This window comes from Lepidochelys olivacea (genome assembly GCF_965140295.1).
Source record: "Lepidochelys olivacea isolate rLepOli2 genome assembly, chromosome: 6".
Classification (NCBI taxonomy): Eukaryota; Metazoa; Chordata; order Testudines; family Cheloniidae; genus Lepidochelys; species Lepidochelys olivacea.
Genome location: NC_140416.1, coordinates 83426903 through 83498991, shown reverse-complemented (window position 1 = coordinate 83498991; position 72089 = coordinate 83426903). Strand labels below are relative to the sequence as shown.

The window sequence follows — 72089 nt, the reverse complement described above, 5'->3', positions numbered from 1 at the left end:
GATTTGATCATGGTCTACTACCTATATGGGGAGAAGATTTCTGACAATTGTCCCTTATGGCCTTAAAAATCTATTAATCTATAAGCTCCAGTTGAATTTAAGATCCGAGTGTGGCCAAGCCTCTTGCCACATGCCCTACACTGAGAGCTGCAGTGGGGGTTCAGTGCCAAATGAGGAATCCTCAGCTGGGATCTGGGATTTACTCACCCGGGATTTCTGGCAAGTTTACAGTTCCTTTGCACCTCCAGAGCAAAGAGCATTATTGTGGGAAGAGAATCTGTTCCTTTAAGTACAACTGTCCTTTTTCCTTTATTTCTTAAAGATTAAAATTAAAGACCCAATCTTGCTTAACAATTTACTCAAATTTCCCATTTAATTCAACCGAAACTTCTCTGCATGAGGACCCATAACTAGGATTGCTTCTTTAAAAGCCAACACTCTCAAAACCCAATAGTTAAAACCAACCTGAGGTAAACATTAACTGAAATGGTACTCCCCTAACAAATGCACATTAGTTTATAACAAAAATACTGTATGTTAGGCTCATAAATAGTCATTTTAACTACATTCTAATGAACACTCATCAACCCCAGTGTGAGTAGAATTGGGCCCTTTTTAAAAAATTCAAAATAGTTTATTTCTATTTCAGCTAACATGGTTGTGTACTGCCGTGTATTTCAAAACTTCAGCAAAGAATGTAATTCTCACTTGTAAAGGTAATTAATGGTTATCTTATCAAATTATAGCACAGAAAATGTTTTTTCTATACAATAGCCTTCCTAATTGGAGATCCCTAAGATGACCATGTTCATTTTGTGCCTACAAAATTTCCCACAGTGCATCACATTCTTAATATTGTCTGACAGCAGCTGATGATAGCTATACAAATTTCAGCAAGAAAATTAATAATGCTTCAGCAATCATTACAAAAGACCCAATAATGCTAATTTATGTTTAGGATGCACCATCTCAATAGTTATTGAAACAAGACCTTGCTGACATTCTCATAGTATTGAGATTACAGTGTTGCAGGTCTTTGACAGTACCAAACAATAGTGAACAAATACAGATTAATACCAATTGACCCACACAGAAAAACACTGGGTCCAAATTCAGCTATGGCGTTGTGGCTCACTTACACCAGGGTGAAATGTGGTCCAAAATGTTTGAACTCACAGGAGACTTTGTATTCAAAGTCTTAATTTATCACTATAATTTTTTCAAAATTGTGTCCTTTTAATTTTTATTGGGGTTCTGTAAAGAAGGCAAAAAAAATAGACTGGAGTTTTACATTTGATTTGCTGTGTGTCTTTAAGAATGTGTACAGTTACAGAAAGAATATCAATCTTCCCCCTGAAAATCTACAGCCCTAGCATAATCATTACAATGTTGCTCTCTAAATTACTGTCCTTGGATGAAAACTTAGTTCGTTCTTCAATGCATGTAACCCTTGGTTAACAGTATGTGTACAAATGGTTCTTAAGTTCAGTTCTCATTATCAGTTATTCTCTATTTTTAATTGTTGTTTATATTTGCAGCAAATCTGTTTCTCTGACACATGAAACTTGATAAAGTAGCATTCAAATTGTATTATCTGATTTAGATCACTGTAGAGGTATGATGTAGTGATTGAGGAGTGGGCTCAAGTGTGGGAAACCAGTAAACCTAGGCATTTAATTTTAGGTCTGGCACCAACTTCCCTCTGCAGCCTTGGACAAGTCACTTAGGCCAAAGTCATCCATTTTGATTGCCTACATATTATGCTCAGCACCTCTGGAAAAAAAGTCAGGTCACATCTCAAGTCCTAAATATGAATTTAGGTGCCTAATTTTACTGCTGAAATTTGAAAATCTTAACCTTAGCCTCCCTGTCTCTGTTTCCCTATTTGTAAAGGGGAATACTAATTCTTAACTACCTTTCAAGGCCATTGTGAGAATTAATGTTTGTAAAGCACTTTAAGGATGAGAAGTACAGTATAAATTGCTAAACGTGATAGAATTCAGTATGAATTAAGTGAAATCCAAAACTTTTATTATATAGTCTTAGATTTCAAAAAGTGAAATCATCCAAAATTATGGTTTTGAAAAGGTTATTTATAAAACCCACTCCACAATGATTAGGCAGCTGCTAAGCTGTGACCATTACTCATCACACTGGTCATAGTAGTCTCACCCCACCCTTGGGCTTCCCCACCCTGTTGGTTTGTTGTATCCACCTGTTGTCTCATATACTTCGATTGTAAGCTCTTTGGGTTAGAGACCATTTTATTGTTATATGTTAGTACAGAGCCTAGCACAATGGAGCCAAATTCCTGAATGAGTTCATTAGGTGTTATCACAATACAAACATATAGTAATAACTGACTAATTAATCATACTTTAAAAGCAAAAGCCACTCTAGGGTGTGCATTAATAGGCCATTGGTGAACTTCTTGGGTTAAGATACTTAGAGCTTGATTGCTATGCCAATGGGAGAAACCCTCCTGTCAGCATGGGTAGTATCTACACTTGAAACACTACAGCAGCAGCACTGCAGTGTAGACACTACCTACATTGACAGGAGGGGTTCTCCCATCGGCATAGGTAATCCACCTCCACCTCTAGGAATTCTTCCGTTGACCTAATACTCTCTACATAGGGACTTAGGTCAGCTTAACTATGTAGCTCATGGGTGAGGATTTTTCACATTGCCCAGCGACATAGCTGGATAAATCTCATTTACTAGTGTAGACTAGCCCTCAGCCTTCAGCCCTGCACTTCACAATGCGCTTGATGTGCGCACCAGTGAATGTGTTGTTGTGCCATATTGCTGCATGTATGAACATTACTTACCTGGTCTTCTCATTACCTTTAATTTTAGATAACTAAACATTTTAAAACAAGCTAATGGTATAATCAATAGCCAGGATGTGTAGATCACTTTTAGTTTTAAACTATTTTCCTTTTAAACACTTTTCTGTGGGGACTTAACATTAAGTACTTCATTTGTTTTTTTCTCCTTAATATTACAAAGTAAAGGCATACTTAGTTTTAAGTACATGCACCATACAGGATCCACATGCAGACAGATACAAAATTCAAGTATTCAGTTATAACATTTCAGCTGAGTAACTATGTCTTATAAGAGATATAATCAGCAGATTCTGTATTGTAAAAGGGGAGCTAACAATGCCACTATGCTATAAGAAGATTGCAACGACATAGTCAAAATGGCATTGTATGGAGTATTGTTAGGTCACCTATATTCAAGATTTTTCTACTTTCTTCAGGAGACGTTATAGAAGATCCTGAAGATATTTTTATAAAGTCACACCATTCAGGAAAGACCTGATGGCTGGAAAGTGGCCAACATAAGGTCATTATTTAAGATAGGTTTCAGAGTAGCAGCCGTGTTAGTCTGTATCCGCAAAAAGAACAGGAGTACTTGTGGCACCTTAGAGACTAACGAATTTATTTGAACATAAGCTTTTGTGGGCTACTATTTAAGATAAGATCTGGGAACACTTCAGGAAATTACAGACCATTTAGTTTTGATTCCTTAGTTGTGGGGGGGAGGGAGTCTTAAAAAGCATTTTAGGAGATTAAATGGAAAACATTTAGAAAAGCACAGCTTGATGAAGGAGAGCCAATGTAGCTTCAGGAATGAAAGGTCATGCTTCACTAACTTCTGGATTTCTTTATGAATATAAAGAACAAAGGAAACAAATGTATGTAGCAGACTTATTACTTTATATTTTTAGAGAGTAGTTGACAAAGTTTTAACCCTAAGATTAATATCTATGCATTATGTAGAATAAAGGAGTAAAACCAAGAATTATCCTAAGAGGAATAATTTGTTGTTCTGAAACAAAGATGAATAGAGCACCACAGATCTTAATAATAGGACTTTATGTTTTAATTTGACATCTACTTAGCAATAGTGATACCAAACTCTGGATTCCCAAGTTACAGGTGATTTTAACTCTCTTATTCTGCAAAGTACTTAAGCAATGCATGTAACTTTTAGCATGAGTACTTCCATGTAAGTCAATGGGACTACCCAGGCGCTTAAGCGCTTTGTAGGATCACAGCAAGAGTACTCAACCCTTTGCAGGATGAAGCCCACAATTAGGAAGAATGAAGTCAGAATTTTAAAAAATGGATGGAAGTGCTTGATCTAAGAGATAGTAAATTTAACTTGGCTCATCAGTTTAGAGTCACGAATATGGGAGAGGTTAGGTGATAAGAGAAATGTTATCTGGCAAAAGGAACAATAATGCAACACATTCACCAGGAGAGGGATTTATAATTATAGGACAGTTTAACCCCTTTCCACCCAAAACTCCAGGTTTTCTTTCTGGGGCTCCTTAACCACCCAACCTCTTGTCCCCATATCCTTGAATCTTTTGTGCTGTGCCTCTATCTCAGAAACTTTTGGATGCTTTAAACAGAACCAAAATGCTGTACAGACAAAGCTTTCAGAAGAGATTAATGCTTCTCGGTGCCTCTATTTTTGGGTGCCCAAAGTGAGATACCTTAGAATGGTCTGCCTTTCAAAAAGTGCTGAGTGTCTAACCTTTGAAAATGAGGAGGCCCTTTTAAAGGGGTCTCAAGTTGAGCACCCCAAAAAAGGAGGCATCCAAAATTACTAAGTACTTTTGAAAATATTAGTTATGACACAAAAACTTTTTAAATTCTTTAAAGTTAATTGTTTCACATTTGATAATTTCACATATATATTATCACATGTATCACTATACTTTGGATATATTAATACTGAAAATGTATTTGGTAGAATTTTAGATTTGGTAGAAAATTTCTCCTTCCTTCCCTACCACCAGAAGACAGGTACATGTCTTACCAAATTAATGTAGGGTAGGTAGCATAGAGTTTTAAGTAAAGGGAAATGAGTAGGCTAAAAACAGTATGCAAAATGAATCACCCAGTCCTTTCACATTTCTAGACCCCATGTTCTTCTACCTTTTTATTTAAAATCCCTCATTTGTGCTTTGGCTTATTCCAACCAATCAACCACCAAAAAAACCCCCCAAACCCCTAACCCTATGAACTCATAATTTTAGATGCTTTTCATTTCAGCATTAATCAAACATGGTAACTAATTCAATTACTCAATACTGCAGATCTAAATATAAGTCTCTTTGGTTTAATTATATGATGTAATCTTGCATTCCCAATGTGAGACATCAGGAAATTAGATATAAGACTAGAAGTGAACTGCTATTTAGGTAAGCGGTTGTAAGGGAAAAGCTTTGGTTTTGTGGAAAACTGGTCTACTTTCTGCATGGAGGGAGGTGCTGTATAGTTTGGATGGCCTCCATCTAAGCAGAAGGGGAACTAGGAGGCAGGCTTGCTAAACTACTTAGGAGGGGAGGGTGAAAAGAGAGAACAAACTATCACCCATTTAGCACAAAATCAAGATACTGAGGTTTAAATAAAGACACTAAAGGATGTGAAGAGAATAAATTTGTTAATTGTCTATACACCAATGCTAGAAGCTTGAGTAATAAACAAGAAGAATTAGAATTGCCCATTTATCAGTATAAATTTGGCCTACTTGGCATTACTGAAACCCGATGGGAAGTTTAACATTCCAATTATGTAAATACCACTGGTGATAACTATTTAGGAAAGATCAAGTGGGCAAACGGGAGGAGGCACTGTCAAAATTTTGGAGTCAGACAACTCAGAAGCAAATGATCCTGAATGCTTTCGGATCAGTTTTCTAACAGACAAAAAACAAACTGGGGAATTAGCTGGTGTTTGCTACAGGTCATCAAATCACACTAGAGAACAGAATGACCAGCTCCTTAAGCACCTAGTTAAAATATGTCGAAAAAAAAAACAACTTATCATAAGGAACTGATGTCTGAGTGATATGTGCTGAAGGTCTTGTGCTGTTAATACTAAAACATCTTGGGAATGTCTAACAATTATAGATGACAATTTCCTAACTTGGGAAGTGTTGCATCTAACACAAAGGAATTCTATATTAGACTTCATTTTGACAGAAAAAGAGGATCACAGAACTAAAAACTGGCAGTAGCTTCGATACAGGTGATCAAGACTTTATCCCATTTGTTATGTGCAAAAAGAGTAAAGCCCAAACCAGTAATATATATAGTTGGTGCTTTAAAAAGGGCCATTTTCACAAAAAGCTGAAAACAATTATGAGCCAAATCAGATGGGAGAAAAATGTGAATAACTGGGAACTGTTAAGTATATTTTACTGCATGCCCCAAAATTCATTCTCATAATTGAGAAGTGGGCCACACTGTTTATAAAAACAATCTGGCTGAAAGAAATGAAAGCAGCTATAAAACATTATATATATTGTCAAAGGATGACACTGGTCCCCTCCACTGCACCTCTGCCACATCCACTGACCCAGATTAGGCTTTAAAAAAGAGAGACCCTGTGAGTCAGTTAAGAAGCTGAGTATGTCTACACTGCAGATGGGAGCTATACCCTGGGTCCAAGCTTGCGTAGCTAGCCCAAGCCTCCACCAGTGTAGTACCGTCCACACAGATATTTTTAATGCACTGGCACGAGTCCTGCAAGCACAAGTCTGACTGACTGAGCTGGGAGGCTTGCTCCCTGCTGCAGTGCAGACATACCTCCAGCGTCCCCTGGGAGGGGAGGCAATGAGAACCTGAGGAACTGTTCTGAAAAGGGGCCTCCTGGGAGAAAAGCCCTGGGTGATAGTGCCCTAGGAACAAGCCATAGATACAGAAAGCAAGAGTAGCAGGATTGGCTCAGGTCAGCTGACTTGGGATTATGGGGCACAGGCTGCAGGGCTAAAAATTGCTGTGTAGAGATTCGTGCCCCAGCCTCAAATTTTCAGGTGCCCTATGCAGCTGCATATGCTGTGTATGCCTAAGGACAGCCCTGGGCCTGCCCCCTTTCCAGGGTTGCAGCTCAGGGACTCCCAGTGGTGCAAGTAGAAATCATTTCTTGCCAGTACTGCACTCATGGGAAGGACACACAGCGGGGGGGGGGCATGTGACCTTCCCACCCTCTCCCCATCCCTTCCGACACCCCCCTTACCTGTCGAAAATTTTACAACCGCATCTGTTAAACAGCACCCCAAATGGAAACTTCTTAAATGAAAGATAGGAAGGACAATCACCCCACTTTCCCTTAACACACTATCAGTGCCTCCCTAATATCCAAACTAAGCTTCTGCCAGTTTACCTTTATCTAAGGGTATGTCTTCACTACCAAGGTTAAAGCGCTGCCGCTTTGTAGTTGCGGCACCAGTGCTGGGAGCGAGCTCTCCCAGGGTTGTAAAAAACCCACCCCCACAAGGGGAATGACTCCCAGCGCTGGGGCACTGTCTACACTGCCGGTTTACAGCGCTGAAACTTGCATCACTTGGGAGGGGGGTGTTTTTTCACACCCCAGAGCGAGAAAGTTTCAGCACTGTAAAGTGGCAGTGTTGACAAGGCCTCAGCATTGCTCTCTGCCAGACACTAGGAAAGCAAAGATGCTGTGCCATCTGGGTTTGATGGAAAAGAGGCATAGAACTATGTGTGCCATGTGCATCTTGATACAACTACTGCCCAGATTGTTTTATTGTTTTCCTCAGCGTGACATACAGGAAGGCAATCAAAATCAGCCTGGCAGAACGTGCATGAAAACTGTCTCTGAACAGATAAGCAATTGATCAAAATTACATTCTCTGATCTCTTGGGACCAAATCCTTTTCCCACTGAAATCAAAAGAAGTTTTGCCATGGAGTTAAATGGGAACAGGCTTTGCCATATGGAGGGGAAAGAACAAAACCACTCAAGCAAGGGCTATGTTGCTTATACCACAGGTTTCAAAGGCTGCTGACTCATAAGAGAAAGTCAGCAGACATCTGATCTTTGCCCATTGCAAGAGAGAAATCAGCAATCAATGAGGCTAGAACAGTCTTTGTACCATATCCAACTCATAAGTACATCTGCACAGGATCAAGGAAATATGAAGGCTCCAGATTAATCTAAAGTCCTCATTCCCTTGGTTAGAATGCTCCCATCGGTATATGTTCCTAGTCCAGAGGCTGCAGCAGGAATCAAAAACACTGTTTAAACACCTTCCGTCCCTCCCACCCCTCCCCTCTTGAAGACTCTTGACCAACTTAATAGTGCAATACATATGCTAACAAACTTAAACAAAGCCTTTGTTTAAGTTTGTTAGCATGTGTATTATGCTTTTAAACCCATATAAAGAATGAGTGCCCTCCCTAGCAGCGTTCTGCTCCTTTAAGGAGCAGAGTGCAACTCCACGCCCCCTCCGGGGGGAAAGGGAGGAGGAGGGGGAAGGCGAGGGGCGCTAGCCTCCCCACGTTTTTCCAGTACCCTGTACCTGCTAAAAATCTCTTGCCCCAGTACTGCATACTGGAGCGTACCACCCTACTTGCACTCCTGGGGACTCCTCTAGTCAGCAGCCAAGGTCTAGTCCCTTCTAGACCTTACTGCCTTTTCCTGAGCCCTTTCCTTACCATCTGGCACTCCCCTTACTCTGGGTTTGCCTCCCAACGAATAACTGTAGGCTACCTATCTCTGAAGCCTCTAAACATTCTTCCCTTCTCCCAGGAAGCGAAAGCTGACTTTCACAGCAACCCCCTTCTTCTTCCAATTTCCTGTCTTTATAAGTTCCTCCTCAGCTTCGCTCCCTCAGTCAAGGGATTGCTTAGCTACCTGATTCCTCTCAACTGTAGCCTGTCAGGTTAATGAGCCCCCTTTTCAATCTACATTAACATCACAGGACCCTTTACCTTTTCTTGTGAAAAATGATAGGCCAATCTGTCCTTGGCCCTTGAACAGATGTAGAGGCTGGGGAAGATACAAGGAGGCTGGAGTGGGGGGACGGGGTATACTTTAGCCACTTCGCAACCTGGCAAGCTGGAGTGGAGACCCTGTTCTCCCCCAACCTACGGCCCGAGGTGCTAGGGGTCACTGAGGCCGTGCCGGGCCACCTGCTGCACCTTCGAGTCCGTATGGAGGGGCTCGTGGTCAATCTTGTTAACATCTATGCCCCGCAAATGAGCTCCAGGCGCCCACAATTCTATCAGCGGGTGTCCGACTTTCTCGGCACCCTAGATTCACATGAGTGCCTGGTCCTGGGAGGGGACTTTAACACCACCCTCGAGGAACGGGACCGCTCAGGGGCCGAGCCGAGCCCGGCTGCCGCGAATATTCTCCGAGGGATAGTTGAATATCACTCCCTAGTGGACGTCTGGCGTGACCATCACCCAGATGACACTTCCACGTTTACTTTTGTCCGGGTGGAGGCCCATCGGTCACACCACTCTCAGTTGGACCGTATTTACTTATCCCGTTTCCATCTTTCACAGGCCCACTCCTCCGCCATTCGGCCGGCCCCATTCTCCGACCATCACTTAGTCACCGTAACGGTCTCCCTCCGTGCAGAGAGACCGGGCCAGCCTATTGGCACTTTAACAACAGCCTGTTGGAGGACAAGAGCTTCGTGACGTCCTTCCGGGAGTTTTGGCTGACCTGGCGAGAGCAGTGGCGTGCTTTTCCCTCGGTGCGGCGATGGTGGGATCTCAGGAAGGTTCGCGCCAAGCTCTTCTGCCGTGACTACACGCGGGGCACCAGCCAACGGCGAAATGCAGCGATAAAGCAGTTGAAACGGGAGGTCTTAGAGATGGAGAGGCGCCTGGCCGCCAACCCCGAGGACCCGTCCCTCTGCGGAGTGTGCCGGGAGAAGCGGGAGGAGCTCCGGGCCCTCGAAGACCACTGGGCCCGAGGTGCCTTTGTTCAGTCCCGCATCCGCCTCCTTCGGGAGATGGACCGCGGCTTCCGCTTCTTCTATGCCCTGGAGAAAACGAGGGGGGCCAAGAAACACGTCACCTGCCTTCTTGCGGAAGATGGCATCCCCCTCACGGATCCGGAGGAGATGTGTGGGAGGGCCCGTGACTTCTACACAAGCCTTTCTCCCCAGATCCAACTGATCCTGGCTCTTGCGGGGTGCTCTGGGAGGAACTCCCCACGATTAGCGTGGGTGACCGAGGCCGACTAGAGCTGCCTTTCACCCTGGCCTAGTTCTTGGAAGCCCTCCGTCGCATGCTCACCAATAAATCTCTGGGCATGGACGGGCTGACCGTGGAGTTCTACCGCGCGTTCTGGGACATCCTCGGCCCGGACCTAGTCACCGTCTGGGCTGAGTCCTTGCAGAGCGGGGTCCTCCCTCTGTCATGCAGGCGAGCGGTGCTCACCTTGCTGCCAAAGAAGGGGGACCTCCGCGATCTACGAAACTGGCGTCCCATCTCACTCCTTAGCACGGATTACAAAATTGTAGCGAAAGCAATCTCACTGAGGCTAGGGTCCGTGATGGCGGACGTGATCCACCCAGACCAGACCTATACTGTCCCGGGTCGCAGCATTTTTGACAACCTATTTCTAGTCCGAGACCTTTTGGAACTCGGGCAGAGAGATGGTCTGTCGTTCGCCCTCCTGTCTCTTGATCAGGAGAAGGCGTTCGATAGAGTAGACCATGGGTACCTCCTGAGCACTCTGCAGGCGTTTGGATTCGGACCTCAGTTTGTGAGTTTTCTCCGGGTGCTGTATGCCTCCGCGGAGTGTTTGGTTAGGTTCAACTGGACCCTGACTGAACCGGTCAGCTTCGGGCGAGGAGTGCGGCAGGGGTGCCCCCTCTCGGGCCAGTTGTACGCTCTGGCAATCGAGCCTTTCCTCTGTCTCCTCCGCAGGAGGATGACAGGGTTGGTGCTGCGGGAGCTGGAGCTGCGGCTGGTCCTGTTGGCGTACGCCGATGACGTACTCCTTGTGGTCCAGGACCCGGGCAACTTGGCGCGAGTGGAGGCATGCCAGGCCATCTATTCGGCAGCCTCCTCCACCCGCGTCAACTGGATCAAGAGCTCTGGCTTGGCGGTGGGGGACTGGCGGCAGGTGAGCTCCCTCCCACCCGCGCTTCAGACCATCCGGTGGAGTGCGGGTCCACTGCTCTATCTCGGCGTTTACCTTTCCGCCACACACCCTTCCCCGCCAGAGAACTGGCAAAATTTAGAGGGTGGGGTGATAGAGCAGCTCCGGAAATGGACGAGGCTACTCCGGTGTCTCTCCCTCCGAGGGAGAGCACTGGTGCTTAACCAACTAGTCCTGTCCACGCTCTGGTACCGGCTCAACACCCTGGCCCCGGCCCCGGGTTTCCTGACCCACCTCTGGAGATTGATTCTAGAGTTCTTCTGGTCAGGAATGCACTGGGCCCCTGTTGGAGTTCTTCATCTACCCCTGAAGGAAGGAGGGCAGGGCCTGAAGTGTCTGTACTCTCAGGTCCGTGTCTTCCGCCTCCAGGCCCTGCAGAGGCTCTTTTATAGTGCACGTAGTTCGGCGTGGAGCATACTGGTGCACGCCTTCCTGCGCCGCTTCCAAGGGCTTCGATACGACCGGCAGCTCTTTTATCTTTCTCCGAGGGGTTTTCCGTGAGACCTCTCCGGGCTGCCGGTCTTCTACCAGGACCTCCTCCAGACCTGGAAACTGTTCTCAATGACCAGGTCCGTGGCGGCCACCATGGGAGCAGATCTCCTCACGGAGCCCCTGCTACACAACCCCCAGCTCCGTGTGCAGGTGGCGGAGTCCCACTCGGTGCGCCAGAGGTTGATCCTGGCAGAAGTCACGAGGGTCGGAGACCTCCTGGACTATGACCGGAGAGACTGGCTGGATCCCCTGACGCTCGCTCGGCGCATGGGGCTCTCCAGCCCCCGTACCCCCCCAGCGCGTACTTCAGGAGGTGAAGGCCGCCTTGACCCCCGCTGCTTGGGCTTATGTCAACCGAGCCTTGCGCGAGGGCGCACCCTGCCCATCCTCTACCCCAGGCCCGCCGGACCTTTCCGTTGGGCCCCTTCCCCGTAGATCCCAACAAACCCCTCACCCTTTCACTGCAAGCCGGCTGCATGAACTGCAGCGAGTCAGTTTTCAAATTGCACCACGGAAATATTTATACACACTTACGCTTCACACCCTTCACGCCCACACCCTGGTGTCCCACCCCGATACAAAGTGGCGGGACCTCCTGCCACCTTTGGAGGGTGAGCAATCTCGATGGGCCAGCTTGTATTCCACCTTGGTCCCGAGGCCCGTCGGGGACATCAGTTGGCGGCTCCTTCACGGAGCTGTGAGCACGGGAGTATTTCTGATACGGTTTACCCCCATCCCGGATACTTGCCCTTTTTGTAATGTGAGGGAAACCCTGGTGCACGTATATTTAGAGTGTGCCAGATTGCAGCCCCTTTTCCGGCTCCTCACAAATATTTTATTGCGCTTCTGGCTTCATTTCTCCCCTCACCTTTTTATCTATACACTTCCCATCCGTGGCCCCACAAAGTCGCGGGATCTCCTGGTCAACCTCCTCCTAGCCTTGGCTAAAACAGCCATTTATAAAACCAGAGAGAGGAGGTTGGCCCATGAAATGTCCTGCGATTGTAGGGCCTTTTTCCGATCCTCAGTACATTCACGTATCCGGGCGGAGTTCCTCTGGGCGGCGTCCACCAACTCCCTTGACGCTTTCGAGGAGCGGTGGGCGCTGTCCGGGGTTCTCTGCTCAGTAACCCCGTCCGGTTCCCTCCGTCTGACCCTTTGATTGAGGGGAAGAGCGAGAGACGCCAGCCCCAGCCATTGCCGCTGTGGATACCATCATTACCATCATCTAGGAGGGGTCCTACAATACATGGGTGTCTACCCCCCCACCCCTAAACCGCCCACCCCGCAGCCATGCCCATCTTGCCGGGCACTCTCAGGAGAGGGAGGATCGGTGACACTGGGCGCGGCACTAGGTAACTCGAGGGGGTGGAAGACCACGAGTGTCGAGGAAGCCCCCCCGCTCTCGGCCACCAGGTAACTCAGGAGGGTGGAAGACCACGAGTGTCGAGGAAGCCCCCCCACTCTAGGCCCAGGCTAGCCTGAACACTTCTCCCTCCTGGAAGCTGCTGTGTTATACCTCCTGTTTGCGTTGTTTTGTTGCATAGTTGTTTTGTTTCCTTTGGTAATTTTGTAAGTGTTACCAATAAACTTCTTTTCTTTTTCAAAAAAAAAAAAAAAAAAGATACAAGGAGCCTTGCCCCTTGCAACCTTGATGCAATGTGTGGAGGGGACAGGGAGGGGCAAGAGGGAGACCTGAAGCTAAAAATTCAGAGGAGCAGATAAATAGGTATTAGATAAATACAGATGTAGATTTAATATTTATTTTCAAGGAGTGTTGAAAATCTTGTGCACGCACTGCATTTATTATACACGTGACAGTTTTTTAATAAAGTAGGTTATGCCTATTATAAAACTAATGGGATAAAACAAGCCTGAGCCTGTGCATTTTAAACTCTGTTCACTAGATGAAAATTATTGTGTTTTCTGTAGACAGATATAATTTCTTTATCAATGAATTGTGATTTTTAAATGCCTTTCTATGTTAACTATAGCATTTATGCACCTGAAACAGCGCTTGAGTAGAAAAAATAAAAGTGCTTGTATTCTATTCCTGAATGACCTTGAAAACCACAACACAAATCAGAAAATATATTCTGCATTTATTATAAATCCATTCTCCAAGGTATTATGAAAATTGGTTTTAAGATCATAATAATTTAACAATCCTTCACCCCCTCAAGTAACCTGGCCTTTGGTGACTTCCTGACCCTCACATGAGCATTACCAGTAAAAATTCTGTATGCATTTCTAATACATAAACTCTTTTTTCCCCCTCTTTGAGATATATTTAAATATAAGTTGATTTAATAAAACACAAAATGTATCCATTTCATAGTGTTACAGAACAGAGATAAAATATAAAGAAAATGTATATGTACACAGACTAATTATGTATTATATTGCCTTCACTTATCTGAAAATCCTGATTTAAAAAATATTAAACTAAAGAGGCAATTGCTGTACCTCTATAGATGCAATATCCTGGGCATAGAGCAATACCAGGCGTTGGTCCATACTCTAAAGGCACAGAGTTTAGAAATGAATTCTCAGTCCATGAGCGGACTTCACTTGTGGCAGAAGAGCCAATGGAATTGTCTCATGGACACTATTACAGAATAAGTCTTGGTGGGTGTAGTAGTCATGATCCTCGGTGACCTTGATACTCCTTAGTGCACAAACAACTCCCCTTCAGGCTCCCTTGGAGTAGGGTGACCAGACAGCAAAGTGTGAAAAATCGGGATGGGGGTGCAGTACGGGGTCTGTGGAGTCCCTCTGCTGGTCACTTCCACTTCCTCATTCCCCCATATTTTTTGCTGCACCCAAAGCCTTTCCCAGCCATTCAGGAGACCACAGGATTTCTGCCCAAAGAGATGGTATTTCTAGACATATAGCAGTGGTTCTCAATCTTTCCAGACTACTGTATCCCTTTCAGAGTCTGATTTGTCTTGTGTACGGCAGATTTCACCTCATTTAAAAACTACTTGCTTACAAAATCAGACATAAAAATATAGAAGTGTCCCAACACACGGTTACTGAAAAGTTGCTTACTTTCTCATTTTTACCATGTAATTATAAAATAAACCAAACTGGTATATAAATATTGTACTTACATTTCAATGTTATGCTTGAGCCTGTTTTTCACTTGTGTAAAGACCAAGCCCCAGGCAGTGGGGCTGAAGCATGTAACTTAGCTTTGTGGAGCCCCGAGCAATTGCCCCACTTGCCACCCCCTAATGCTGGCCCTGCATGGCCCCCTAAATCTGTCCCATGATCTCCCACGGGGCTGCAACCCCCAGGCTGAGAAACACTGATCTAGATGAGTTGAGTACCCCCTGAAAGACCTCTGCATACCCTGAGGAGTTCACGTATCCTTGGCTGAGAACCACTGACGTATAGCATTCCATTCAGTTAGAAACGTTCGTTGCAGACAGTGAAGTATTTTTGCCTACAAAGATGTGGGGGGAACAATTCACTGTCACCCACAGTTACACGAGGACACCTCCAAGAGGCTCCCATCTCAGTCCTGACTTCCCCCTCCCTATTTCCCACCTGTCCTTGTCCCCAAGGTACTCCAACTTGGACTCTTCTGGTTCTCCAAGCTTCAATGTCTCCTTGAACTGCTCCCTGTACCAGCCACACAAGGTTCCTTACCCCTGCTCATCCTTCCCTCCCACACCACACATTCCCTCCAAGAATCAACACCCACACCCCAAGTTCCTAACTTCTCTCTCACTTCCCAAAGTTCGTTTCCCCTTAAGAAGCTTATTCCACCCCCCTCCAGACCAAAGCTTTCCCCCCCTCAGATTCCTTCCCCTGCTCCCAAAGTTTCTGTCCCCTCCCCTTTTACCTATGTCCTAAGGGGGAGCTGCCAGGTCAGAGGCTGGAGGACCATAGCTCTGCACAGGCTACGGCAAGTGGCCTCCCATTTTGGTGCCATGAATGGATGGTGTTTATGAGACAACAGCACTTTCACCCCACGAATCTGACTGTGGATCCAAAAGGTCAGACAGCAGCAGAACCCTTGGGTGCATTTGAAGCCTATCTAGGGGGACCAATTGTAACACTGAGACCCCCAGTCACCCACTGGGGGGACTGAACCTAGGACCTCTGGAGCTTAGTACATGAGCCTCTACCACATGAGCTAAAAGCCAACTGGCTATTAGCAAATGCTGTAGAGCAGACTCATTTTATCTCTCTCCCTAAGTGGTCTCAGTGCCACTAGATGGGACAGAACACCACACCCAGAAGGTGTGTGGGTTACACAATCACACACAGTCCAGCATGCTATCCAAGCCCCACAACCAGTCAGCATCACTTCCTCCCAGGCAGCAGGGACTAGATCTGCTCTGGTAGCCACCTGTCCTGCACACCCTTTTTCCCTGGCTCTCCTTGCTGCTCTTTCTCTCTCTGCTGGAGGCTGTCTGAAGACTCACAGAGTCTCTCTGGAATGATGGGTATACACATCAGTGTGTAAGTTGCACTGAAATTGGATCAGTGAACTGGAAATCAAGATTTTTAAGCTGAACTCCTGTTTGCCACAAACTAACTAAATGACCATGAGAAAGTTAGCTAACCTCTTTGTTCCTCAGTTTACGCATCTATATAAAAACTTATGCACAGGAGTACTGAGGCTTAATTAATTAATGTTTATAAAATCCTTTAAGTTCTCTGAATGAAAGTTGCTGTATAAGTGCAAAGTTTTATTGTGATGGTGATAGTGGTGAAGATAACAACAGATTTCACAGCACTTTTTCTAACAGTAGGGGTGGGCCCAAGAATCCCTGACCACAACCTCTCTTCACTCCACTACTGCACAATGTTGTGTATACTGACAGGTGGCCTCCATCCATGTCAGAAGTTGCTGCATGCCAGTAGTGCTGTATGTACTCTACATAATTTAAATGTGTTCTTGGATTCCTTGGGTTGAAAGCCTCTATATAAATGTATAGTGTGAAATCCTGGCCTCTTTGTAGTCAATGAGCCCAGGATTTTGCCCAGTTTCCCACAGTTTTCCAGAGAATTACACATATATTTAACTAATCTGGAATGAATTTGAATCTAATATTGTCTTTCAGTATTTATGATGAAAAACAATTAACTAGTCTCTTTACTTTAGTTTTAGATAAATATTTATACATTAAGTGTAAAATTTTCCATGATTTTGCATCACCATATTTGTCCTTTGTAGCCACAATAAAAAGTGCAAATGGTATATGTGCCTTCTGAACATTTACAAAGATGGGTATAATTGGGCTTCCACTGAATTGCACTGTCCAAAAAACTTCACTTCCTAAGAGAGGCATGGACTGGAAATTTATCCAAGGAATTTCCAAAGAGATGCACAAGAGCATGACCTAGAACTGTAGCGCTAAACATTAGTGCCAGAACCTGGGCCCTCCTTCAGCAGCACTGCATTGACTCATTAGACCAGCCATGTTATCCAGAGCAGGCAAAGACTGGCAGATTCAGCAACAGTCTGCACTATGTACATTCTGCAGCAGCCTAATCTTTCTCCTAACACTCAGGATAACCTAAGGCTCTGACTGAAGGGTAAGGAGGAGGGACACCTATGGATAAAGTAGAGTCCAACAAGATCCCAACAACAGGATTTATAGTTCACTAGCTGGCTGACTTCACTTGCCAGAGGAATAATTGTGGCAGGAACACCCAAAACGATCCTGAACCCATCAGGTTTTAGAAGGATCTGGAGACTTACACGCACAGAAGCCATGTTATACCTATGGTCGTAAGAGTTACTACTGTCTGAGGCTGCCTGACAAATAGATGCCTGGCCAGGAATCCTCTGAAGAAATCACAGGAATTAGAAGCAACTCTGTTGTTGTCATGTGCAACAGCAGCAATTTCTGAGAGCCACTGGCAGGAGAGAGAATTTTTACAATAACTTCCTTTAAAACAACACTGGGTGATGCCAACTGCACTCATGTTCCCCTCAGGGAATCTTCTGCATGGAATGAGACTGCCTAAGGAAACAGGAAGGGAGTTCTATTTTATATAATATGCAACACTTCATCACAGAGGTAGTGGCACATTACCCAGCAATAAGTATATTCTCAGGAATCCTGATCCAGCAGGGATCTTAAAACAGGGGAGAATCATGGGTGCTGGATCCTGGAAATGCAATGAGGTATAAACTGCAGCATAAATAATTTCTGTGCTTCTAATGGGACCAGTACTTTATAACTGAACAATATTTTCATGATGTGAAAGAATTTGCTCATCGCTGCAAAACATTGCATATTTCTCTTAGTCCTAATCTACACATTATTCCCAGGAAATACACAATGCCATAAACCAAGTCATCAAGATGTTTGTATCCTCCATTGGGAATGGGGGATTCATCCTGCACTTGCAGGATGCAGCCCAACTTGACAACATAGTGATAGACAAAGAAATCAGAGAAATGTAGGGCAGGAAGAGACCTTAAGAGGTCATCTAGTCCATCCCCCCACACTGACACAGGATTAAGTATACTAGACCATCCCTGACAGAAGTGTGTCTAACCTGTTCTTAAAAACCTCCAGTGATCAGGATTCTACAATCTCCTTTGATAACCTGTTCCACTGCTTGACTAGCCTTAGAGTTAGACACTGGGGACACTTTCTAACTTAAATCACTGTCTTCTTTATAACAACCAAACACTGTTATCATGTCCTCCCTTTGTCTTCTCTTCTGTAGACTAAATATGCCCAGTTTTTTCAACCTTTCCACATAGGTGAGGTTTTCTAAACATTTCATCATTTTTGTTGCTTTCCTCAGGACTTTCTGCAATTTGTTGACATCTGTCATAAATATAAAGGGAAGGGTAAACCCCTTTGAAATCCCTCCTGGGCAGGGGAAAGCTCCTCTCACCTGTAAAGGGTTAAGAAGCTAAAGGTAACCTCGCTGGCACCTGACCAAAATGACCAATGAGGAGACAAGATACTTTCAAAAGCTGGGAGGAGGGAGAGAAACAAAGGGTCTGTGTGTCTGTCTATATTCTGTCTTTGCCGGGGATAGACCAGGAATGGAGTCTTAGAACTTTTAGTAAGTAATCTAGCTAGGTACGTGTTAGATTATGATTTCTTTAAATGGCTGAGAAAAGAACTGTGCTGAATAGAATAACTATTTCTGTCTGCGTATCTTTTTTGTAACTTAAGGTTTTGCCTAGAGGGGTTCTCTATGTTTTGAATCTAATTACCCTGTAAGGTATCTACCATCCTGATTTTACAGGGGGGATTTCTTTATTTCTATTTACTTCTATTTTTATTAAAAGTCTTCTTGTAAGAAAACTGAATGCTTTTTCATTGTTCTCAGATCCAAGGGTTTGGGTCTGTGGTCACCTATGCAAATTGGTGAGGCTTTTTATCCAACATTTCCCAGGAAAGGGGGGGGGTGCAAGTGTTGGGAGGATTGTTCATTGTTCCTAAGATCCAAGGGTCTGGGTCTGTAGTCACCTAGGCAAATTGGTGAGGCTTTTTACCAAACCTTGTCCAGGAAGTGGGGTGCAAGGTTTTGGGAAGTATTTTGTGGGGAAAGACGCATCCAAACAGCTCTTCCCCAGTAACCAGTATTAGTTTGGTGGTGGTAGCGGCCAATCCAAGGACAAAGGGTGGAATATTTTGTACCTTGGGGAAGTTTTGACCTAAGCTGGTAAAGATAAGCTTAGGAGGTTTTTCATGCAGGTCCCCACATCTGTACCCTAGAGTTCAGAGTGGGGGAGGAACCTTGACAACATCTGTCTCAAACTGCGGTTCCCAGAACCAGACAGAGTCATCCAGCTAAGGCCTCACTAGTGCTGAGTAGAGCAGAAGAATTACCTTCTATGTCTTGCATATAACACTCCAGTGAATAAATCCCAGAATGTGTGCCTTTTTTACAACTGCATAAAACTGTTAATTCATTCAATTTGTGATCATAAGCCCCAGATCCTTTTCTGCAGAACTACTGCCAGGCCAGTTATTCCCCATTTTGTATTTGTGCATCTGATTTTTCCTTCCTAAGTGTAGTACTTTGCATTTGTCTTTACTGCGTTTCATCTTATTGGGTTCAGAACAATTCTCCACTTTATCAAGATCATTTTTAATTCTAATCCTGCCCTCCTATCTTGGTGTCCTCTGCAAAATTTATAAGTGTACTCTTCACTCCATCTTCCAAGTCATTAATGAAAATATTGAATAGCACTCTACACAAGATGGAACCCAGCAGGACCCCACTTGAAACATCCTCCCAGTTTGACTGTGATCTACCGATAACTTACTTTTTTAGTATGCTTTTTTTCAAACCAGTTGTGTACCCACCTTATAGTAATTTCTTCTAGACCACATTTCTCTAGTTTGCCTGTAATTTTGCTTATATCCATAGGCAATTGAACCACTGAGCACAAAGCTAAGTGCAAATATGTTAAATATGAAAATGAGAGAATTACATATGCTCCTAATTGGCATGCATCGGTAAGAAAATGAGAGAGGAGAATTACCAAACTTTTGCCCACACAAAAAGCAGGAGCACAAAGGCAAAACTGAAACATTCCGGGCCTGCTGATTCCACACATTGTGGTCTCCTCAAATCATAAAGACCTGCTATGCTATCTCGCACAAAAGACATAACTAGTGCAAAGACAATTTCTGAGGTCCCTCCACCTCCCTCTTACCTTCTCCATGCTTTCCACAATACTTGAGAGAGTTCCAGATTAAGATCAATATTACTATCAGAGGTTTCAGAAGAGCTCAAGTGGAGTGTTTTAGAGTAACAGCCGTGTTAGTCTGTATTCGCTAAAAGAAAAGGAATACTTGTGGCACCTTAGAGACTAACCAATTTATTTGAGCATAAGCATAGCTGTAGCTCACGAAAGCTTATGCTCAAATAAATTGGTTAGTCTCTAGGGTGCCACAAGTACTCCTTTTCATTTTTCAAGTGGAGTGAGAATCCGATGGAATAAATTAGAAAATTCATCTGTACATGGGGATGGTGGCTAGTTAATATACTTGTGCTTTTGTAATTGTACTTACATTCTCATATCCTTTCTTCTGTCTTTTTCTTACAGCTAGATATCTCACATCTGCGAGCTCCCCCTAAGGTAGTCCCCACAGATAGAGCAGAAAGCCAATGAGGGTTCAGCTGAGGGTATTTTGTTTGGTTGTTTTTAACTTCCTTTTCTATTCTCTCTATTTTCTCTTGTTTTGTTTAGCTAGGATGAAAAAGTTGGGATTGATTATCCTTGTTTAAACATTGAACAGTGTCAGTCTGGATATCTGGGTGTTTGTATTATGGTCACCTTCCTCCACTTCTCTCCTTTTGTTTGCTACAATCACCTCTAGCATCTTCTCTTAAATTAGATTGTAAGCTCTTAGGGTATGGACAGAGTATTCCAATGTGCTTGTATAGTGAGCATCCTGCACAATGAGGCCCTGATTATGACTGGGTTCTTGGGCACTACCACAATAAATAAAATAAAAATAAAATAATAGTTTTTGTAAGATGGGTTCTTTTCTCTCAGAGAGGGTGCTGAGGAAACACCCCATTTTCTGTACCTCTGTTTTGTTCTTGTTTCTGTTTCACTGTTTCTTGGTTTTTTAATGATAATTGTTTTTACTATATTAAAGAGTTATTACATTGGCTCTGTGTCCTTTGCATTTCTCCAAAGGTTTCTATGGCAGAGGCAAGAGAGGCCCATTGTGGGATGCAGTCTAGCCTGTTGAGATATAAAAATTGCTTATATTGGAACTTACTGGCTACCTGGCTTGCTGCTGCTACCTGAGACTTGGTTCTCAGGAGATCTTGCTTTTTCATTACCTACCAGTATTTCTCAGCTCTGATTCTATATGCTGGGCACCTGCCTTTCCTTTATCTTTCCTTCCCAGTTAGTCCAACATTTGGCAGTAGTCTGTGGGAGGCCCCTCCCAACTATTGGCCATGATGAGAAGCTATTCCTGTCAGATCCAGTGTGGCCAGCAACACCACATCAGGTGCAAGAGAACCAGAAATATCTTGCTATTCTGTGCTGGAGCCCCGGTGACACTGGTAGACCAGGTGCCAGCTCATGCCAAAGTCGCCACGTCTCAACTGAACACTGACAAATACATAGCTGGAATCAGTCAGTTCAGTTGTGTGTTAGTGTTGTTAAAATAGGTATTAGAATTATATGTGTTTAGAGTTTAGATTAATGCTTTTATTAATTAAATGCTTGTGAGTTGTTGCATGCATTAATCTCACTTATAACATCTGTATCCAATATCATAGGTTATATTTGAGTGGTTCTATTGTGAGCCTCTGTAACTATGTAAATCACCAGACAGGAAAGAGACATTAATTAGTGTGAGGTGCTGATCTACAACAGAAGGTGTTATGTCCTTCCCAACAGAAAAGGTCCATCGACACCACATGGACTATTGTAGGATGTTAAAAAGGACAAAAGACTTTGTTGTTCTGTTCTCCCCCTTTGGAGATGAGTCATGCAAGTAGATTCCTCCATCATCTGAGTTTGTAGCTCAAAGCACATGGCATGAGAGGGCTAAAAAACCCCAAACAAAAGGAACTAGTTATCTGTATGATAACTCTTGGACTCTGAGGGGTAAAGGTTTTCCAGGCATAAGGAAGAGATCCCCAGCTGCTTAGCTTGGGTTAGCTCTAAAGAGCATATAGAGCCTGCTTATTATAGAAGCTTCTACTACCTTTTGAAATTTAAGATTGTAACTCACTTGTGTGTATATGTTTACCTGCTTTAACCTTGTAAATAACTCTCATTTCTTTTTCCTACTTAATAAATCTTTAGTTAGTTTATTATAGGATTTGCTACAAGCGTTGTCCTTAGTGTGAGATGTAAGCTGCAACTAACCTGAGGTAAGTGACTGGTCTTTTGAGACTGGGTGTACCTAAATATTGCTGTGATTCTTGGTGTAAGGGTCCAGCTATCACAAAGAGAATATTTACCTGCGGGGAAAGATAGATTGGAGTATTCAAAGGGACTGTCTGTGACTTCATGTTAAAGCCGTTATAGTGCCAAAATAGTTTGCACTTGATAATTGGTTGGTGATAGGGTTGCCAAGGCTGACCGAAGCTATTTCGGGAGATTTTTTTCCCCAGCATGACATAATGTCATTTTCTTAAAATATTCTATTAAAATCTCCTGCATTGCTTTCAGTAGTCACTGAGAGATTGATGTCGGTTCCGGGAAACTCCAGACCAATCCCTGGAGGGTTGGCAACCCTAGCTGGTAAAATCTAGTCATAGAACTCACAACCAGTTTGGAGTTTGTGCCCTGCTTCCTAATAATCTGCCCTGAGGTTGGTAAGCATTCTCTTGAGTCACCACAGGTAGCATTACAGCTCCTATGGCCTTACAGCATCTTCTAATACCCGAGGGTGGTTTTTGAAAATGCCTTTGCCACCACCAGCTGGACAAGGCAAAATCATTTGTGCACTCATTGCTGCACTTGCTTTTACCCCTGTCCATTGCCCTGCAACTGCAGTATGGGGCAGTCACCACTCCTAATTTGCATATGCCCCACCTCCTTTCTTAGTATTTAATTGATTTATAAATATATAAAAAGAATCCATTTCAGGCTCTGAGTGCTTCCTCCTTCAATTAAAAAAACAGATAATCCACAGGCTGTAGCCTCAGCACACATATCTACTGATGCTTTTTGGAAGATGTAACTTTCAGGGTGTCTCAGTTTCAGACACAAAAATTACCATCCTTACCACTTCACTAATTCCAACTTGCCACTAACACAAGTTCAGGAAACTACTGTAAATCTAACAAGTGCTTATCAAGTCTAACATCTTTGTTCATCTAGTTTACTGCCTTACCATCTGCCCTTCACTTGTAGAGGACTTAACATAAAACAGGAGCTGAAGTAAATGCAGATATCCCACTGCTGTCTATTTAGCTTTCATTAAGTGAGTTGGTGCAGTGCTCCTTCTCAAAACCAGCCCATCATCTAAAAGTATTTACATAAGACTCTTTGCATTATATTCCAACCTCTGCAGCACTAGTATTAACTACTGACATCTGCCAAGTCTGACTAGTAAGTGCTTTACAGTATCAATTCATCCTAAGCAAAAAGCATTTTTGAGTGCAGCAGTGCTCTTGTTAATGCCAATAAGAAGTATCAGAGCTCACATGACACCTACCAGAAATTAGTACCCACATTCAAAGAAAAGCTTTTGTTATTTCCCAGAGTATTATGTGGACTTTATTGAGATGACTGCATCTGACACCTGCTGTAATATAAAATGCAGCTATAATTAGCCAACTGATGCTCACTGCAGTTTAGGTCGAATCCCTTCTGTGGGAATTATGCTTTAAAATATTCAGAACTCCAAGTGGCTCTCATTACATTTAATTTTTACTTAGAATTAGGTGGGCTAGAAAAAAAATTTAGGATTGTAATAGCCCCCCGCTGAATGCCACACAGCAATGTGAAAACCCATAGATTTTTTTCAAAATAAAAAAAATGAGAACAGCAGACTACACTACAGCCTTCAATTGAAGTCTGGCTTTGCTTAATTGTACTTTTTGCACTCATCAGTCTCTCCTCTTCAGAACAAGCTACAAAAATTGCCTGAATAGCCAAAGAAAAGTTTCCCACAGTCACTGGCCACAGAAAAACACCATTGTCCTTCCTCACAGTTTGATGGACAACATTTCTATAAATGGGTAGCCAGTCTGTCAATGGCACCCTTGCTGAAAAGGCAAAAGAAGAGAACAGATTCTGCCAATATCTGACAAAGCATGTTAACACATAATCAGGCATTCACTAGTCAGGCAGCTGCCCCTGGGACCTTCATAACACAGGTGCCTTTAAGCCATTTCCTATTCACAGATAAAGGAAACAAGCAGGAGATACCTGGGAAAGGAGCAGTCTATTATGGCTTGTAAAATGTCCATCTTCTAGGCTGCAGGCATAAAAACAGAAAGGACATAAAGGAAACTTCAGTTTTAACAGTTAAATTATAAAACAGCAGAATACTCACAAAACTCATAACTTTAGTCTTGGTCTAAAAAATGTTTAGTGGCAGAGCAGCACCAAGCCCTTGATTATAACAGGAGTCTTCTTCACTCCTTTGACCACATCAAACTGAGCAAACGAGCTCTCATGTCCCCAAAGCCAGCAACTGGAACAAAAATTTAGTCAGCCCAAGTGAAAGTTCCAAGGTTATCACCTTCACCTATCACTTGTTCCTAGGCTGCTTTTGCCATGTATAATCATGTCCCTTCCTCACCCAGCTGTGATCACTAAATTCACCCTCTAACTGGGAAGGTTGCAATTTTCAGTAGGACACACTTGGTACTATTCAATAACTAGCCACTAAAAGTTGTTAAGCTGTGAGGTAAAGACCCACTTCAAGCTAACAGCATGACTTCCAGGGTATTCTATTCCCAGCCAGCCTGAGGAACAAGTGTCATTTGATAGCCAATGTTATCTATTAGGCTATTAGATAGGGTGATCATTTTAGCTTTAAAGAATATATTAAGTCTCTACAGTTTGTTTTGCTTTACTCTTTTAAGCTTTCTAATGTAACCTTAATTCACACAAATTGTTAACACACAAAAAAGTGCCTTTTCTTGACAACACAGATTTGAATCATTTAAAAAATCAGAACATATTAAATGCTAAAACCTATGTCCCTAATCTTGCAAACATTCACATGCTTAACTTTGAGCACACAAACAGTCCCACAGACTTCACTTGGGCCAGATAGAAACATAAAATGATGATTTCGATGAGACTATACAAGTGCTTAATGTTAAGCACACAAGTAAGTGTTTGCAGGATCAGGGCCTATGAAAATGGCTGAGGCATGTGCTATTTCTTCCAGCCATGCCCCCTATGGAAGCAGCAAGGATAAAGAAATGTAAAACCACCACAGAACCCTCCCTACATTACAGTGAGCCTCCTGTGGCCAAGTATGCTGGCTTTATGTCATAATCCAAGGGCAGCACAGCAAAACGTAGCCACGGTGGGGCCCAGAATTTGGCCTAATAAGAATAAACAAATATGAAAAAGCTCCTTTGTGTAGTTCTTTGTGAGACTGCGCTGAAGTCCTGCCTTCTTGCAGATTGGAATATTCCAAAGTGCACCAACGTGACTTCTGAAAATTATTGTTAGCTAAACAGATTTGCTTTTAAAAATGCTTTTAAAAACAGACATTTTTATATACATACAATAACAAATGTTTTCTTGTTATTAAAGCTCTTCACCTAAAGTGCTGTATATATAAAATTCAGTTGAAGCCAAGATCTATAAAGATCTAATGGAAAAACAGCCTCAGAAAATGTAAATAAAAAAATACAGTAACTGTTATTTTTCTTTGACAGTTTTGAGAACTCAGTATAGAGTGAGACTTCTCAGAATTTCCCATATCTGTCTTACTAACCTGGAGTTACTCTTCTCACTTTTAAAGAAGGCTGCTTGCTCCCACCAAAAGACTTTTAAGAAAATGGAATGGGATTCATCCTATATGAATCAAGTTCTGTACATGCTTTTGATCAATTAATATATACCAAGGAGCAGGAACTATGAAGACAACCGATTCTAGCATCCTTATTTTAAGACAGGGCCGTGTGATATATGCTAATGAAGTCATGTTTTATCTTTTCTTTTGGGCACTTGTATTTCTTATTTCAGACCAATTTGGGGCCTCTTGATTACTCTTATTACTGTTAGACAGTCCAAGTTCTATAAATAAGAAATTGAGAGATCCAGGAGTCTCATATTTTAACTCCAGATTAGTTGGATTGTAATAATGCTGTATCTGTAGAAATAGAATTCAAAATATTAATTTTTCATTTACATGTGAGAAGTCAAAAGCGGGACAAGCTCTGAATAGTAAGCTGTACATTTGGAAATTTAACAGCACAGTGAAGTCTCAGTGTGTCTCTTGCGTCAAATTCTACCCTCAGCTATCAATACCATCCCACTGACTCCAAGGGGACTGCACAGCGGTAATTACGCATAGAACTTGTATAAAGGATAACAGTTGGTATTAAAGATTTTATTCAGATTCTTTAAAATAAAAATAAAAACTAAGATGAAACTACATAATGTAAAGTCACCACATATCATTCTATATAAAAAATGATACACACAAAATATTCTTTAGGTATTTGTGTGCTAGTTTCTGAACAGGCACAACCACAAGTAGTAGCATCAGTATGCCACAACCCTGACCTGGAAACCCCAGATTTAGGTGCAAAGGCTAGCTTGGTGTTCACCTTCTCCACTGAGCCTGCCTACAAAGATGTTAATTGTGACAGTGTGGTTTGCAGACAGGACTGATCCCACCAACTCATTTTAATAGGTCATTAAACTGACATCAAATGGTACAAACTTTCTATTACTACTGATATGGGCCAGATTCAAACTCGCAACATATGCCCCAATCCTGCACAGTCTTACACATGTGCTTAATTTTATACAGGTGAATAGTCCCATTGAATTCAGTGAGACTACTCATATACATAAAGTTAAGCAGGTGCATAAATGTTTGCAGGATCAGGACCCGAGATGGCAAAGAGTCCATTAACAATTCCTTGAGCTCCACTAGAAAAATATATATAGTGAAAAGATGAATGTGACTTTTTATTTTGTCAGTTTACTATGATAATGGTGGTTATATAAGCACTTAGATATAAATAATACTTTAAAATATAGGCTGTTTCATAATCAGCCAAAAGTAATAGAAGAATGTAGTATGTGGTATAGATACAGGATGGGATTTTCAAATTAGCCTATGGGAGTTAGGAACCTAATTCTTGCTGTTCATTGTGCAATGGATGTCTAAGTCCCGTAGGTCCCTTTTAAACAAGTCCAAGCTGACACACTAAAAACTATGGCTCAAAAAGAAAGCAACATAAAAAGGGAGTAATTTTATCAACCATATATAATGAAATATTCAAAAAGGCTAGAGAATCACTAGGTTATGTGATACCTTATTGAACCAGCAATTCTTGCCCCTGAAATAAAATTGTTAACTGTGCACTTAGGCCTGGATCCAATTTCCATGGAAGTAAACGGACGGGTGCTCATAGGACCAGGTCCATAATGACAGATGTAATAACTGCCCAGTTACTTGGTTACAGAAATTTACAAGCTCAACTGCTAAAGCAGGAGGTGATTGTAAATTTGAAAGGCTTAATAGTTTTGTAGCAAAGGACAGAGAGGTTGTATGCATAGCAAAGGACTTAGCTCCCCACTAAGCTGTAGCCATAAAGTCTGAGCCCCATGAGTCCGATGTGACACTCCACCCCATATTCTTCATAGTGATATTATGATGATATGATTATAGCATAATTTTGATTTATTTTTGCAAGATAAGTCATGTGAGGTGTCATTGAAAAAGTTATGATTTGCTAATATGATTATCCTATTTGTATCTGAAGTTATGAATACTGACTATGTATCTATCTTTCAAATGTAGTTACACCTCGGCAACACCCACTAGACAAGATGCTTTCGGTCTAGAAAGCTGGTTGGGAAGGGCCTATTCAGGGAAATGAGCCATTAGGGAAAACAATAGGTCTTAGGAGAAGATTATCTCCCACCTGTTGAGCGTTACTGAGAATGCTACAGATAGCAGCCATTGGTTACAGGCTATGACCCTACAAAGACATGTGACCAGGCCACATGATTCTGGATTCCATCTTGGGATATCAATATTTTTCCACAAACCGATCTGGGAATCAAGTTTTGAAACAAAAGGTTCCCACCATATGCTAAAGCTATATAAGGCAGGGAATGACATCATCTGTGGTTCTTCACTCCCCACACAAGAAGACTCCTGAAAAATACCTGAGGAACAAAGACTGAACTGAGGGAAGTGCTGGACCCAGGCTAAAGGGATTTCTAGCCTGTGTATGAAACACCTGGGGATTCAAGCTGCAAAGGAAGTTCAGCTTGTGCCTTACAAATCTGCAAGTCTGCCTGTACCATCAGTTAGGGCGAGAATCTGCTATTCATATCCAAATCTATTTAGTATATTAAGTTTGGTTTGCATTTTTTGTTTATTTACTAGGTAATCTTCTTTGATCTGTTTTCTATCACTTATGATCACTTAAAATATATCTTTTGTAGTTAATAAACTTGTTTTTGTTTTAATCTAAACCAGTGAGCTTTGACTGGAGTGCTTGGGGGAAAAATCTCTGCTTGTTTACCATAAGTGTGCATTGTTCTCTTCACACTGAGGGAGAGGCAGATCGGGTATTAAACCCATATACTGGTCAGATTTGACCAGGGCAGGACAGTTCTGCTCTGGGGTCCCAGGCTGGGAAGCTGGTGGTTACGTGTAACTTCAACGTGAACGTGAAGCTTCGTGTAACTGCAGTTGGGTGTGTCCCTACCTCGGTGAATGCTGGTGAAAGTGCAGGCTGGAGGGCTTTGCAGCTTGTCCTAGCAGTGCAGTGTGAGAGGAAGCCCAAGCTGGTGGGTCAGGGGGCTCAGTGGTACCCCAATTCCAGGTGGTACCCTGGGGAGAACCCATCACACCTGAGTCAGCTGACGTGGGCCATCTGCGGGTGTTTAATTGCAGTGGAGATGTACCCCTATTGTCTTAGATGGAATTCCTCATGTGCTTAAAGTTAGGCATTCACTTAAGTACCTTGCTGAATCAGAGTTTATGGTCTTGGTTAGAGCCGTGGCTACTACTGGATGCTCAGATAGCAGTTGAGTTTAAGAGCATTTTTTTTCATTTGTGCTTGGACAAATGAGTATGACCTTTTACTTCAGATGTGGACCTTGCTATATTCATCCTTTTTTTTTTTCCCACCTTGAGTCTGGACTACTATGATGTTTTCCACCTCAAGTTAAATCAGAGCATTCAGAATCTAAAGCTAGTGTAGGCTATGACAGCCTGCATATTAAGCAAAGCTTCATACTGAGAACACATAACACTAGTGTTCTGTGATCTGCGTGTGTGTTTCTGAGTAGAATTCAAGGTGTTTATACCTTAAAGACCTAAATAGGTCTAACTTATCTGAAGGATGCCTCTCTCCCACTTCCATATTGCTACAGTTGACTGATATCCACCTGGGCTGGAACTTTTCTGATGTAAGAGAAGGAGCTGTTGGTATGGGGTGGACCCTTCAGCTCTGGAATGCACTGTCTTCACCCACTGGCCTCACAAAGCTGAACCTTTTGAACACTCTGCAAATTACATCTTTTTTCTTGGGGACTTGGAGAAGGGGCAGGTTGAATATTGGAAAAGATTGTATTAGTATTATGTTAATTAGAAGGTACTGTATTTGTAACTCAAAGGGGTGACCAGCTGATGTACATTTTTGTATATTAATTAAACATTATTATGAATTTTAAACTATATATAGGCACCCAGAGCTTGATATGGGTGCTTATTTTATTAATATAGATACATAAAAATAAATACATATTGCAAAGAAGACAAAGTTAAAGACAGCAGTATTTGGATGAAGTCAAATAGCCTAGTGTTTTTATTTGCATGAATATTTTCACAGGTTTCTTAATGCCTCAGGGAGCCATTTCTGGGACCAAAGCCTCATGAGAGCTAATCTTACCATATTTCAGTTCTTCAATGTTGAAAATATCTAAAGAAAACCATTCCAAAATCCTTTCTTTCCTTGGTATTTGCATTGTTCAAATATCTTATCACTTAGCCAAATTATTCATATTTAAATATTTTAATTTTTCCTCCTATGCTAATCTCTCAACCCTTGTATCTATTTTTGTCACTCTTCTATGAATACTCTCCAATCTGCAAATATATTTCTGGTAATTACATGCCCAGAACGTACCTCTATATTTCAGGTATGGTCCTACCAGAGTCCTACAGTAAGCCCCGTAATGAGATGCAGCTTTATATGCAGACCAGAATTGCATTGGCCAGTTTTACTGCCATATCCCATAACAAACTTATGTCTACTTTACTGTCTACTATAACTTGTAAGTGTCTTTTAGAATTACTGCTTTTCAGATGCCTTCCTTCCACGGAATATACCTGTTTCAAACAATTTTCCTCAGTTGTATGGGCTTATACTTTTGCCCAGTTTGATTTCATTTTCTTATTTTCTGTCCATGCATTATTTCTCTGTTGTAGTTTTATTGATGGGCTGGTGATTGATTGCAATTGATTACTGATTAATCTTTTAGACCTCAGTGATCAATAAAGGTTCATCTCCTGAGGGCTACAGCATCAGGATTATTATTATCGGTATCATTTGCAATTTACTACTAGTCCCTTTATTAACAAATCCACTAAACAGATAAACAATCCCACAGGTCCTGAAATACAATAGCAGAGAGAGAGATAAGTGTATAGTGTTTACCCTATCAATGGCATCACTCACATCTAAACTGGGAGGAATGGTAGATACTCTGGAGGGTAGGGATAGGATACAGAGGGATTTAGACAAATTAGAGGATTGAGCCAAAAGAAATCTGATGAAGTTCAACAAGGACAAGTGCACAATGCTGCACTTAGGACGGAAGAATCCCATGCACTGCTACAGAATAGGGACCAAGTGGCTAGGCAGCAGTTCTGCAGAAAAGGATTTAGGGATTACAGTGGACGAGAAGCTGGATATGAGTCAACAGTATGCCCTTCTTGCCAAGAAGGCCAATGGCATTTTGGGCTGGATAAGTAGGAGCATTGTCAGCAGATCGAGGGACGTGATGATTCCCCTCTATTCGACATTGGTGAGGCCTCATCTGTAGTACTGTGTCCAGTTTTGGGCCCCACACTACAAGAAGGATGTGGAAAAATTAGAAAGAGTCCAGTGGAGGGCAACAAAAATTATTAGGGGGCTGGAGCACATGATTTATGAAGAGAGGCTGGGGGAACTGGGATTATTTAGTCTGCAGAAGAGAAGAATGAGGGGGAATTTGATAGCTGCTTTCAACTACCTGAAAGGGGGTTCCAAAGAGGATGGATCTAGACTGTTCTCAGTGTTAGCAGATGACAGAACAAGGAGTAATGGTCTCAAGTTGCAGTGGGGGAGGTTTAGGTTGGATATTAGGAAAAACTTTTTCACTAGGAGGGTGGTGAAGTACTGGAATGGGTTACCTAGGGATGTGGTGGAATCTCCTTCCTTAGAGCTTTTTAAAGTCAGGCTTGACAAAGCCCTGGCTGGGATGATTTAGTTGGGGATTGGTCCTGCTTTGAGCAGGGGGTTGGACTAGATGACCTCCTGAGGTCCCTTGATCTCCTGCGGGGGGACCTGCCAACTTGATCTCCTGCGGGGGGACCTTAGGTGTCAGTCATCATCATTACCACCACCAGCAGTTGTTATCCTGGGATCTCCTAGTGTGTTTCCCCCCACCTCAACCAGGCCAGACAACACTTTTTTTTATCCTTAGTTATGCTTACGCCTGCTAAGGCTCATACATATGCATAAGGGTTTCAACCCATTTTTCCTTATCCATACTTCCACACCCCACTAATTTAGGGGTGCTGCAGCTCTCACTCACTATCCCTTTAGTTCCCCTCATTCTCGTTAATATCTACATAAATGAGTTACCATAGCAACTTGAGGTTATTACAGAATCCCCTGAAATGTTACTATTGGGCACCTTGTGATATTAACTTGTACACTGTGGCATATTTTCCAGTCTCATGCAGCATAGCTTCCAGAATATCAGCACTTAGCACATCTTGTACTGTAATTTTACACTTAACTGTTCCAGGATTATCTTTTGGTTACCTAGCCATGCCAATTTATTTCAGGCCTAAAGCCTTAAATGGCTGAGTTTCTTACAGGCCTGGTGTTACAATGTTAATTCTAATATTTCACCTCTATATCCTAAATATACTTAATATCTTTTATTATTGGCTACACTGTCTTCATTCATGTTCAGAACAATTCATTATCTTGTATCTTCTTTGAATTTCAGATTCTGAATGTACTGAGAGATCCACTTATGAAACTTCAAAATAGATCTAGGCCCCTCTTAGATAATGAAAACCAAGGAGACTACCTATGTCTTTTATATTTATAGGGATACTTAATGCTTCCATGAAGGAAACAAACTGCCATCAACATGAACAATTGCTATGATCTGGTCCTTGATTAATACACATTTGACATTATTTGACATTAACAAACTTGCAAATTACTTCACAGTCTCTTACCTCCCTTTTCTAGTGAAGACCACTGAGATGACAGTGGCAGACCAACTAGAGTAACACTGTTTTGTCACTCCAAAAGCACTTGCTGCAAACTAAATTGAGGGCATCCATCTATCAATTGCTAAAGTGGTTCCAATCTTACTGGATACAGCTCTGTTTCCAGATAGCAGCAATGGTCTGATACGCCTTCTCTTATCTTCAGCTGGCCAATAAACTGCAACCTCTCTCAGAAGTGGAATTTGCTATAGTTACCCATGCTGTTGTCACTTCAAGGCTGACAAATATAATAAGTGCTATCTCACCCTACACTTGAAGGTCACTTGTAGGGTGACCAGATGTCCCGATTTTATAGGGACAGTCCCGATTTTTGGGTCTTTTTCTTATATAGGCTCCTATTACCTCCCCACACCTGTCCGATTTTTCACATTTGCTGTCTGGTCATCCTAGCCACTTGGAAGCTTCAGCCACTGCATAATGCTATTGCCCGTATCTTGAGCAACAGAGATGAATGAGAAAATATTATACTTGCGTTTCATACTGGCTAGCAAGTCATTTTCATGTGAAATTCAAAGTGCTGTGGTTTGATGGATTTGGATTTTTTTTAATTTAGAGAGCCCCATCTTTATCCAATCACACCATTTATATATTGTCTATCCCACAGGTTATACTGCATGAGTCTATGGCACAAAAGACCCAGTAGGCCTTTCTTGGCTCTGGAATTCACTCTGCATTTTTGGGCAGGCCTGCAAAATATTTTTTGCCGCCTCTTTCCAAACTTAACTGATGTATTTTCTCTATTTGCACAGCTAGTGTTCTGTCTCTTTTTTTCAAGGACATGTTTGCAGGAAAAAGCTACCAAAGTACTTTCAAAATAAAAATAATTAAAATGGAGATTGTCCTTTGCATTTATAATTCCTCTAAATTAGGAGGACCTATAGAAGCAGGCTTTTCAGGACCCCAACTTGGCTCTGACCTCCAGAAATCTATCTAAAGCCCAGTCTAGCAACTTAGAAAGTAAGTCTATACTGCAAAGAAAAAACACAGTGCTGAGTCTCAGAGCCAGGTCAATTGACTCAGGCTTGTGCTGTGGAACTAAAAATAATAATGCAGATATTCCCGCTGTGGCTAGAGCTCAGGCTCTGAAAACCAGCAAGGGGAGAGGGTCTGAGAGTCTGGGCTCCAGCTCATGTGTGAATATCTACACTGCTATTTTTTGCCCTCCAGCCTGAGTCCCTGAAGCCTGAGTCGGTGTCTCAGGCTTTTCTTTGCAGTGTAGCCATACCCTCAGATCTTCATGTAAGATGCAGCTCTTTGTTCAACCAACTTGCAAACTGTAGGCATTGGAATCCTCCTTGGAAATTAATCTCCTGGGGAAATGGCCAGTATTTCCCTATTTCTGTTTTTTCAATGTAGTGGGCTTGGTTGCGGAGACAGAGTATTTCCTGGGAAACATTTTCACTAAATAAAACAGTGTAAAGTTTTGTCCAAATACAGCAGTGTGAAATGCCCTAGAAATATCTGCAATAACGATAATGAATAATAAATTAATTTGTATTTCTATAGTACCTTTTACTCAAGAATCTCAATGTGCTTACCAGTGATTACCTCACATGGATATTGTGAGACTAATTTAGAAAAGCATTATTATCCCCATGTTACAGATAACAAAAACAGGAGCTTGTCTTTACTGCTGAAAAACCACTGCATTTTTTACCTCAGGGTATCTAATGCATGTAAGCTACCCCAAGGTAAAAACATAGTAAAGACAAGGCATTTTAGTTTTATCAAAAGGTAAACTCACCAATGTCAGCCTTATATCCCAGCCTAGGTTTGATCTCATAGTACCTAATCTTCACTGTGTTTTGACTTTGGCATAGCTTTGGGAGAAGCAGGGAGGGAGATCACATCTGATCCAGCTGGGGCTACTCCTTTCCTCCATGATTCCTCAGGACCCTGAACAATGCAAGGAGGGCCCCATTATGAGGGAACTAGGCCTTCCCTTCACCTCCAGCCATGCAGACTCAGGGAAGAGGAAAAACTCCAACACAGCACCAGCCCAGGGACCAGAGACTGAAGCCAGCAGGAGCACCTCTTGAAGTCCTGGGAAGGTAGGGGAGCACAAACCCACCCACAGCTGAAGGCCCCTCCTTTAGCTATTGAACCCAGAGCTCAAATAATTATGGCGGACAACTAAGGAGAAAACAGGGACAGGAGTGAAGGTTATAGGGACATAAGCCAGGAGCTAGAAGGGAACACCAAGCAGAGAACCGCAGACAGTGCCCACTGTTCCTCAAAGGTGTTTGAGGAGCAAGTGGACACAGCCCAGAGGAAGCCAGCAGGAGCAACTGTAGAAGAAATTTCAGCAGAGAACTCTGGACACAGATGGTGCTATAAGTTCTCACTCTAGACATTCTCTCTCACTCTCTTAATTTCAGACTCACTCGTACTGCCCTCCATCCTTTCTTCTCCCCATCTTTCTTTCATTCTGCCCCTCACCACACAATGTCCCTTCTCACTTCCTTTGTTTTCCTTTCAGTTAATTCCTTCCTGCCTTCCCTCCTTACCTACAAGCCTCAGCCAAAAACTATAACAAAAAACCCAACCAAGCAACAGCTACAAAAATATGTAATATGTTTACAAAGCATAATTTTGTTCAATCTGCTTGTATGTTATATCCCTTTGTCTCACTTTATATCTGGCTTGTTTATTCAGCTCTTTGGGACATGAATCGGCTCTTACCTGCGTTTCAACTGTGCTTAGCAAAACAAATCCCCATTCTTAACTGTGGTCTCTAGACAACATTATTATAATATAAATAAAATAAAAAGAAGATCTGGGTATGCTAGGTGATGCTATGATGAAGTGTATGTGCATGCTTGCAAGGCACTTATGTCCATTGGTATAGCTATGGCAGTACATTGTATAGGTGGCTGAAACTGCAGCACAGGAAGGGTGAGGCTGCTACAGAGTGAAAGGGTGGGAGAGAGTGAAGCAGCATGAGTGCAAGTGGGCCAAGCTATGGTGGAGCAGGACTAGGTGGGCAAAGCTTTGAGGGAATGAGAATGAAGCTACGCTGAGTGAGTCATGCTTGTGGAAAGGATGGTGGAGCTCAGGTTTATTTACATTGAAACTCAGCGGCACATGAAGCTGACCTCCACAGCCAGCCTGTGGCAAATCACTGCTCTCGACCATCCTCCCAAAATAATGAAGTTACTGAGTCCAAGCTATTGTATCTCTGAAAGAAGCAGGGATGGGGGTGACATTGCTCTACAGTAAAGAAAGGTGGCAGGCATAGGTCAGATCAGGCAGCTGCTCCAAACAGAAAGGTAAAGCTGGATCTACCCGCCCCAAACTGTACTGTCAAAATAGAGCCAATCCAGCCATCCCTACTGAACCCTCAAACCTGGAACCCAAAACATCCCAACGCAACAACTCCACAAAAACCATGTTGCCCACATTGTCTATATTGTCACAAGTCTCACAATACTCTGGTGTTTTTCTAAAAGCCCCCAGGCTATTACCCGGGGAGCTCACCTTTCATTTTAAAACATTCAGGTTCTAATCCGTAGGGCTGCAGAGACAAGCCTGACAGGGTGACCCTGCAAAGCTTCAACCCGCGAAGCTAAGAACCACGATTTTAAAGCCAGTCTCATGTTTGACTCAGGGGGGTTGAACTCGCTGGCTGGCAGACCCAGAGCCCGCACCAGGACCCTGCCCCCAAACTCCAGTCCCTGGCAGAGGGCATTCAGGAGACAGGGGCCAACACTGGCCGGCTCTCGGGTGCCGGGGAAGGGCTCTGCCAGCGGGCCCTTCCCTGCTTCGATACAACAGTCCCCGGCTCAGCCAGGGCTCAGCAGCCCCCGCTGCCCTTCGCAGGCCTGGCCCGAGAGCGGAGCCGAGGATTGGCCGCTCCGCCCGTCAGTCGGGCCTGTGGGCGGGGACACACCCGGCTCTCCGCCGCACTCCGGCCGCCCGTGGGACTCGTCATCTCAGAGCGACGGCGGCGGAGGAATGGTCCCCGCAGCCAGGCCAGGTGTCATGGCCGCCGTGGGGGAGCCCAACCAGCGTCAGCCCGATGCCCACACGCCGGAGACTCTCGCCGCTCCGGCCGCCAGGGAGGTGCTGAGCGGCGCCCTGCGCTCCCTGACCAGGCTGACGGGGCAGGTCAGTGAGGGCAGAGCGGCGGGCGGGCGGCGGTAGCAGCAGCAGCTCTGTGGGGCAGGGGATGGTGCAAATCCCTGCTGGTAGGGGCATGGGAGGTGAGCCCGTTTGGGGGGAGCAGCAGAGTTACAGGCAAGGGGGCATGGTGGTGGGGAGAGACCCCTGGGGGGCGTAGCAGCTGTCCAGGGCGAGGGGATGAAAGTAACCAAAGGCAGCAGGGGGTGTGCCTGGGGGGCGGGCGATAGGACAATTTGGGTTTATTTGGTGAGAAATCGACTTGCAATTCATAATCCAGCCAAGACTCCCTTATAAGGGGGGGGGGAATCCTTTCATTTGGGAGTGCTTTCATGGTCATTTGGTACCTGCTGTTACCAAGGATCAAATATCTTGCTGCTACTTGAGTGATGGATGGTGTACAGACTCTCATTGCTACTTTGTTTCATGTTAACAGCAAAGCAAATGTGTTGCTGTTAACTGTGGCTTTAAAAATTTGACTATTGCCTGCAGAGTATATGCCTAAATGTATTAATTTATTTATGAAGGAAATTTTTTTCATATGACAAAGTCTGTAGATTTTATCACACACAACAGGTTAGTATGAGTGTTGTCCACAAACCATTAAGTAGTCCATTATAAATTGGAAAAAAATGATCAAGACACTTGAAGTTAGAACTACGTAGACTTTTGGGCTTGGCTCTGCCAATGACTTTGCTGCTGTGGGGCATGAGCAAGTTTCTTTGGGCCATATTTTTAGAAGTGGCTGCAGTTTTGGGGGTGCTTTAAGATGAAAAATCTGGGGCCTGTTTTTAGAGGTGAGGAGAGCCCACTGTCATTAAGTAGTGATATTACAGTAGTGCTCAGAGGCTGTGATCAAGATCAGGGTCCATGGGCAGACATAGTCCTTGACTCAAATTGTTTACAATCCCCAAAAAATCCCAGTCCTGTGAGTTCATGAGTACCTCTGTTGAAATCAGTGGAACGTCTCAAGTTTGTGAAGTTAAACCATGCACAAGTGTTTAGGGCCCAAGGTTAGAAGCTACATCTGAAGGGTGAGTTAGAGGGAGAGAAATATATACCACTTCAAACATTTTCTTAATCTTTTTGTAAAGTAGATATCTACTTTCCCCAACTATTCCTCAGTCTAGCCACTAAACATTGTCTGACTTCTTTTTGTATTGGTAAAAACAAGTCTCCTCTCTTGCCATTTCAAGTGGGCGCTGCAGCTGCTGTGCACCCTTTACTAGTCAGACCATAGCTATCTAAGCACTCAAAATAAAGGGTCTGAAAACTTGGGCATTAACCTTTATGTATCTTAGTTTTTCTACATCTGTAACAACACTCGCCTGTCTCTCTAATAGGAATGCTGTGTGGATTGGTTAATGGTTATACAGTGCTCAGAGGTAGTAAAGTGCTAAGTATTAGATGTATCAGGCTAGCATTACACAAAAGCCTCCCTTTGTATTGTGGACAGCATTTTCCATAATTCTTCTTTAATGACAACAACTGAGTGGGTGAAGAAAAAAAATTATATTCTGTGACCACTACTATATGCATGTTACTGTAAAGAAGCACTGTTCCTTTTGTGCTTCGCAACACTGCAGAAATGTCAACCTCATATATAAAAAGCAAGAGCTGGCATATATACATAATGTAAACTAGGTACCTGATGCTAAAGATGACACACCCTATGTAACAGCTTAAATCCTTGCACTTAATGTTTTAAAAATGGTTAAGCTCTGTCCCTTATTCAGTACTTCAATGGTTACCCGAAGCTTGGCTACTTATAGGGCTGTATTTTAGATTCTGGGCCTACTAGCACATGTGTAGTAAGGTCCACATGCTGATCAAGCCGCAAAGATATCCATTGTGATGGAGTGACTTAAAGTTACCATCAACTGCAACAAAATAGATTGTCAGCCAGTACTAGTGTAGTAGCTGCAGAAACTATTACTTTTCAGTCTGTTTATCACAGTCCTTACAAGTCTAAGGAAAGAGGAAACATTACTATGACAGCTTAATTTGCGTATTCAGTATTTATTAGTGTAGTAATACATAGGGGTTAGTCTTTACGCGTGATTAAAGCGTGCCTGTGAATAAAAAACCCCAATCTTTTCACTTACCCTTTTTAACTGTTTATCACTAAATTATTCCCATTCAAAAATCTTGCTAAGTTTCTGCACTTTGAACTGCCTAAATAGGAGCCACAAAATATCAAGTGAAGCATACAACTGTTGCTGTGACTATTTGAAAAGCGGGATCATTGAGGAGTACTCTTTTTAATCTATAATACATGGTATAGGTACTCCCACTGACTGTTAGCAGACATTATAAGTAACAATATCCAAAATAGTGTATTGTATATTGTTTTGTGGAAACATTTAGCACAAACTGTGCGTATGCATGTATGCCTGATTGGCACCATAGATGCAGATAAATTATCTCATAAGCTAAATAAAATGTACATTAAATTTCACTTTCTTAGGTAAATAAAATGCTCAAAATGAGCATTCTTACCAAAGCATGAATTTTCCTGATACAGTATGTGCAGGTTAAATACCAAAAAGAATAAAATCTTGCTTTAAATATAGCTAAAAATATTAGATATTATATCTAGCTGAACCAAAAGATGGAAAGCTTGAACCTGTTGTGACTGTTAGTTTTTAGAATTTTGATGCTGAGTAAGAAGAAAAATACAGATTCATTTCACTAGTTTTTCTGCCGCTATACGAATTGGTGAGTCCCCCATCTCCTTTCCTGTGTATTGGCTTAGGCTCTGATCTTGCACATTTACTCAAGCAGAACAGGAATGAGAATGCTGCCTGTTTAAGGATGCAGGATCAGCTTCATATCTTTTTTTAGGTATATCACTGTTCTTGTTTTTACTGCAAATATGTAAAGTAGTTAAATATTAAATTGCTTTGCCTCCCAGTGTATTGCTAGCATTCTGTTTACTTTATTCACATTTGATTCTCACTATGTATGTTGTGCTTCAGATCTATTTTTGCTCATTGTTTCAATCTTCAATTGTCAGCCCTTTAAAAAAATTGTTGAAATCCTCAAGAACTAAATACATGCATTCTGTTTTCTTACCCACATTTGGTCCCATTAGCTGGCCCCTACTTTGGGCAGGTATATGTTAAAGGTATTCTGCTTCAGGCATGCAAACTCAGAATCATCTAGCTGTAGTCTAATTTTCTTTTTAAAAACTGGGAGCTTGCACTATTTGTGAGCATCATATTGATCTAGCAGCACAAGTATGTGAATGAATTAGGAATTATGGACCTGATTCTGAGTGTCACTGAATCATGCAACCCCTGTTGATTTTAAATAGGAATTATGCCTAAGTATAGAGCTCTTCATTCACTTTTGGGGAGTCTTTAATGCCTTATTTGGTTGGAAAACAACCTATTTGGCTTTGGTTGAAGTTGTCTAGTGCTTACTATTTCTCAGGATCAGGCTCTGTGAGAGCAGCAAGTTTTATTGAAACAAAAATAGAGGTGAAAATGAAGAGCATGCATGCATTTCATTAGTGATCATTAATGAAGTGTAGTACTGTAAAATGAAATTTTTATAAACATGCACATTGATTAGAGGTTTAATAGATGCATGATCAACGCAGTTTCTAAAAGCTAACTTCAATATGTGCATAATCTGTAAATTGTACATCGTTTTCGTTAAGGAGTATAATCTCATGGAATTTGTTTTTGTAGTATGGGTTTGCAATGGTTCAGTTGCATAGAAAAGTTAAACTTGGATTTTGAAGTAGGTTTCATGGGGTGGAGAAGATCCTGCTGCACAGTCTGCATTTTGCTTAACCTGGGGTTTGGTAAAGATTTATTTATGTAGGCTTCTTGCAAAAGAAAAATGTAATTTAAAATTCTTTTTAGACTAAAACCTGATCTGGAAGGGTGCTTGGTGCCCACACTTCCTAGTGGGAGTTGCAAGCACTCAGCACACCTCAGAATCAAGGCCACAGTTTATTTTAACATACCAGTAATTAAACACACGTTTTACCTATTTTTTCCCCCACCAATTGCAAAGCAATAATCTCTATGAAACAAGTATATTGGTGGCTTTGTCTTGTCACTAGCTATGCTGTCAAACCAGCTAAAATAAAAGCAAACTACAGTAATAAACAAAATATTTTATTGTAACAGTTGATAGAAGCTGATTTGATAGACTGATTTAACAGCTGACAGATTAAAAGGCTAAGTTAACCAATGCCATTTTTTTTTTGCATGAACTAAAGAGTATTTTTAAAAAAAATCAGACTTCATGCAAACATACACAGTAATTTACTTGGAGTGACAGTTACAATTGAAGTTTCAATGCAAGACTAACATTTTAAAACCATTCTTCTTTCACATAAAATGCAATCAACAGGCTGAGAATTTTTGTTATCCTGTAGAAGTCCCATATACTTCTATGACATTCTGTAATACAGCATAATGGTGTAATTTTTGTGATAATGCTTGTTTGCCCTTTTGAAGCTTAACCTTGGAGATGATGCGGTGAAAATTGTAATCAATTGGAGCAAGCTTCAAAGTACTTCGGCACTCCAGCCTACATTGCTCTTTAGTGCACTTCAACAACATATTTTATATTTGCAGGTAAATATTTTATTGGACACTTTAAACTTGACCAAAGAGATCTAGCTGCATTTAAATGTAGCTAGATCATATAAACTGCATATTTTCAATTGTTTTGATTTGGTATTGAAGTATTTAACTTAAGAAGCATGCAAGTATGTTATACATTTGGGATTCCACTACACTTCATAGGTACTCAAACCTGTTATCTTACAGAGTTGTCAGAACAGTTGTGGGAATAGCCTACCAGGCCACTAAGGGTAAGAAGATTGAACAAATGCAGCCCCATTGATTTCTAGACTTGCATTGTAAATTCAATACATTTCCATCTATGGTGAGTTATAATTAAGCAATAAGACACGGCAGGTGTGTGTCATGCTATGATAATGACTCCATGCCTTGGGTGAGTTTTGAGGCTCATGGAGTGCTTTCAGTGGTTCAAGAAGTGGCATTATCCCAGCATGACACATCCTGGAGTGTCTTACTGCAATTAAACATTTTCAGCATAGGTTTTAACAAGAAAGTAATTTGACATTAATGTCTCATTTTGCCAAGTAGCCAGTCACTGCATTTTTGTTAACTATTTGAAACTTTTTGGCCCTATCAGAAGTAGCAACTACACTGTAATTTAGTTGTGATTGTGTGTGTGTGGTTGGTTGGTTTTGGGTTTTTTGGCCAGTCAATAGCTGAACAGAATGGAGCCCTTGCTGCTCCGTGATCTGACATCTGAAGAAGGTGGTGATTTGAATACATTTCAAATTTTTCATTTTATCTGTTCAGTGAATGATTCAAGTGTATTGTATTTGGGGGGATGGGGTAAAATTAGAGGAACTTGTTAACTTGCTAGTCTACAGGATGAAAAAGGGCCTTTGTTTTATCATATTAAAGACTCGATGTGTAAACAAAAAAAGACAAAATGTAAGGTTAAAAGCAAGTAAAAATTACTTGCTGTCTCCTTAAATGTAGACACTAATTTCATTCCTTTTCAGGAAATTAGACTGGTAGAAATTGTCCTGTTAAAAGTAATAATTAATCCTAGTTTTGTAGGGGAGAAAGAAGCTATAAAATTCAGAGAAGACTTTAAGTGGGGGGGGCGGGAAAGATGTGTAGTACAACTTATTTTTGTGCTAGGCTTTTGTTTTTACATCTTGTGCAAGAACATCCGGTAGAATGATAAGCATTTATTTTGCTGCTATGGATACCAGTGCTTTCTCTCATTTAATTTTGTAATATAAGTAGATAATCAGCCGTATCAAGAAAAGCATGATTGTTCAGCATAACACCTATATATTTCATGTCTGTGTTGTCTCATACACTTTGGGCAACTGCAGTTTCAAGTGGAGAATCTGTAGTGATAAAGTAAGGGCTTTACAGAATGAGAGCATTGGCTCTCATGTTAAGGAGGAAAAATACTAAGCCTAGTGTTCTGAGTAGGCATCTGAATGACATGTTAATTAAGTGTCATTGGTGGCGAAGGCTGAAGCTTTGATTTGGTTCATAACAGATGAGCAGCAGACAGATTTGCTCAGACATTTTGGATTTTTTCAATTTCTCATATACAAACCTGTAACAGGCTGTGGTCATAAGGGCATAAAATTTGGAAGTGCTATTTTTTTAGTTTTTTATTGGATTGTATATCAGGTTGATAGTCTATGGTGTCTCAAATTATTTTAACCAGTCTTTTTAGAAATTGCAATGAGAAGCATGTGGCTATTTTAAACCCTACCATATATACTTTTTTGTTTCAGCCTCTTTTAGAAAAACTCCAGTCAATGATTAAAGAGGAAAATATAGTCACTGTTGAAGATGCAGATAAAACAGAAGGCAAGAAGTTGGATACAAATTCAAAATTATCTGATAGTACCTCACAGATAGAAGAAAAATATACATGTTATGATTCAGGAGATATGAAAGAGGTTCATATTAATTTTGACCCAGAAGTGGTCCAGATAAAAGCTGGAAAAGCAGAAGTAAGTGACCATCTTGTCTAGATTTGAGAAATGGCCTCTTTCTTTTTGAATTACAACAATGAAATAGATATGTTTCCATGTTTATTACCTGCAGATTGACAGGAGGATATCAGCCTTCATTGAGAGGAAACAAGCTGAGATCAATGAAAATAATGTCAGGGAATTTTGCAATGTTATTGATTGTAATCAAGGTAATTATCCAACCAGAGTTTAATCTTCCTTGCAATTTAAACATTATTTTTGTTTTAAAATGTCATTTATATTTTAAAAACAAACTTCATTTTTAAAATAGTTTATATTTAAAAAAACAAAGACCATTTGTATGTGTGATGTGGAAATTGGATAGACAAAGTTTTTTTTTCTCCTGCTGATAATAGCTCATCTTAATTAGCCTCTACTCCACCTTTTCGTGTGTGTGTGTATATGTTCCATTCTATGCATCCAATGAAGTGGGCTGTAGCCCATGAAAGCTTATGCTCAAATTTGTTAGTGTCTAAGGTGTCACAAGTACTCCTGTTCTTTTTGCGGATACAGACTAATACAGCTGCTACTCCTGAAATCTCCCAGTACTAGTGTTCTGATCTTTCTAAGTTTCATGGAGTCCATACTGATTAAGAGGAGCTGTTACTATATTTTAAAAACTACAGAGTCTATAATCAAATGGCCTCATTAATGTGAAGATACTTATTTTATGAAGTTATTGTAATTGTTGACTTTAAAAAGGAACACTAAATTAAGTTAATGGAGGAGAATTGCAGTGCAAATAATGTCTTACCAATTGTTTCTTGAAAGTCCAAACTTAGAGAAGTATAATAATTTGATTAAAAGAGAATATATTTCATTGTAAATTATTTACATTACTAGAGAATTCTAAATTTAGTACTAAGTTACTAATGAAAAATGTGAAGGGTCTTAAGTTGTTTTTTTAAATGTGTCCTACTTAAACACTCAGTGATAATATACAGAGGAAAACAATTGTAAAAAAGTGTTTTGAAGAGACTTATCTATAAATGAGTAAACTACTGCAGTTTTCCTATGTCCTCTAGTATCTTCCCAGTAGCTATTAACCCAAATATCACAAATAATTGTTGTGCCTGCTATGCTTTAGATCTCAAAGATCAGTTTTATAACTTTCATACAAGTTGGAATGAAATTATAAAAGTTAGACTAATATTCAGAAACATTAAAAGTGAATAGACTGTTTAAGAGGTGCTAGATAATGTCACTTTAAAGTTATATTAAGTAAGCTTACATGCAGAAGAGCTGATTCTAGAACTTCTCTGTTATGCTCATTTTATTATAAAAACCCATTAATATTGCTCTAAGTACATGGACAAGAATAAAATACAAATGCTAGAATATGATGAGAGAAAATGAGAGATGGGCTCTGTTCTTGGGTGGGGTGGGGGCTCAGATTTTACAAGCTACAATACTACTACTATTAATAATAATAAAGCCACAGGACATCAATATAGAGAAAGGAAAGTGGAACAAGATGCACTGATGTGGAGCCCCCTCTACAATAAGAAGGATTCATGGAAGAAACTAGCTTTAAGGAGGGACTTGAAGAAGAGGGAGAAGAGTTTATGGGCACAAAGATAGAAAACCAAACCTAAAGTAGGGGTTGAAAGAAAAGGAAGCAATAAGTAGATATGGAGAAACATATGGACCAAGGAGATGAGGACAATTAGAACACATGTAAATTGGAACAGATTATTGTTCTAATCCTGAAAACATTTACACATGTGAATAATTTTATACAGGTGAGTAGTCCCATTGAACTCAGTGGGTCCACTTGTATATAAGTGTTCACAGGACTGGGGCCTAGGCCTTTCATACCTTGGAGGAAGAGGAATTTAAATTTGATGTGCCAAAAGCCAGTGGTCAGAGCATTTTAATTTACAAATATGCACTTAAGGGCTCTAATTTTTTAAATTTCCTTAGAGAACAGCTGTGCCAGAACAGATGCAGTTTTCACACCTTATCCTGGATTTAAAAGTCATGTAAAGGGTAAGCAGTAATTAATTAATATCTATGTAATTTTGTCTTCAAAATATATTCGCCACAATGAACACTGTCCAGATGGGGACAATGCCTGATCAAATGTGGCTCAACTGAAATGTGTACATTCTTGTATAGAACATTAAAAATATCATGGAAACATTTGTATTGATTTGTCTAATAAAAACAGTTTTGAATCATTCCCCCTGCAAAGTTTCCATCCCAAAGTCAGCAGCACGGTACAAGTGTATGAGAACCTAAAGGTGTCTTTTACCAGAAGCAAAAATAAACTAGTCTGTCTTCATTGTCTGAGATGAAAGATTTAAAAAAAAGAAAAACCCAAAATCCCAATGTGTAGGTGAAAAAAAGTATTATTTGTATTTAACAATTTAAATTGGTTTTAGCAACATAGCTAAGGAATTGGATTTTTTTTTTAAATTATCAACATCTCTCTAACCAAAATAGTTGTATTGAAAAGGGAGGCAAACCCAGATTAAGTTATAATTACAGAATTATTGTACTGCAAGGCTTTACGTTTTCTTCATTATCCCAGGGATTGCTCAGATATTAAATGCTCCTTCACTTACTGCTAGTGGACATTGCCACATGAGGAAGAGGAGACTGCTCTAGCCATCCTGAGTGGAAGGTGTTGATCTCTTCTCCATCCCCACTAAGTTCCTTGGCCAATGTTGTGGGAGGTCTTAAACTCTTGCCATCTCCTCTCAGTACTGTTCTGATGATGGAGAGGGTGCAGCAGCACTGCATGGGAGGGGACAACCCAGCGAGCAAGATTCTCCCCCAAAAACATTTTAAAAGGGGGGAAAAAACAGGGAAAAAAAGTGTATAAAATAATCCTTATTCTCTCTGTCTAGTTAGGGAATTATATGGCCCCCATCACTGTAGTATCTGAACACCTCACAGTCTTTAATATATTAATTCTCCCAACACCCTAGGAGGTAGAGAAGTACTACTCTTCAGGCACAAAAGAGGCCAAGTACTTTGCCAGAGGTCACACAGGAAATCTGGAACAGTAGGGAATTGACCCAAAAATCTCCCAAGTGCTGAAATTAAGTGTGCAAAAATGTGCCTGATCAGTGCTGTCTAGGCACATGTACAACTTATTTGAAATACAATAATGAAAGTACTCCCCGCCCCTCCTGAAAATTGAAAGTCTACCTGTGCTACCCACTCAATCACCCGTTTAGAAAAAGTCTAGGATAATACAGTGGATTAGCGTCCTAGCATGTTGCAAAGCTTAACCATTTTCTGTTGTGCCAGGAGAAAGATTGGAGAATTGAGGTCCAGAGTTAAGGTCCCTTCTTTTTTAAACCTGAGGCTGTTAGTTGAAGTGTTTTAGCTTCAGCACAGTATTATAGAAGAGGTTCCATACTGTTCAGACCTTTTGATAAGTCAAAACCAGCACATTTATTTGCACCTGGAAAAAAGAATTGGAAACAAAGCCAATGCAGACTTCGGAGCACAAGTGTAACATGCTCGCTGCATGAAATGCGCAGTAAGCCTACAGCAGCATGCTGCACCATCTGAAATTTCCTGAACGGTGTTCAGGTACAGCACAGTGCAGTAAGACCACCCAGAAGAATGGATAATGTTATTTGTGGATTTTGCCACAAAGATTGGTCAAGAGATTTTTGACTTGGTTGGAAAAAAAGCACGCTTGGCCACAGCTATCTGAGCATCCAGAAGCAGCGAAGGGTCCAACCAGACTCCCAAGTTGCAAACCCAAAGAACAAAACATTGAGAACTCCCTTGCTAATATTTCTGCTAATTCTTGTGGTGGTTTTTCCCCCTATATTCTACTTGTTAACATAGTGGTAGCTGTAATGCATCCCATAATGTTAGGTCATGGCTTTTTCTTGACTTTTCTTCCCACTCTCACACTAGCTGTAGCCAATCACAAATTTAGCTTGGATGTCATATTTGTTTTTCAGATACTGATGGAACTATTGCTGTTATTGAGATTAGCAGCTAAAAGACAAAACGTCACTCAAAACATTCTTGAACGTTTGCCACATGGAAGAGAAATTGCCCTTTGCCTCAGATAAAGACAAATTAAAGCTTTGAGTTATTTTTATCCATACCTAATTTTTGATTAGGCAGTATACTTTAAGAAATGCATTTTATTGAACCTCTAGTCTTAAAAGTCCCAGAGACATTTACCACATTAAAAGTTGTAGTAAAATTAGATCGGTTATCACAGTGAAGTTAGTAAAACTACTGTACTAAAAAAATTAAACATTTTCATTACATTATTCCTTAAATGAAAAAGTTCTTGATATGAGAAGAACTGACTACATGCGCACATGTGGTAATCGTGTAACCTCTTTGAACCTAGTTTCTAGAGTTGTGAATACCTATGGTCCTCAGACTAGATCTGAAGGAACACACGGGTCCAATCACAAAGGAAGTATCCTGCTTCGTGACTGTGGAAACCAAGCAGTAGAGGAAAGACTGCAAAACATTGAAGCTCATTTACGGTTACAAACAGGTTTGTACCACATGCTTTAATTGTGTGATTAATATATTAGATTGTACTGTAATTATCTGTATGCATCCGATGAAGTGAGCTGTAGCTCACGAAAGCTTATGCTCAAATAAATTGGTTAGTCTCTAAGGTGTCACAAGTACTCCTTTTCTTTTTGCGAATACAGACTAACACGGCTGTTACTCTGAAACCTAATATAGTACAGTTAGGCAAGGTTTCAAGTTCAGTCTATGACTGTGGATTGCATACTTTTCAGCACATCTCTGCAGTAGTAGATGGCAGAATTTTCTCTGTAGGGGTCAGGCCAGCTGAAACACTGCAAGATCTCTCGGTCTCAACTCAGTTTCTATCCATCTCAGGTCAACTCCTGACCAAGTCAACAGCCCTAGGAAAAGCCTCAAGTTCATCTTTCTCTTCTCTTAGCACCCCACAGGAAATCTCCAGCTGTCACAATGTGACCTGCTTTAGATACCCACTCCCTGCTTCTTGTTTCAGAGGAGTAAAAAGGGGGGAGGCGGGGCTTTTTGCAGGGTTGTTCTCTGCTCACCAGCTGTCAGAGTAGCTCTCTCCTAGCACTGCTGCCCTTCTACTACCACTGCAGTAAAAGACAGCAGCACTAGGAGGAGTGAGAGCAGAGCAGTTTTAAATAACAGCTGCTGAACACAGAGCGGCCTTGAAGGAAGAAAGCTTATTCCCTGCCAAAGCTTTCCCAACCATAAGGAGAAAAACTATTTGAAACCCTCACCAGGACTTGCTGTGATGTATTTGGGAAGAGCGGGAAGCCGGTCACAAAGCGGTCTGTGTGTGCTCCAAAAGTAGAGAAGCAAGTTAAAGCTAAACCACGGCTATAATGCTTATTTCAATACTGTTTGGCAAGGGTTGGGCTAGATTCTTTAATGGAATCAAATCGGAGCTGGAAATGATGCAAGGTAAAGATGTGGATGGGCAGGCAACAGAGGAAATAAAAGCGTGGTGGGGCCACATTAGTTACTACTTTGAAAAAAAACAGATTAAATATGTCTGCATTGTACCACACATGTTGCAGCTTTCAGGATGAAAGCTGCTACTGGGCTAAATATTTACTCCAATGTATAGATTGCCATGTACTATAAAATCTGCCTCATCACGTTGCATGTTTTTGTATGTCAGTTCTATTTAGTACATGGATGAGATAGCTGAGTCATAGGCCAAGATGCTGTGGTAAAATCACAGGAAACAGCAGGCGGTCTTTCTCCCCTCACCTTGCTCCTCCACAATATCCCCCCTTCCTTGCCATGAATGTAGGCAACGGCCATCAGGACACTTGCTCTTTCACTTCTGGGGGTGAATTCCTTCCAGTGCAATTCTAGATATCGATGTTGGACCCAGAGGTGACTGGTCACCACCTGCTCTCTGCTGATGGCTGTTAGCTGCCTCCTGTTTGAAGTGGTGATGCTTGGTGCACTACCACATGGGATTGTAGGTTTCCCCAGAATCAGTAGAACAGTGGTTCATGAGGTGCCTGCTAATGTCTAGTTGCACACGCACAGCTATCAGAAGATTAATGAATAGAGTATAATACATGCTACCAGCTAAAAACTAACTAATGGATTTGCCTTTTAAAATTTACCAGTATTAAGTCTCCTGTAGCCTACTGTGTGGGGTGTTTTGGTTTTGTTTTTTATATCCTGGATGTAACATGCGTGAAGAAGGACTTAAGTTTCTTTTAGAGTTAATTTTTTTTCAAAGTTGTTTCAAAATCATTGCTGTTCTAGGCTATAAATGGTTTTCGAACTAAAGTATGTCTCAAAAAATCCATTTGTCCAATCACCCTAGTACTTAAGTCATAAATTTCTGCAGAACTTACTTGCACTAAAAACAATTTCTACGCCTGGTGATTGGAAAGATAACTTTCATGTGTCATCTGATAAGGTTTTTTTCCCCCCCCTCGAGAGTCTGCAGACAGTTCCAGAACCTCTGCACACTAGCCAATCTGACTGCTGCTTGTCAAAACACTGCTAGCATCAGTTTCATGTTCCTGCATTTTTGTGAAGCAATGAGCCAGAGACAGGGACTAGAGTTACTGAGGCACCCCCACCCCAAAAAAAACAACCCCTGCCCCTCCACACACACACGCCCCGTAGAGGAAGGGTAAAGAAGATGAGACTTGTCCTTTGCAGCTGCAGAATGGAAAGTGTTAAATCTTATCCCTCCCACGAGGTAGAGAGGATGGAATTTTAAATTCACCAGACATCGGAGGGTGATGAATTAGGTTCTATGCAGGGTCCAGGGACAGCACCTTTGTAGAAATTCCAGCAACATTCTCTCTCTCTCAGCAACTGAATAGGGCTTGGCTTCTCATCAGACCAGATTGGTTACCCTTCTTCCTATTTCCCCACCCACCTTTTTAATCTCATCTTCTGGCTAGTAGGTGAATTCTTCAAGCTCTACTATGAAGTTTAAGCTTATAGTAATGTTATTCATTCAGATGGTGTCCTGACTCTTCCTATTTGAACTGTTACATCTAGGTGGTCCAGTACCTAGAGATATTTATCAGAGAATTAAAAAGCTTGAAGATAAAATTCTTGAGTTGGAAGGAATGTCCCCTGAATATTTTCTATCTGTGGTAAGTAATTCTGTCTAACTTCCATTATTCAGCACACCTACATATGGTTGGGACTTTGTTTTCTTAAATCTTTGATATAGGAAATCTTATGAAGTTAGGTGGTAAACACTTTTTCCATAGAACTATGAAATTTCTAAACTACAAAAACTTAAAATTGAGCAAAAGTATGATTTTCATACCGGTGACACTCTTGCTTTTATACACAATCTGATTACATTTTAATGACCACAGAGAATTAGTGTCAAGAACTGGTGTGAGGAACAGTGCTATTGCTAACTCAATTTTTTTTGCAAGTGATAGGATTTCAGGAGATACTGGAGCTCCTCTCTCACTGACACAAGCAGCTCCAGCACCCTTGCAAATTTAAGCCCTTCCAGAAACAGGCAGAGCCTCTCCCTTCTGATTGCTGTTCTCATAGGAGGGGAAGGAGGAGGAGAGAGAGCAAAGAGCCCAGCGGCTCAAGGTGGTTCAACTCCTTCCTGTGAGAAAGATGGACAGGATGATACCTCTGTTCCTCCCCCTCCTCTTCTGCAGCACTGAGCTTGGGATAAGGGGGGAGTGGGGACCCCACTGCAGCTCCCCCAATCTGCCAGCCTGTGAAGAGGGAGAGGGGACCCTGCTGCAGCTTCCCCATGCCTGGGGGAGGGGTTTGAGGAACCCCAAGAGTAGCAGAAGCAAGGCTAATATGGAGAGCTGATGGTAGAGGGCCTGACAGGAGCTGAAGTATCCAGTCTTCCAACAGTGGCCAATGTCAGGTGCTTAGGAAGGCATGAACACAACCGATAACCAAGTGATTCATCCCGTTGCCCATTCCCAGCTTCTGGCAAACGGAGGCTTAGGGACACCATCCCTGCCCATCCTGACTAATAGCCATTGATGGACCTATTTGCCATGAATTTATGTAGTTCTTTTTTGAACCCGGTTATAGTTTTGGCCTTAACATCCTCTGGCAAGGAGTTCCACAGGTTGTCTGTCAGAGAGAGAGAGAGAGAAGAGCCCTGGGATTCAGCTGTTACATTGGAGCACTGAGAGAGCTGCTGATGGGGTTGATAGTGGGGATATACTGAGTGGGCAAAGGAGGGAACCCTGCCTTGGCTGTTACTACCTGTTAAATACCGTGGGGAAATGTTTGTTCTTCAGTTCTCCATGTCACTAAAATGGACTGTCCCTCTCCCCTGAATTTTCACTTCCTGACTGAATACCTCTCCTAATGACACCAGCAGGAGAGGGAGCCTTCTGGTAGAAAGAGTAGAACAGCCATAATTTAAATTTTAAATGCAGCCCTAAGTTTTTACTTGGATTGCTATATGTGCTGTAGATGGGGCTACACCTTGAGGCTATTTGGAAATTAAAGGTAGTGCAGGAGGGAGCTTTCTGCTTAACATGTTGAGTTTCCCCACACAAAGTGCTTTGGGATCTTCTCTGGGTAGCAATAGGTGTTTGGATGGAGTTTACAGTAGCAGTGGTGCAGGTAGTGTAGGTCAGTGCCTAAACTGCCAGCAGTATATTCGTACTGTGTCTGCATGAATGTTGCACCATTGATACTGGCAGTGGTGAGAAACCTTAGGGAGAAAAAACTAGCATGAACAAGGCATCAGCACTAAATATCAAACTACCCTATTACCTCTGGAGGCAGCCTTATTTAGGATATGATTGGGGTATAAAGGCTGGGCAGTGTAAAGAAGTTTGAGCAGCTTCTGGCTGTTCTCTGGAAAAGCAGTAGGTTGTTTGATTCTGCCTGGGATTTCTCCCACCCCTAAAATTCACTTAATTGAAGAGGCTTTCTTGGTATCTATGGAATGATGGTCAGTGTTCCCTTCAGTGCTCTGAAGACTGACTCCTGTATCAGTAATAAAATAGATCTTATAGCTTCCAGACTTTAAGGAATCCTCGGTGAATGCTAGGTTAATAGTGGTTGATTAGCCACTGGGCCCTGAAAAAAGATGGGCACTCCTGCACTGCAATCCCACTTGCCAGCAGGAGCGCCAGGCAGGCAGGGGAATGCAGGTGGAAGGGGTGGGGAGGGGCTCCCAACTGCTCCGGCCCAGGGCCCCACAACACAGTCATCTGTCTCTTGTGTATTAAGTCTGTGGTTAATCTTTATTCCCTCTAGAATTTTTCTGGCAAAAGGAGGAAGGTCCAATCACCCCATGTAAGTGCCATTAACTTTTACTTACCTTAATTTGCGAAATGCTTGTACCTTACGAGTAGTTCCATGTTTTAATACAATATTGTCAAAGTGCACAGCCAGCATAATTACTTTATATATGTAGTTAACTATATGTTGGGTTACCGAGTTACCTTCAAATACCAGTTTTTCAGCTGTGTGGTTGTACATATGTTTCAGTGCACAAATTTTAAAAATATTTTAGTAGAAAGTCTGTCTAGCAGTAGTGGGTAGCTATTTTTGAGAAGCCAGATACTTACACTATCTGGTTTTCATCAGTTGTTAAAGTAGTTAACCATTCTTTGTTCTGTTGCTGAAAAGAGTCAAATATTCAGCCTTTTTTGTTCCTGCTAAATTGAGGTGGTTAAAAGATCGCTGTAGGTAACTAGTCAGTTTTCAAATTTCTGAATGTATTTTCATCTTAGCACTGAAACATCGAGTTTCAATATGGAATGACTCCTCCTGCAGTAAAATGTGAAGTTTTGCTTGAATACTTGTGTAGCAATTCCAATGTGTAAATTGGTTTTTTTTTTTTTAAAAACAGAAATATTCATTGGCTGAACTTGATGAGAAGATCAATGCACTTAAACAAGCATTACTGAGAAAAACAAATGATGCAAAGTCCAAGGAGGTTGACGAACTTCTTTGATGAAATTTGCTAATAGTCTCATCTCGTTTTAACCCTTAAAGACTTAAGTACTCTTCACCTGGGATGACTTTGGTAATGAAAATGAAGCTTACACAAACTCTCTCATTTGGATGTTTTTGGAAACTTACATTTTTGGGGCAATACTTGTTACAAAATCAAAAGCATCTCAAGTTCCTTAGGTTTTTTCTTTAAAATGAAGAATGCATTGGAAGTAGCATTCTAAAAATCTATTCCCTTCTGTTGTAAAGGAGAATCTACATTATTATTCAGCTGTGAAAAACTGCTAATTTAACTGTGCAAAATATGTATTTCATCTGTGCTTTTCTGGATCAGAGGGAAAAAGTCTTTTGAATAATGATATTCAAAAGGGCTACCTTAACTAAAATGTCAGTGTTCATGTAAGTAACAAGTAATTTTGTGAAATAAAACAAACCTATTTAATGTGTGAGTGAATTTCTGTTGTATTAAAAAAAAGAAATAGGGTATCACAAAAATCAAGAGTATGCACAGGAAGAGCAAGTTGTGTAAAGTGTTTGTCATTTTCTCCCAGGCTTCAGCAATACATATATGCATGATACATTGCTAGCTATACAGATGTGATTACAGATAAATACACAGGTGTACAAAGGCAGACTGCACCCACTTTTCAATAGCCCTGTAAAGACTGACCAATTAGCAAAATAGGATTTAAACACTTTAAAAAAAAAAAATTTCTACAGTAGGTGTTTAAGCCATGAGCTAATTTTTTTAAATGCTACTTAATGCATTTTTAAACATTCCCTAATCTAGACCAGGCCACTCACTTAAGATGACTAAGTGTGTGAAGTCAGTGAGAGGAGATGAATGTAGGGCCTTGTCCACACAGAACAGTTTTGGGGTTTTTTAAATAAATTGCTTTGCATCCACAAGTGTTTTTTCTGAGTTATCTGGTGTCTTATCCCACATCAATTAAATCTGCTTTGGAAGGGAAATAACTATTCCTGAATGAGGTTCTCTTTCTCTCCCCCTGCCCTTTGAGGCTTGTGTGGATGCAACGATATTTTAGATTAACTCTTGCTTCTGGAAGCCCTGCCGTTGGTATCCCACACAAATTGCTGCACAAGCCTTTCCTCTGTGTCCTCTACTGTTTTGAGGTCATCTAGACTCAATGTCACTTCCCTTCTTAAATACTGTTACATAGCTGGGTGCACCCTTTGGGCCTCTAACTCATGACAAGTTTACACAGGCAGAGCCACATAGCCATTATAGCAACCATGTCCCAAGTATGGACCTGCTAAACAGCAAGTCTAGTGGTTAGAGCAGAGGGGTGGGAGTCAGGACAACTGGGGTGGGTGGGTTGTTGAGGGGTTAGACTCCTACCAGGAGAAGATTCTCCTGGGAAGACAAGATCTCTTCAGAATGCTAGACACCCAGGTGCTGGAGATAGCCCCTAGAAACGCAAATGCAGAGTCAGCCTGAAACTGCTCTGGGGTGTTGGGGACGGACCACCACTAATAAGTATTATGTGCTGTATTACAACAGTGGGATCTAAACAATTTTGTTCCACGGGAGCAGAGCCTCTCACCACCAGCTCAGCTCCTGCCTTCTTGTCCCTTAGTCTCTGGTGCGGATGCCATTTTGATCAAACTCAGCTCAAAAGGGAAAGATAGTGCTCTATTTTGGCGAACACATTGCAAGGTAATGCAGCTTTCTCAGGGCTGCCATGTAGGTGGTTTTTCCCTTCCACTCCTGGTAAATAATAGTGCTGCGTATCTTCCTGGTTTGCCTATTGCCTTTTGAACAAGACCTTCCTTTGCTTCTTAGGTACACATTGCCAGGTAAAATCCTCCAGCATAAGGACAGGGTGCACATGCAGTTACTAACCTGCACACTACTACACCCCCCACTTAGCACTAGTACAGGGGCCCTACAGAAAGAGGAAGTAAGGTGGAAAACATCTTATCCTCTCTAAGGATACCCCAGCCTGGGAAGAGCAGATGGCGATGGCATCCCAAAACTGAGGGGGTGGGCGTGAAGCAACTTATTATTATTGTCCCAATAATGGTCTCCAGGCTAACAACTACTTGTGCTGTATTTCCTTTCCCCACCCCAATCTCAAATGCTATGACCATGATAGACAGGGGCTTATCAGGTGCTGATCATCTGAAATATCTCCCAAGTGAAGCAAGAGAAGACATGGAAAAGGTTCACTGACCTTGTCCGTGCATGTTTTATTGTGGAAAAGCTTGACTGAGAAGTTTCATTGAGATTGAGCTTCCTCCTTGGTCACCCCAGTTCTGCACTGCTATCCTTTCTCTCTAGTCAGGACTGATTGGCTGAGCCCAGAAGTGGCACTCCAGGTGAAGCCACTCCAGGAAAATGTCCTGCAGAAATAACTGCAATTTCATCTTTCTCCATCTGGATTGCTGTGGCTGTCTCCCAACCCACCCAAAGCCCGTGTGACTGCTAATACAAGTGGAGCAACCTATTTGTATTGATGATGGTCAGGATCATAGTGCTCAGGCCTATTTTCTCCATGCTGCTTGACAGTTTAAAAAATAGTTAAATATTCACTGTGCCCAAGAGAGACTGAATCTAGTGCCATGTAGGAGAGCTACGATCAAGTCCCTGCCCCAATGACTAAGAATTTTAACAGAAGGGAGAACCCCACAAGAATACCCTCTAGCCCAGTGATTAGGGCACTCTCCTGGGAGGCGAGAGAGCCAAAGTCCCTATTCTGCAACAGCCAGAATGGGGATTTGAAGCCAGGTTTCCCACATCCTGAGTGTTCTAGCTACTGACCATAAGAGAGGCTCCAGCAGCTGTTTTCTGTTGGGCTCCATCCAGTAGAAGTATGCTTAGGTGGCTTCTAAACACATCTGCTGGATCAGGCCCAGCAGGGAATGCCTAGTCTGTGAATGCCAGTGGGGTACAGGCATGAATTAGGCACTGAGGTGCTTGGTAGCGTCAGGAGTGAGGCTGCTGTGTGCCTGGCCACCTACAGAAGTTTAGGCTCCCTGGGGAAGGTTAGGCAGCAGCTGAGTGCTGGGGGGGGGGGGTCTAAATTTGGGATTTAAGCGCTTAAAGTAGCAGGTAAGTGTCTAAGTCTGCCTTGTGAATCCAATTCAAGGATCTTCTCTCATAGGACCAGCTCCTCAGCGGATGTAAATCAGTGTCATTTCATTGGAGTCAATGGAGCTATGCCAACTGTCATCAGCTGAGGATTTGCCCTTAGAAAGGGAAGGTGTTCAGGCACTGAAGAGGTGTCACAACCTCCAAAAACGCATAAATATCCTAGGCTTTATGGAGAGGAAAGGAAGCAATAAGTGGGCTACCTCTTTCGAGCTTATGGCAGCAAGTCTCACTCTAGAATCATCCTACTCTCCCCTTCAAAAGGAGTGCGATTGGGGAGCGGGAATTAATGTTGCTTGGAGCATCATTAACTTCTATGCTGTTAAGAGAGGAGCCCCCATCAAGTCAGGAAAGAAAAGGGATATGGTTTGGAGCTGCTCACCCAGTCGTGCCCCTATCCAAACACACCTGCTTCATACACACCCATGGACTATGATGGATCTGGCACCCTTCAGCTAATGTTAATTGAAGGAAGCGCACAGGCCGATGAGTTTAGCATTCTTACATGACTCAGCCGTGGAACCGTTAAAAACAATACCAGCAATTAAAGCATGGAAACTATTGCTGTAAAGTAAGAACATTTCCTTCACAAAAACCAAACTGGTTGCAGCTCCTCTAGAGCACAGACAAAGAAATTCTGAAACCAGGAAAAGCAAAAAAGCATTCTTTCCTATTCCCATTCATGTTTCAGCCACTTGCCATCAACATTTCCCTACTATTACTGCAGAGCAATAGCAGAACAAGCATTTTATTCTTACAAAAGCAGAAGATTCTCAGCATCAAGAGTTGACCACAAGTAAAAAAAAAAAAGAATTGGTTGAGAATATGAGCCATAAAAACCTTGATAAAGGAGAATCAATCCTATTTCTTCCTATTAGAATTTTTATATTTAATAATCCATACTAAATTCTAATTATACTGGGTAAAAGGTTTTATTTAGTAATTGAATTAGTTACCGGTTACAATAAACTATTAAATGTAATTACGTGCTACAGCACTACAATACCACTAAATTTTATTAAAATTAGTTCAAAATATTTGGTAAGTGGGCAATTTTTTTTTTTTTTACTATTAAGAGTTTCAGTGTAATTCACCATGTGCACAAAGATTAGTCAAAAAAAATCAGACAATAAAATAAAGTTTAATCTTAAGAAACTTCAGCCTTAAACACCTAAAAGCCAACTGAAACCAAAACATGGCGAGATGATTGGTACCTGTATCCGAGTTCCCCCTTATAGCAGCCTCTCTTTACATTTAACATCACAGACCTAATTTTTAGTCCTTAAAGTGAAGAGAGTGTAAAGCCTTTCTATAGCCCCTAAACATTAACTTAACCTTTTATAACCAATAAATTGGTTTTACTACTGTCTATAACTAAGCCTAAGGTAGTTCCCAGCATTACTTTCTCAGTGAAATTTACATGTCAATTTTTGTTTTTTCCAATTTTCAGTACCAGCAGTGATACCTATTGGTAAGGTCACATGTTGACTGCAGTTTCATGAGGAGGAGGAGAACCACAGGTAATACCGGTGTTATAAACCAGTGCTAGATTTTAGAGAGGGCAGTAGCCATCTACAGTGCATCCATCTATGGTTCTATACATGGAAGGCCTCTACTATCATAATTTTTAAGGAAACATTGATTCCATTACTAGATGATAGTACTGCTTTCCTATAGTAAAAATATATCACTATTGTAAAGAGGCCACATACTGGCCTAGACCCAATTAGCCACCAACAAAAACAGCTACAGATTTTAACAATGGAAAAGCAACATCATGTGTTCCTGTACACTGATAGCTAGCAGTTCCAGGAGCAACCTCCTTCCCCTGTGCCCCCCCCAACTGCCAGTAAGACTATTCCTGCCAAAGAGCTGCAGCAGACTTCCAGTCTGTGCTCCCTCTTCTGTTTACCTCTTTTCTGGTCAGTGCAACCAGAGCAAGACCCATACCGCTTATTTTTCCATTGAAAATCATTTAAAAAAAAAAACAAAACAAAAGCCTACTACTAAAGGCTAGAGCATTCTGTTCATGGAGAAGCTCCCAATGTGGGGACAGAAGGTCCAGGGAATGCCATGACAAAGTTTATTGAATTGCTAGAAAATCATGCAATCAAATCAGATAGACCCTGTTAACCATGGAATGAGCAGGGAGCGTGGCTTTCTAATCTTTTGGGGATCTGCAGAGAAGACCAGATGGACAAAGACGGAGACAACCACATGGGGAGATGCACCCCTCTCTACAGTCTTGCTGTGACTTCCTTCCCCTAGCATCATAACTCCAGCAGCAACCATGTTGTCTTTGGCTACATTCCCTCATGGCTATGCAGTAGCCTCTGTGGAGAGGAAGCCACATAAGTTAATGATCCTTCTTCCTCCCCACAAAAAGAACATAGCTGGACTGTTGGCAACATGGACTAGGAACACCCATCCAGGGAGAAGCTCTACTGTATTAGTGCTAGCAGCACTTCCAATTTGGCAGATGCTGGGAAAAGAAAGCATTTTATAGGGGAACAGAAAAGTGACTAATATTGGTGTATTTACCTTGTGCATACTCCTATGTGAAAGAGCTGCTAGAAGTTGCTTTCATGCGTTGATTCCGAGTTCCTCAAACACACAGCTCCACTGAGCTAAATGTGAGTTTTACCTGAGAAGGGACTGAGAAATCAGACCTATCACGATCACCTTAGATGCTGAGGCTGTTCTGCATCAGGGTGATGGGGATGACTTTGCTGCAGGAAGATCACCAGATTGGCTAATCTAGTCTGAACGATATTTAACACCAGGAGAGCCTTATATAGCTAGTAAGTTCTCTGAGGCAGGGACTGTTTCTTACGTTTTTGCCTAGTGCCTAGCACAACAGATCCCCAACTGTGATTGGGCCTATAGGTGCTACTGTAATACAATAATAATAAATAATAGTAATATATAGGAGAAAATCCTTTAAGAATGAGGGTTCATGGGACAGCGGGTATGATTTGTTAAAGCCCAACTCACCTAACCTTCAGCATTTGGACACCTGGGGTGAAATCCTGGCCCCACTGATTATGTTAATGACAAAACTCCCATTGATTTCATTGGGGCCAGTATTTCACTCCTGGGTTTGAGGTCTGTTAATTGAGTAGTACAGAACTGCTTCTCCTCAAGGGCAGTGGGGACCTATAATTGAGCACTAGCTGAAGGCACCTGAGTCTGGATTGTATTGCAGTAACTTTATGCAGACTATTTTCTTGCGAGTGGACTCTCACATTCTGCACATAGAATCATAGAATATCAGGGTTGGAAGGGACCCCAGAAGGTCATCTAGTCCAACCCCCTGCTCGAAGCAGGACGAATTCCCAGTTAAATCATCCCAGCCAGGGCTTTGTCAAGCCTGACCTTAAAAACCTCTAAGGAAGGAGATTCTACCACCTCCCTAGGTAACGCATTCCAGTGTTTCACCACCCTCTTAGTGAAAAAGTTTTTCCTAATATCCAATCTAAACCTCCCCCACTGCAACTTGAGACCATTACTCCTCGTTCTGTCATCTGCTACCATTGAGAACAGTCTAGAGCCATCCTCTTTGGAACCCCCTTTCAGGTAGTTGAAAGCAGCTATCAAATCCCCCCTCATTCTTCTCTTCTGCAGGCTAAACAATCCCAGCTCCCTCAGCCTCTCCTCATAAGTCATGTGTTCCAGACCCCTAATCATTTTTGTTGCCCTTCGCTGGACTCTCTCCAATTTATCCACATCCTTCTTGTAGTGTGGGGCCCAGAACTGGACACAGTACTCCAGATGAGGCCTCACCAATGTCAAATAGAGGGGAACGATCACGTCCCTCGATCTGCTCGCTATGCCCCTACTTATACATCCCAAAATGCCACTGGCCTTCTTGGCAACAAGGGCACACTGCTGACTCATATCCAGCTTCTGGTCCACTGTCACCCCTAGGTCCTTTTCCGCAGAACTGCTGCCTAGCCATTCGGTCCCTAGTCTGTAGCTGTGCATTGGGTTCTTCCGTCCTAAGTGCAGGACCCTGCACTTATCCTTATTGAACCTCATCAGATTTCTTTTGGCCCAATCCTCCAATTTGTCTAGGTCCTTCTGTATCCTATCCCTCCCCTCCAGCGTATCTACCACTCCTCCCAGTTTAGTATCATCCGCAAATTTGCTGAGAGTGCAATCCACACCATCCTCCAGATCATTTATGAAGATATTGAACAAAACCGGCCCCAGGACCGACCCTTGGGGCACTCCACTTGATACCGGCTGCCAACTAGACATGGAGCCATTGGAGCCATGGAGCCACATCCTCGTCCCATCGCAGTACCATATGCAAGGATTCAGCTGAAAGCCCTATAAACATTTCCACATGCTCATTTCCAGCCTCTTTGAAATGAAAAAATTGTATTTAATTAGAAATTATCTTGCTTAATTAAATGCCTGATTTCTAGTCATCCATCCCAAGGATCTCAATAAAACAATATAAGAAAACTAAAACCATAGTTTATTAACATAACCCATTTTTAGACAGCATGCCCATGTGCATACCATAACATGAACCAAATTTAGGCCCCAGTCTGCAAGTTGTTCCATGTAGATGGATGATGGGGTTCCATATAGACCAATTTGCAGGACCAAAGCTTTAATAAATCTCTTGGGCCCGCTGTGCACTAGAAACTTTTATCATAGTAATGCCATCTAGGAGCAGGGGTATTTTTGTGACATTTCTATATTGACAAAAGGCTTAGTGTAGATGCATCTCTAATGGAATAAAAGTGCTTTTGCTGGAATAGTTTATTTCACTCACTGAACCAGTCTAAGCTATACCAGCTAAAGCACTTTTTTGCTGGTATACACTCCATCTACACTAGGAGGGTTTGGCAGTATAGCTATACTGGTATAACTATACTAACAAACCTTTTCTAACACAGACCTGGCCTTAATTGTTCTCTTTTCTTCAGCATGTCTGGAAGCCCTGCATCTTGGCAGGGGAGTAGATGAAGTGACCCAGGCAGCTCCTTCTAACCTTATAGTTCTATGAGTCTATGTGCTCCTTGGAATTGGGACTCCGAAGTACAGCACTCCAGCTAGCAGTACTGAAAGTAGCTGTATTTTCTCTCTCCTGGTGTTTACTTTATCAAGATGTATGCTTTGACTGAGAAGCCTAAAAACCGACATTAGAAGCCTGAGCATTGTATATCGCAAGACACCAAGAAAAATCCGTATCCCACCCACAGCACAGAACATTTCACAGATAATTGAAGAGTATTCTCTCCCTTGTCATGCAGCAGACCATTCTAGCCTATCTGAAGCAGGGTTCAGTAGAGCAGTCGCTATCTTTCCAAGTTCAGGTTTCAGAGTAGCAGCCGTGTTAGTCTGTATTCGCAAAAAGAAAAGGAGTACTTGTGGCACTTCAAGTGAGCTGTAGCTCACGAAGGCTTATGCTCAAATAAATTGGGTAGTCTCTAAGGTGCCACAAGTACTCCTTTTCTTTTTCCAAGTTCAGTCACAGTACCAGCCTTCAGAATAACATGGGAAGAATTGCTATTCTTCACAGCAGTATAATTTTTCAATTATTAAAGTGCTTCATATTAAAAGATCAACAAAAGAATCCATCTCCCTAGTATAATGGGCACTAACAGTATCACTCTTTAAACTACTAGAGTCCACATCATTTTAGATACATAACATCCCTATTTTAGACATTGAATGGGGGAATATAATAAACCAGTTGATATTTTATTTTCTGATTCTGGAATGTATGTATGATCTGCCTCTTTGCTGCAAATTCCCCTGACTAGGGAGTGATTCATCTCTAGGAGGCTAATTTTCTTATAGCTGAGTGCAGGATTTAAATAAATAAACCAAAAAGTGAAGTACCCTTTTGAACAGCCCTCACATCAGCAGGAAGTATCAGTGGTTTAGGAAACTTGAACCATTCACTGTTTTTTCCAATCTATTGTTTTGAGCTGTACTGGAGTTTTAAAAAATAAATAATAAGTGATCTCTTTGTTTAATTTTAATTAAGAATTATACTTTCACAGAGAAACATTAACCCTAAAAATGCCAAGCTAAATCACCTGGAACAAAAGCTAAGTGGTCAGAACACTGAACATAAGCATGTTTAAATGAATAAGAAGTCCAGAAGTTTGTTTGCATCTGTGAGAATAAATTAAAAGCTTTCAACTCCATAGTACCGAATTACATTGGACCAGATCATCCTCTCCCGAATGAAAACCCAGATGCTTTTGAAGAGCAAATCTCCACAAAGATCCTCTCATATTCTCCAACATTTCCCCATCAAGGGTATAGAGTCTATCATCTGTGGAAAACCTGCTGCGTAGATTTAATTGACGTAGCAGTAGGAACATTGGAAGCCACTGGTACATTGTTTGCACTAACGTTCCCACCAGTGCTACAGCGAGTGTGGCAAATCTGAGGCTATAATTGGTGGGCAGGTAGTAGCACTAGAAGTGTGGAAAATACTATAGGCAAATGACATATGTGCTGTCCTCAAGGAGGCATGTTCTAGCACAGGAGTCAAATTGCCTCACTTTCCTTGCAGTATCTATTGTCATGGAGAGAGAGGCAGCCATGGTACTAAGGTGGTTAGGTTGCAAAGTCCCTGCTGCAAGAGCAGTCCTACATGCTCCCATGTAATCTTGCCACTGCTGCCTACTATTTCTCCTATGGATAACAGGTGAAGAAGTGGATCCTAAAGGAGTGAAGGGACTTGGATGGGAGCATAGCCTGAACACCCGGGCTGCAAGAAATCTGCAGCCTTCTTAGTTCCTGAAGAACCTGCCAGGATGTCCAACAACTTTGGCAAAGCCTCAGCTACCAATATCTACAGCAACAGCAGTATGGCCTCTCCGGGCTGGACCAGAGACTACATTGACTGATCAGCCCAAGGGCAGGGTGAGCCCTCATATCAGAGGAAAACTGCAGGCTTGGCCGTGAGCAGCAGGTTGGTCTCTTGCAGTGCAAAGCATTTTTGCAGATGCAGGTTGCTGGTGGGGATCGGGAATGGCCTTATCCTGCCTTCACAACAGCCAATTTACCCCTAGCTAAAAGTGGGAAAAGTCCAAGCCAACTGGAGGGATGCAAACCAGCCCTATATAGATGAATTATCCTGCCTTGCTTTACTAGGTATGGTATTTGAATTTTACTTCTCCTTCCACCAGAGCCTACTTGATTTGCACTGTCGGAGAGAAGGGAGCATGCATTGTATTAAATAATCTGACAAGGAAAGAGAAAAAATCACATTTAAACAATCACCTCTGTAGATCGTCAAATGGAACTATGCCTTGTCATGAACAAAACACTTACAGCAACAATGAAAAGAATAGGTATTGTTTAAAGGCTATTATTTAGAAATCATCTAATTTTTAAAGGTTAATTAGTGTAATTTACCCATCTTCAGTTATTAAAAAAGGGTCATATATGAACAATAAATGTAAGAGTTCAATCCATTTTATTTCTGTAGTTGATTCATCCACATCTGTTTAGCTTTTTATGACCACCTAATTGATTTGTAGAATTCTATCCAGTGCAGATGGGCTACTGTTCATGACTACTTTCATACCATTTATATTACTGTTGTACTGATTTTTATTCAAGGCCAAATAGAGGGGAATATAAGAGGTGTAATGTACAACTTAACATAACAATGACATGACAATTCTATCTGGCCGTGAGATTAAAATAGATTTGTGGAGAGCGTCCACAATAAATACAAGTAAGTTGTTTATACATATACAGCTATATTTAATTATTCTACTGATTTATAGCCTATTTGATAAATTTTACAATATATTCTGTTGTTATAGTGTTTTTGTAACAGCAGCCAGGCTAGAGCCGTTGTTACAAACTAATTCTGCTGAAAACTAATATTATGTCCCTCCGTGCATTTGTGAAATAAGGAGAATAAAAACTGTATCTCTATTAGTCCTGTTCTATATATAACATATGATAGCATGTATATATGTAATTGTTATGCTGGTAAACCAAGTGCCAGTTCTGGCCAAGAATGTTGGCTTTAGCTAAGAACTGACAAACTCATAGCTGGAAATCAAACCAGCTTATCTGTATATTAGTTTTGTTCAAAGTAGATATTAGCCTTACAAGAATGTATTTAGCGTTTAGACTCTATGAAATGCTTGTAAGTTGCTGCATGCATTAATCTCACTTGTAATATCTGTATTCCATGCTAATAGAAAATATGTAAATTTTGCTTTATAACTTTGAAAATGTTTGCTCTGAACTTGTGAATCCAGGCATGGGAATCTTCCCCTGCTCTCCTATCCCCTGAAAATCCAGGAGGACTATCAAAAATTAAGTGGGCCATTGTAAGGCAAAAGCTTTGTTAATTGCCCCATCCATCCATGGAGAAGTATGTCCAGAAAGCCTTGACCCATCGGTTCGAATACTGGAAGAGGGAAATAAAAATAGTTTACATGAAGATTTTTCATCTCTTTGCTGTTTGAACTCTCTGAGGGCCAGAGACTTTAAATTAAGGCAGAGGTGCCCAGGAATTGCCCCTGGATCTGCCCCGAAAGACATTTTGAATCGATAGATTGCCACACCTCTGTTATCTTTAAGAATCATAGATGGTAACTCATTTGTGTGTATATGTTTGCTTGCTTTAACCTGTAAATAACTCATTTCTTTTTTCTAGTTAATAATTCTTTAGATAATTTATTACAGGAGTGGGTACGGCATTGTCTTTGGTGTAAGAATTAGGGTACCAATTGAGTGGTCTCTTAGGACTGGAAGCAACCTGAACATTCTGTGATTTTTGGTATAAGTGACCATTTATCACTAAGTCCAGCTTGCCTAGATGGCAAGATAGAGTGGAAAGTCTAAGGGGACTGCCTGTGACTCCATCGTAAGACTGTCATAGTGATCCAGGAGTTCACAATTGTTACTGGTTTGGTGAAATCTAATTATAGAACATACCACCAGTTTGGGGTGTCTGCCCTGTTTTTGATGATCTGCCCTGAAGTAGGCATGCATGGTCATGAATCACTCCAGACAGCATGACAGTAACCATATATATAAATACACTGTAGTGTACACACAGACACACACGACCCTTCATATAGTGGGACAGATTCTCTCCCCTACTCCAGTTGGGTGGTGCAAAAAGAGTGGAAACTTGCCAGATCTCTTTTGTTGCGGCTGCCTTTAGTATGAGGGAGTCCCCAGTGAGCATAGGGCCAGCAGCTCTGCCCTCATCCCACTGCAGCCTCTGGTGTAGGAGGTGTGGCCAGAGCATGCTGAACTTTGGCTAACCCCAGCTGGTTGAAGAATTAGAGTTTAGAGCAGCCCCCAAGGCATGGGGCAGCACAGAATTATCCAGAGAATCAGGGACTTGCAACTAGCTATCTGATATCCCTCACCTCTGTTGTGCCAACTAGAGCTCTGGTGCTGCAGATAATGTGGCTTACAGGTATATGTATGTATACAGATTGCAGGTCCCCAAACTGTGGGGGTGCACAGGAATGTTCAGGGAGGTGCAGTCCCCACACGGGGCAGGGAGGTAGTACCACCTAGCCCCGCTCTTCCCTCAGCTCTGGTCTGGACCCACCCCCAACTGCAGTCCTGCTCTTGGCCCTGTGCCTTGCCCCATCCCCAGCTGCAGCTCCACATCTGGCCATGGGCCCAACTGCCAGCCCCCATCACAGCCTGGCTAAGATTTCCAAAGGGATCCATACCTCCATTTGAAATTTTTTGGGGTCCGCAAATGAAAAAAGATTGAAAACCACTGTATATACTATCATTATGGTTTTTAGTAGTAAAAAAGTCTAACATTTTGTTTAGGTAATTTCATACGGTATGGTACACTCCAACTATGGATACTAGTTACAGGGCACAGCTGTTTTACTGCAACATCTCACAGGGAATTCATTCTATGACCGAGTGCAATGACTGCTACTTAATTTGGACAGTATTAGCAAGAGTTCTGCTTAAAAGGGATACATTAAGAGGGCTAGATGTTGTTGTGGGGGAGACATGGATTTTTACACTAGGTTCATAGGAGCAACAAGAAGGAAATCAGTAGGGGAATCTGCTCAACGTCTTAGATGTCTATACAGAAATACAAGGAGTATGGGGAGTAAACAAAAAAAACCCTGAAAGTATTAGTCCATAAGCTATATTATGACACTTGGTGTAATAGAGACTTGGTGAGATAAATCTCATGACTAGAATATTAGTAGAGAGGGTATAACTTGTTCAAGAGGGATAAGAAGGGATATATACTTGTTCTGAGGTCCGGAAGTAGATGTGAATCTGACCAGTTGAAAGTCTCTGGGTAAAAATAAAAGGGTAAAAATAGGGGTGATATCATAGTAGGGGTCTACTATAGACCGCCAAATCAGGAAGAAGAGGTGGATGAAGCATTTCTAGACTAAATAACAGAAATATCCAAAACTCAAGACCTTGTAGTAATGAGGGACTTTAATTACCCAGATATCTGTTGGAAAAGTAATTGGCAAAACACAAAATGTCCATTAAGTTCTTGGAATGTATTGGGGACCATTTTTGTTTCAGAAGATGAAGTAAGCAAGCAGAGAGACAGCCATTTTAGACTTGATTCTGAACTACAGGGAGAAACTTGTTGATCTGAAGGTGGAAGGCAATTTGGGTGAAACTGATCATGAAATTATAGACACTGAGGAAAGGAAGGAGTGAGAGCAACAGAGTAAGGACCAGGGCTTAAATTCTCAGAGATTATTTCCCAGAGTCCCGCACCCCCATTCTGGGCTTCAGCTGTAAGGCTCTGGGGTTCAGGCTTTAGCCCCGCAGGGTGGCAGGGGGAAGGGGGTTGCTCACCAGGGCTCCGGTGGGTTTGAAAGCATTTACCAGAGCTCTGCCTCAGACAGCTCCAGCTGAATTTAAGCCCCAAGAAGGACAATGGACTTCCAAAAAAGCAGACTTTAACAAAAACTTAGAGAACTGGCAGGTAAGGTCCCATGAGAAGAAAATCTAAGGGAAAAAGGAGTTCATGAGAGCTGGCAGTGTCTCGGAGAGACAATATTAAAGGCACAATTGCAAACTGTCCCAATGTGAAGGAAAGATAGGGAAGAAGCCACTATGGTTCCGTCAGGAGCTTTTTAATGACTTGAAAATCAAAAAAGGAATCCTACAAAAAGTAGAAACATGGACAAATTGCTGAGGAGGAGTACAAAAGAATAGCACATGCATGTAGGGACAAAATCAGAAAGGCTAAGGCACAAAATGAGTTACACCTAGCAAGCAATGTAAAAGGCAATAAGATGAGGTTTCTAAAATATATTAGGAGCAAGAGAAAGACAAAGGAAAGTAAAGGCTTACTCAGAGAGAAAAAAGCTGATGACATCAAGTGTGCTTAATGCCTATTTTGCTTTGTTCTTCAGCAAAAAGGTTAATGGTGACCAGATACTTAAAACAAGTAATATTAACAAGGGGGATGGAATGCAAGCCAAAACAGGGGAAGAAAAGGTTAAAGAATATTTAGGTAAGTTGGATATATATAAGTTGGTAGGGCCTGATGAAATTCATCTTAGGGTACTTAAGGAACTAGCTGAAGCAATCTCAGAACCCTTAGCAGTTATTTTTGAGAATTCATCAAGGATGGGTGAGGTCCCAGAGGATTGGAGAAGGGCAAATATAGTACTTATCTTTAAAAATGGGAACAAGGAACAGTCAGCCTGACTTTGATACCTGCAAAGATCCTAGAACAAATCATTAAACAATCAATTGGTAACTACTTGGAGGATAGTAGGATTATAAACAATAGCCAGTGTGGATTTGTGAACAATAAATTATGCCAAACCAACCTAATTTCCTTCTTTGACAGAGCTACTGGCCCCGTGGATAGTGGAGAAGCAACAGACATGATATACTTCATTTTAATAAAGCTTTTGGCACAGTCCCACATGACATTCTCATAAGCAAACTAAGGAAATGCTGTCTAGATGAAATCACTATAAGGTGGGTGCACAACTGGTTGAAAGACCATGCTCAAAGAGTAGTTATCAATGTTTCGCTGTCGGACTGGGAGGGCATGTCTAGTGTAGTCCCACAGGGATCAGTCCAGGGTCGAATACTATTCAATATTTTCATTAGTGACTTGGATATTGGAGTGGAGAGAATTTATAAAATTTGCAGCTGCAAGCTGGGACGGGTTCAAACACTTTGGAAGACAGTGTCTGAATTCAAAACTACCTCGACAAATTGGAGAATTGGTCTGCAATCAGGAAGATGAAATTCAGTAAAAGACAAGTGCAAAGTACTTCACTCAGGAAAGAAAAAATCAAACGCACAACCACAAAATGGGGAATGAGTGGCTAGATGCTTCTGAAAAGAAGATGGGGTTCTCGTGGATCACTAATTGAATACAAGTCAAAAATGTTATATGGATGCAAAAAGGCTAACAACATTCTGGGGAGTATTAACAGTAGTGTCATATGCAAGACACTCTATTCAGCACTGGTGAGGCCTCAGCTGGAATATGGTGTCCAATTCTGTGTGCCACATTTTAGGAAAGATGTGAACAAAATCAGAGAGAGTCCAAAGGAGAGCAACAAAAAAAATGATAAAAGAGTAAAAATAACCTGACCTATGAGGAAAGGCTAAAAAAACTGGGCATGCTTAATCTTGAGAAAAGATGACTGAGGGGAAAACTGATAAGAGTCTTCAAATATGTTAAGGGCTGTTATAAAGAGGACTGTGATCAATTTTTCTCCATGTCCACTTAAGGTAGGAAAAGAAGTAATGGGACTTAATCTGCAGCAAGGTAGATTTAGGTTACATACTAGGAGAAACTTTCTTTCAGGGTAGTCAAGCACTGGAAAAGGCTTCCAAGGGAGGTGGTGGAACCCCCATCACTGGAGATTTTTAAGGACAGGTTGAACAAACACCTCTTAGGGATGATCTAGGTTTACTTGGTCCTCTGCTAGGGTAGGGAGCTGGACTCAATGACTTCTGAACGTCCCTTCCAGCTCTACATTTTTATGATTTAACCAGTTCCAAGGGGTATGTGGTTTTAAGCCAGGTATTAAAAGGGTGTAAAAATTCTAAGCTCCAGTTTTTGTATCAAGACATTTCCAAATAAAGATGACATGTAGCGATAATTGCCTTTATTTGTATATTTTTATTCAGTACCATGCTTGTTCAGGTAAATTCTTTTTAGTCTTTTTTTTTTTGAAGGCCTCTGTTTTACTGCAACTGTGGTTTAACCTATAGAATAGAGAGTCTACTATGATGTCACAATTCAGAGGATTCTACTGTGTAGAATATATTTCAGTTACAAGTGCAGCAGGAAAATCTCACGTTCAACTGAATATTTGCAGGTTTCAGAGTAGCAGCCGTGTTAGTCTGTATTCACAAAAAGAAAAGGAGGACTTGTGGCACCTCAGAGACCAACAAATTTATTTGAGCATAAGCTTTTGTGAGCTACAGCTCAGTAAAGCAACCTCATCAATAGAAAAGGAGTACTTGTGGCACCTTAGAGACTAACCAATTTATTAGAGCATAAGCTTTCGTGAGCTACAGCTCACTTTGAAGTGAGCTGTAGCTCACGAAAGCTTATGCTCTAATAAATTGGTTAGTCTCTAAGGTGCCACAAGTACTCCTTTTCTTTTTGCGAATACAGACTAACACGGCTGTTACTCTGAAACCTCTCATCAATAGAGTCAGTGAAGGAAAAAAATATGACAAAAAGGAATGAGAAATTGTAGGACTCAGAAAGAAGACATCTGTTGGAGTGTTTAAGGGTACTGGCACAATTTATCAGTGCTGCACAGGTAACCAGATGTCCGGATTTTATAGGGCAGTCCTGATATTTGGGGCTTTGTCTTCTATGGCACAATTTATCAGTGCTGCACAGGTAACCAGATGTCCGGATTTTATAGGGCAGTCCTGATATTTGGGGCTTTGTCTTCTATAGGCACCTGTTACCCCCCACCCCCTGTCCTGATTTTTCACACTTGCTGTCTGGTCATCCTAGTGCCACATGATCCAGAGAGCACAGAGGAGAAAGACCACAGATGATCATAAAGTATCATTCTCTGAAATATTTAAAAAGCAATGCATCAAAACTCTCCCACTTACTTCCCTAGTTTTGTTATCCCCACCCCACCACCCTTATATTCTATTGCTATGAATGTTTGCTGCATGACCCCTCCCAAAAGCCAGATGAAGGCTAAGGAAAGTCCCCCTCCCCCACCTGCCCCCGCCTTCTGCTCCCAGCAGAGATGAGTTGGAGGGTGACAGACTGACCCTAAAATCTGCAGCAAGGCACCTTGATTTTTTTTAGCATTCTTACTGGATTTTGTGACAAACTGGAATTTAGCAGAAGCTTGAAATGGATGGAAGAAAACATTTAAAAACAAAGGGTTTCATTAAATATCAGATGAATAAAACAATCAATATTGTTATGTACTGGGGAGAAAGGATGGTTTAGTGCTATGGCACTGGACTGATTGATACTTGGGATGCTGAGTCAGTTCCTAGCACACCCACAGACTTCCTGTACGACTTCAGGCAAGTTACCTAATCTTTCTATCTCTGTTCCCTCTCAGTAAAATGGGGATAATACCACCTCACTCTCACAGGGTTGTTGTGAGGATAAATTCATTAACATTTGTGAGGCATTCAGGTACTATGGTGGTGATAGCCATGTATGTAAATATGAATAAAACTCATTTTCTGACAGTTTCTCTGTGTCTCATGCTGCCACAGGATATCCAGTTTGGCATAGAAATCAGTAAAAAGAAAAGGAGTACTTGTGGCACCTTAGAGACTAACCAATTTATTTGAGCATAAGCTTTTGTGAGCTACAGCTCACTTCATCGGATGCATACTGTGGAAAATATAGAAGATCTTTTTATACACACAAAGCATGAAAAAATGGGTGTTTACCACTACAAAAGGTTTTCTCTCCCTTGTAAGGAGAGTGATCATTTTAGATAAGCTATTACCAGCAGGAGAGTGGGGTGGGGGGAGAAAAACCTTTTGTAGTGGTAAACACTCATTCTTTCATGCTTTGTGTGTATAAAAAGATCTTCTATACTTTACACAGTATGCATCTGATGAAGTGAGCTGTAGCTCACAAAAGCTTATGCTCAAATAAATTGGTTAGTCTCTAAGGTGCCACAAGTACTCCTTTTCTTTTTGCGAATACAGACTAACACGGCTGTTACTCTGAAACCCCTGTCATAGAAATCAGTGTCTCCCCTCAGAGAATATAGTTCTTAGGTGTGCTTCAGAGTAAAAAGGGCCCTAATTACAATGCATATGCTGGTCCACTGCAAGTTATCACATAAGGGGCTAATCCTGCAGCTGATCCTCACAACTACTGAAATCAACAGGGCTCTGTACGGGAATTAGGTTCAGTCTTTGTGGATTTGACTGCAGAATCAAGGCCTAAGACTGGATGCTCTTTAGAGCCGGAGCCATGTCTTCTTATATGTTGGCACAGCACCTAGCCCAATGGTACCCTGATCCTGAATGGGATCTTTGGGTGCTATTGCAGTACAAAAGATAACTACTTTGTCCACTTTTTCCTCAAGGACCAGTATGAATAAAAATATTTTCCAAAAAATTTAATTTCTTAAACCCATTAAAAAAATCATCTTTTACTAGCTAAGGTAAAGGAAATGCCATTTTTACCAGTGGTATTACTGTAGAAAATATACCTGATCAGAACACATTAGTCATGTCACTCTGTCAACTTAATATAACTGTGTAGGAATGGAAGAAATAGTAGGTGATATATATATACATAACTTGTATATCTATATTTATTTAACTGAAATGACTTTTTAAAAT

General features: G+C 41.6%; 1 protein-coding gene across 2 annotated transcripts; it reads left to right on the top strand.

Moving 5' to 3' along the window:
• Nucleotides 1-36514: 36514 nt before the first annotated feature.
• On the top strand, nt 36515-53607 carry MBIP (MAP3K12 binding inhibitory protein 1). Of its 2 annotated transcripts, XM_084632009.1 has the most exons (9): nt 36515-36702; nt 41190-41309; nt 43037-43258; nt 43353-43449; nt 45203-45268; nt 47613-47765; nt 50270-50367; nt 52481-52519; nt 53079-53607. In XM_084632009.1, the coding sequence occupies exons 1-9, from the start codon at nt 36550-36552 to the stop codon at nt 53181-53183; spliced, it is 1053 nt and encodes a 350-aa protein (XP_084488135.1). In that variant the 5' UTR covers nt 36515-36549; the 3' UTR covers nt 53184-53607. The 2 variants fall into 2 exon arrangements, with proteins under 2 accessions (XP_084488135.1, XP_084488136.1); XM_084632010.1 differs by lacking the exon at nt 41190-41309.
• The last annotated feature ends 18482 nt before the right edge of the window (nt 53608-72089 follow it).

Excerpts from the sequence above, each read along its gene's own strand:
- MBIP (XM_084632009.1), top strand. The coding sequence starts at position 36,550 with ATGGTCCCCGCAGCCAGGCCAGGTGTCATGGCCGCCGTGGGGGAGCCC. Across the intron at positions 36,703-41,189 it reads TGACCAGGCTGACGGGGCAG|CTTAACCTTGGAGATGATGC; the intron begins GTCAGTGAGGGC and ends GCCCTTTTGAAG. Across the intron at positions 41,310-43,036 it reads AACATATTTTATATTTGCAG|CCTCTTTTAGAAAAACTCCA; the intron begins GTAAATATTTTA and ends TTTTTGTTTCAG.